At 47.1% G+C, this 72089-nt stretch overlaps 3 protein-coding genes across 3 annotated transcripts in view; 1 reads left to right on the top strand and 2 right to left on the bottom strand.

Moving 5' to 3' along the window:
• Positions 1-27106: 27106 nt before the first annotated feature.
• Positions 27107-28786, bottom strand: LOC137525314 (putative uncharacterized protein ENSP00000383309). The gene has a single exon (XM_068246369.1). It carries the CDS (start codon positions 28784-28786, stop codon positions 27107-27109), a length of 1680 nt encoding a protein of 559 aa, XP_068102470.1.
• A 381-nt stretch (positions 28787-29167) lies between these two features.
• Positions 29168-30554, bottom strand: LOC137525313 (putative uncharacterized protein ENSP00000383309). The gene is made up of 2 exons (XM_068246368.1): positions 30011-30554; positions 29168-29919 (listed from the first exon to the last, which is right to left on the bottom strand). The coding sequence occupies exons 1-2, from the start codon at positions 30552-30554 to the stop codon at positions 29168-29170; spliced, it is 1296 nt and encodes a 431-aa protein (XP_068102469.1).
• Positions 30555-68340: 37786 nt separating this feature from the next.
• SEPTIN12 (septin 12) overlaps positions 68341-72089 on the top strand; it is a 178400-nt gene continuing 174651 nt past the window's right edge. The window contains exon 1 of the mRNA XM_068246367.1: positions 68341-68593. Coding sequence (XP_068102468.1) covers positions 68539-68593 — 55 coding nt within the window. The 5' untranslated portion in view covers positions 68341-68538. The remainder of the gene's footprint in view (positions 68594-72089) is intronic.

The raw sequence follows: 72089 nt of genomic DNA, 5'->3' as shown, positions 1-72089 counted from the left end.
GAGGACATAAAGAAGTAATGTCCTAGAACTGTGGTGGGAACTTGCCCTCCTTTGTTCTCTTCTTCCTGGGCTTGTATATAAAAAAAAAAAAGTACAGCCCATTTATGGAAGGTGTGCTCTCTTTTTTGTAGAAAAGCGGGGTCACTTACCTGTATGACTCTTACCTATTGACCTTAGAATTATCTGTTTCTGGCACAGTATGATCCAGAATGCAGTCCAACGAACCGCAAGCGATAAAATAAGTAAGATAAGAGGTACATGAATTGTAGCAGAAAAATAAGAATCAGATAATACTTTCATGCAAGGAATGCTATGTGTAACGATTGTGGAATTCTCTCCGTGATCAGCGCACAGGACGTGCGCTGACACTGCGGAAATCCTCCACAAGCGTATAATTTGAGAGAACCCAGCAAAAGGTGCAACGCACCTGTAGAGGGAAATTCCTGTCGGCAGATGGAGCTGTGGAGTGCAGAGGAACAGATCCTCTGCCCTGCCACAGACGCCAGACAGGAATTGTATGAAGGGAAGAAACGCAGGGCAAGATAGCCCTGAAAGAGAGAGATCAAAGCGACAGAGGGTATGTGTGTCCACCAATCTAGTCGCCACCCTGGGACAATGAACACACAACCAAGAAGATCAGGTGAGAAGGCAAATCGCAAGAGATTTTGATTGCTATCAGCGACACAAGACCGAATAAGCAGAGGAGGAATGTATGTGTGTGCCCCAATCTAGTCGCCAACCCGCGACGGTGCACACACAATAGCAGATACGAAGTAGGAACGCAATCGCGAGAGAGGCGATTGCCAGAGGTGACACAAGGCTAAAGCAAGACAGGGCACGAGAGTAGCAAAGGCACAGCAAATCATACAATGAGAAGATAAGGAAAATAAACGCTAACTAAACGTGAACACCGCACTCATTCGCAACAGCGAACGTGTTTACAGCGCGGCCTCCGCGTGTTTAGCACAACAGAGACAAGCACGCCTAACTAACCACCGACAGACAAACATCAAACAGAGGACGCGAGCGCTTGCTTAACGGTTACCTCACCGAGCCTCCAGCAAGCGTTCATATCAGACAAGACAGATACACGAAAACAGGAATAAGTGAAAGATACGATCCACTGCTCTTTCCGCCAGAGCGAGTACGATCCAAGTAAGGCAACAGAGCTAGCAAGATCCAGTGCTCTTTCCACCAGAGCAAGTGCGATCCAAGTATAGCAAGAAAGCTTAGCAGGATCCACTGCTCTTTCCACCAGAGCGAGTGTGATCCAAGTATAGAAGCAGAGAGAGATGTATCCACTGCTCTTTCCGCCAAAGCAAGTGCGATCCAAGTACAGCAAGAGAAACAGATTAACAGAAGGGCCTACCAGTAACAACCGCTGCTCTGGTCAGCATCCCACAGACAGACAAAACAGGCAATACAAATAATACAATCCTGACTGCTCTAGCAAGGATGCCTAGTGCAGTCCCAAGAATTACTCTAAGCTAATCTTTAAACAATAAGCATGGCTGACACTCCAGGAGTGTTTCACAGGACAAACCCTTATGACCAGCGACGTACTGTGGAATCCCATGGTATTTATAGAGCAAGCCTACAAAGGATGTGGCTACGCAATTTGCATGACAAACTTATGCAAATTCCTCAGCAGCAGCAAGCTGCAAAACTGACAAAAGGTCTCTTTTCCAGAGACCTGCAGAATGCAGTCCTGAACAGTGGTCAAAAAGCTGCCTGCCTGCGCAGGCAGCTGAGCGGATCATTACACTATGTCATTTATATTGCACATAGTACACAATACTGTTCATATAACCAGGGGCGTTCCTAGGGTCCTTGGAGATCGGTGGCACCTGGGGGCACTAGGTGGGGTTATGTGCGGCGCGCGCAGCACGGCAAAATGGGCGTGGTCATACAGTGAGTGGGTGTGGTCATGGGTGGGGGCAATCATACATTAGATTAGGACAGTGGTGGTGAACTTTTTGGAGGCCCAAACTGCAACCCACAAGTCACTTATCTATTGCAAAGTGGCAACAGCAATTTAAACTAAATACTATACAAACGTTTTAACACATACATGAACATTATGGAAAATCCAAGTTGAAAAAGTGAAAAGAAACAATTTCATCCATCCTACTCCTGAAAAAAAATATATTCATTTTTTTAGAACCTCCCAGTTTTATTTTCTGTTTTAAAAAGCTAAAAAAGTAGGTTTAATGCTATTGTCTCATATGATGATGATTCAGCTTTTCCCATAGTCTCGCAGTTAGCAATCATGTGACCCCCAACAAGACATATTCAGCAATCATGAGGGCCCTATCAAGACAAATTCAGCAATCATGAGGCCCCAACAAATCAGGAGAATGGCAGATGATAAAATATAGTACATAGTGCTACCAAGATACTTGGAATAACTTACCTCCTCCTGCAGCTTGAGAAGCATTACATCAGAGGGACAGCAAATAACAGTGCCTTTACCTTTAAGCCAGACATAGAGGGAGGTAGTGTTGCAGCCAGCACAGTCCTGTGTGTATCCAGCCTTGTGAGAGGAGGGGAGGAGAGCTCAGCTGTGAGGAGATCTCTGCTGTGTCCAGAGCAGGGATTGGAGAGCAGTCACTGCAAACACTTCCTGGTCTGATGGATGTGAGTTCCAAGCTGGAATGCACTCTAAGCCATGTGCTTCAAAGTCTTTCACTGTGAGACAGGGGAAGCAGGGAGATGCTGCAGGACCTGGAGAGGCTGAAATATGCCTCACATGATGGAGCCTGAGCAGTCAGCAGACAGAGGAAGAGATACAGGTGAGAGGGATCACACTGAACACTCAGCAGCACTGAACACCCAGGAGGAGAGGGTGAACTATGCCTCACATGATGGAGCCTGAGCAGTCAGCAGACAGAGCAAGAGATACAGGTGAGAGGGATCACACTGAACACTCAGCAGCACTGAACACCCAGGAGGAGAGGGTGAACTATGCCTCACATAATGGAGCCTGAGCAGTCAGCAGACAGAGCAAGAGATACAGGTGAGAGGGATCACACTGAACACTCAGCAGCACTGAACACCCAGGAGGAGAGGGTGAACTATGCACTACTAACCTGTGCAACAGCAGACAGGAAGAAAAAAAGGTGAGAAGGATCACACTGTGCTCTGCAATCATATTTAAGTCATGCAGAGCAGCCATAAAGGGGGGGGGGGATCATTTAGATCAAGCTCCCACCATCACCCCAGATATAAGGTCCCTGAATAATTTGACATTTAGTCATGACAACAAGGCTGAACCTGGCCGGAACGCCGCAGGAATGTCGGCGAGGTAAGAGTAAAATAAAAATAAATAGCGATAAAACTCTAAGGAACCTGTTCGGAGGTGAGGACAAAAATGAGAATGCAGCTCGCTAGGGGTCACTTTCTTTTATATCTAAGGTCCTGTAAATTGGTAGGGGTGGGGCTTAACCCCATATGTATGCTGCCATGGAGGCATATGGAAAATGCATTTTAAACCCCCAGCAAGCAAGAAAATACTCAAAATGATTTTGATAGTGTTTTTTCAGTTGCAAAATGCTAAACCGTTATTTGAAGAAAAAAAAAAAAAAAATGTTCTTTTCTAGGAGGGTAACTCAGGAGAAAAAAAGTGACTTGCATATGGGCCCATACATTCACAATACAATAAATAAACTAAAGACAAGCTACTAGGCTTTTCACAGGTTCTATTGTCCCCAATAATTATGTTAATGGATTTTTAGTAGGAAAAATGCAGAAAAAAATGTATCAGTTTTTGCATGACAAGTCCCACAGTTTGGCCCCTCCTCATTCAAAGGATACCGCATTTCACTATTAGCTGGCCATGCAGCAGACCATTATCCCCAGCCTGCATGTCAGTAATGATCGGATGTGGTTGCTGTTTGGGAGACAGGTCAAGTACCTCAGTGCTGTATGTATGCAGTGCTAGGTAATGGCAGAGCAATGCATCTGTAGAGCACTGGGGCCCCAAACTATCCCCTAGCAACAACTGATCGCTACAGGTGGAAGTCAAAGGTTTAACACAGTGATCTGCAAACTTGGCTCTCCAGCTGTTAAGGAACTACGAGTCCCACAATGCATTTGCCTTTATTGAATCATGACTGTGGCTGTCAGACTCCTGCAGTGCATTGTGTGACTTGTAGTTCCATAACAGCTGGAGAGCCAAGTTTGCAGATCACTGGTTTAACATATAGATATTACAGGGGTAAAGAAAAAAAACTGAAGGAAAATTTTTTTCTTTATTATCAGACACTGCTGATGCCAGAATGATTAGCAGTAGGGATAGTCAATAGGATGCAAATTATTTAAAGTTGATGTAGCATTATGCAAATTTTGAATATAAATGCAGCTTGAGGCCAGAAACCCACTAGGAGCAATTTTCTGAGCGATTTGCGATTTGAAAACTCGCTAATGTAATGCTATGGGGTGTGATCCCACTTGAGCAATTTGATTTTATAAAAATCCCCCATAACATTGCATTAGCAAGAGCCTTTTCAAATCGGTAGGTATTAGAAGTCGCTCCTAGTGGCTTTCTGGCCTGAGGCTGGGAACACACAGTACAAACACTAGCATTGCAGAAAACGCAGCATTTTTGCCTGCAATGGTAGTCAACGGGCCGCAACATCCATATGTGTTTTATAATTAGCATTTTTTAAAAACTCTGGTTTTGTCGCATATTTTTTTAAAAACTCACATAATGAAAGTCAATGGTGAAGCAATGTAAAGAGTTTTTATAACAAACAAACAAAAAACACGCACTCTTACAGGAAGTATAAGGAGGACAGGATTTTTTGTTCAGAAAGACAGCGGCTTTTGATAAGGTGTCATTCTTTCTACCGGGGACTTAGATCAATGAATCTGAACTATGTTCCCATTCATTGATCTCCGGGCTAATGGGGGGGGGGGGGGCGCTGTGAGCACGCAGCAGCAAATAAAGAAGAAAAAAAACACACAAACGTGGAATTTGCACGAAATGTGAAACCCACTAGGAGCAATTTTCAGAGCGCTTGTGATTTGAAAAGCTCTTGCTAATGTAATGCTATGGGGTGTGATCCCACTTGAGCGATGTGATTTTATAAAAATCCCCCATAGCATTGCACTAGCAAGAGCCTTTTCAAATCACTAGCAATTAGAAGTCGCTCCTAGTGGGTTTCTGGCCTCAGGGTCTGAATACACTAGTACGCTTCCGTCCGCTTAAACGTGGACATAAACATGCTCAGGCCCTTACATTGCACTGGGTTTTAAATGCATTAAAGGGAAGAAAAAAAATAAAATAAAATAAAAAAAAATCACTAAACACCAAGTTAAACTTGCTACAAAATCAAGTTAGATAATTTTGCACATTCATCCCTACAAGCAATATGCATGTCAGCAACATCTAAAACCAATAGAAAGTGTATTATATTGATCCAGGTCCCATGTAATTTATATGCAATTGACTATCTATCTATCTATCTATCTATCTATCTATCTATCTATCTATCTATCTATCTATCTATCTATCTATCTAATACAGACCTGTTATCCACAACAGCAGCATATCCACCATGTATATTGCTATATAACCCACCCTCCTTCCAAAATAACACATCACCCCCTCCCCCCCCCCAAAAAAAAAAAAACTTCAGGAATGCACTTCACACCAGACCAATTCTCCTGGTGGTCAGAAAACAGCGTAAGGCCCGTTTCCACTATCGCGAATCCGATGCGGATTTGCATAGCCAATACAAGTGGATGGCCCTGTTTCCACTTGGCAGTAATCCTGAGCATTTTTCTGTGCGGGAGAAATCTGCACGGCAGAGCCATCAGAATTTGCATCCCGCACACCGCTTTGCGAATCGCCGCGTATTTAATAGGGAAATCGCATGCGGTTTTGGCATACGTATTTTACTGCGATTTCACATGCGATTTTGCATAGAAAGTAATGTTAAATCACACAGGCAGTGACATGGTTAAAAATCGCATCACTACTAACCTATGCGAGATCGCATGCGAAATTACTGTAATATTTGCATGCAGAAACGCACCCGCATGCGATTTCATCAGCAGGGGATCCGTGGCGATTCCGCACCGCACAAGAGGAAGCGGCCCTCATAGTTGGAACTAAGACCACCTGTGTGCAGGAGGAGGGAACTCCGACAACGCAGTAGTAGGGAGGGTCAATTAGATGCAAATGCTAACAAGTTGATGCAGGATCATGCAATTTTATATGCAAATATATACAGCTTGGAAATTGGCCAGATAAATCCTGCCATGGCTATTGTCCATTTTCAAGAGGCATACATTTGCATGTATATTTTGCATAATACTGCACCAGCTTGCTATCATTTGCATTTCATTGCTGATCCCTAGTCAGGGACTCTATAACAAATACTGGCTATATTTTAATGGTCAAATTCTAAGCAGCAAAAAATTGCCTCCAATCAATATAAAATTGATATCAACACAAAATTGTTACCATTTCATTGACCAGGGGCATTGCTAGGGCCCTGGGAGATCTGGGGCACCAGGCCAGAGTAAAGCTGGGACACGTGTTCCCACATAGAAATACCATAAACAGGCAGCATTTTACAATAATGGCAGAGCTTCTGTGTTGGCCTGGGTGTTGTGCTCGGCTGGCCTGCTGGTGATGTTGTGCTGGCTGGACTGGCAGTGATGGGAGCAGTGCTGGCTTAGCAAGCTTGTGGAACTGTGCTGCCTGGCTTAATGAACTGGTGATGCGGACTGTGTTGTGTCCGCTGGCTGAGTGACCAACTGACCGGGTGATGCTATGCTGTGTGACCTACTGTGCTGCAGGATGGCTGACCCATACCAACCGGCAGGCAACAGACGGGACACTGAATTGCCCAACAAGCAGACAGCTCAACCTCCTGTCTGTCCTAAAGGAAACCCAAGCCTTCCAGACTGCAAGCATTTATAGTTACCTGGGTGCTTTCTCCAGCCCCCTGTAGGCCGTGGGCTTCCTCATCATCCTCCCAGTCCCATCCATTTATCCGCTGTCCAGCTCGGTAGTCTGGAAGTTCTGCAAATGCATGATTGTGAGCATCCGTGGCCGCACTCCTGTGGCTAGGAGTATTCTGCGCAGACAACCGGCCACAGAAGCACCATTGGGGCTGCACACAGTCAGGTATACACAGGGGAACATGACTGAGCCCAGTCACAGCTTTAAAGGGAACCTAAACTGAGAAGGATATGGATTTTTCTTTTAAAAATAATACCAATTACCTGACTCCCCTGCTGATCCTGTGTCTTTAAGGCTAAGTTCACAGTGGGACATTAAAGTGGCACGTTAAAAAAGCATTTAAAGGGGAACTGAAGTAGGAGGTATGCGAAGGCTGCCATATTTATATCCTTTTAATCAATACCAGTTGCCTGGCAGCCCTGCTGGTCTATTTCTCTGCAGTAGTATTTGAATAACACTAGAAACCAGCATGCAGCTAGTCTTGTCCGATCTGACTTTAAGATCTGAAACACCTGATCTGCTGCATGCTTGTTCAGGGGCTATGGTGAATAGTATTAGAGGATCAGCAGGGCTGCCAGGCAACTGGTATTGCTTAAAAGAAAAACAAACATGGCAGCCTCCATGCACCTCTCTCTTCAGTTCCCCTTTAATGCAGAATACCTCACTGCAATGAAGACTCAATGTGCCATTCACAGTGCACACGTTGCGTTGTTGTGCAACGCTGCATGTTAAAGGGGAACTGAAGAGAGAGGTATATGGAGGCTGCCATGTTTATTTTCTTTTAAGCAATACCAGTTGCCTGGCAGCCCTGCTGATCCTCTGCCTCTAATACTATTCACCGTAGCCCCTGAACAAGCATGCAGCAGATCAGGTGTTTCAGACCTTAAAGTGGTCTAACACCCAGCATTTCAACTTTGCTTTAAAAGATTGCTTACAGCTTATAAACTATTATGCCAGATTTTTTTTTTTTAGCAGAAATTCACTGAATGGATTAAACATGACATTTTAGTGCTGCATTTAGCTAGAAATCCTCCTCCGTGCTTGCTTGTTTAGTTACAAATGTATCTATCTACAATGTAACAAACAAACACTGCTCTGAGAGAACAAAGAGGGCTTCCCCGGCAGGCTTTTCAAAGGTCTATTTGTATTCCGAATAAAGATACATTTTGTAACTAAAGATAAGAACTGATGCGGATTCCTAGTTAAATCCAACACTAAAATGTCATGTTTAACCCATTCAGTGAATTTCTGCTTAAAAAAAAATCTGGCATAATAGTTTGTAAGCTGTAAGCAATCTTTTAAAGCAAAGTTGTAATGCTGGGTGTTAAACCGCTTTAAAGTCAGATCGGACAAGACTAGCTGCATGCTTGTTTCTGGTGTTATTCAGATACTACTGCAGAGAAATAGACCAGCAGGGCTGACAGGCAACTGGTATTGATTAAAAGGATATAAATATGGCAGCCTCCGCATACCTCCTACTTCAGTTCCCCTTTAAGTGAAAGTACTGCATGCAGTGCGTTATACACGTTATTAGCTGCGTTGGACTGTTTGCACATGCTCAGTAATGACTTGGAAACACTTCATTGCCTGTATTTTTTTACTGTATCTGCTGTATGCGACGGTAAAGATGTGTTGCGACTTTTTGGGCGTGTTGCGTTGTAAGTTTGCAGCAAAACGCAACGTCTCAGCCTAAAGGTGCGTACACACATGCAACTATAGTCGTTTGAAACGATCGTTCCCCGATCGTTTCAAACGACGATAGTAAAAAAAAAAAAAAAAAAAAAAAAAAGCAGCCAACGACCATTAAGTCTAACGACGAATGAGCTAGATCGTTAAAAACGAACGATCTAGCTTGGCGGATTTTTTCGAACGACGATCGTTTGCAAAAGTAGTACATTGTTGGAAACGGTCGTTTGTACTAGGCTTGACATGTGCATTTCGCTATTTCTCCATGGAACTTTTCATTTTTATGCGCAGGCGCAATAGTTGCTTTTACGTGATGTAACGTTCGTTCTAACGATCAGATTGTTACACACCTTATAAAACTAACTTTACTTAGGTTGTTCTTTCATCAATTAAAAGTTTGTTTGTCGTTGACAACGAACGATCGTTGTCACATGTGTGTACGTAGCCTAATACTTTTAGCCACAGCCCCTGAACAGACATGCAGATCAGGTGCTCTGACTGAAGTCAGACTGGATTAGCTGCATGCTTGTTTCAGGTGTGTGATTCAGCCACTACTGCAGTGAAAGAGATCAGGAGTGCCAAGCAACTGGTATTGTTTAAAAGGAAACATCCATATCCCTCTCAGTTAAGGTTCCCTTAAAGGACAACTGTAGTGTGAGGTATATGGAGACTAACATTTACTTCCTTATACACAATACAGGTTGCCTGGCTATTCTGCCTCTAAGGGCCCATTTCCACTATTGCGGATCCGCATGCGTTGTCCGCATGCAGATTCGCATAGCCAATACAAGTGGATGGGCCTGTTACCACTTGTCAGAAATGCTGTGCGTTTTTCTGTGCGGGAAAATCTGCACGGCAGAGCCGTCAGATTTCGCATCCCGCACACCGCTACGTGAATCGCCCGCAATGCATTGAATAGGGAAATTGCATGCGTTTTTTTGGCATGCGGGTTTTCCCGCAATTTCATGTGCGATTTCGCATAGAAACTAATGTAAATTAACACAGGCAGTGACATAGTTAAAAATCGCATATACCATAACTTATGGGAAATCGCATGCGAAAACAAAAACCGAATGTAAAATAGCATCCGCATGCGATTTTGTCAGGGGTGATTTACCGGCGATTCCGCACTGCAATAGTGGAAAAGGGCCCCAATACTGTTAGCCACTGAACCTGAACAAGCATGTAGTAGATCAGGTGTTTGACAGAATTGTCAGATCTGACAATTAGCTGTGTGCTTGTTTCTGGTGTGATTCAGACACTACTGCAGCCAAATAGATCAGCAGGGCTGCCAGGCAAGTGGTATTGTTTAAAAATAAATAAATATGGCAGCCTCCATATAACCACTCACTACAGTTGTCCTTTAAACCAGGCCAGCCAGCAGAGGAACAGAGCAGCCCTGGAGGATGGCGAGGGAGCCCACAGGGGGCTGGAGGAACTGCCAAGTATAAATGCTTGTACACTAAAGTAGGGATGATCAATGAGATGCAAATATTTGAGTTCATGCAGATTTATGCAGAGCTGTGTAGTAGCTACAAAAATCATCTGACTCCTCAGTTTAGTGAAACCAACAATTCCAGGTACCAAAATTGCTTCAACTGACTTCGGCTCCACAGCTCAGGATGTATGTAAATTTGTATGCAAATATATTCAGCTTGAAATTTGACCAGTCAAGTCCCACACAGGTTCTATTGATTGGTCCATTTTCAAGCTGCATATATTTGCATAAACATTTAGACAAGTCCGCATGAACTTACTTTCATGGATCATCCCTACTTTAACCACTTGCCGACCAGGGCTTTCTGCACTGATCGGTGCTGCGTGGGCTCTCCAGCCCGCAGCACCGATCAGGAGTGAGCCTTGGCGATCAGATTACCCCCCTTTTTTCCCCACTAGGGGGATGTCCTGCTGGGGGGGGGGGGGGTCTTATCGCCGCCGGCTTGCTGCGTTTTGCGGGGGGGGCTCTTCAAAGCCCCCCTCCGCAGCATTTTCGGCGCTCTGTCCCTCTCCCTCCCCCTGTGAGCTGCGCAGGACAGATTTCCGTCCTGCGCATTGAAGGATAGGCTTCAGCCTATCATATGCCAGCGATCCCCGGCCAATCAGAGGCCGGGGATCGCCGATCTGCCTTACGGCGCTGCTGCGCAGCAGCGCCGTATGATGTAAACAGCGGGGATTTCTTCCCCGCCTGTTTACATTTTGCCGGCGAGCCGCGATCGGCGGCTCTCCGGCTGTTCATGGAGACACCCTCCGTGAACTGACATGGAAAGGACGCTCGATCAAGCGGCCGTTTCCATGGTAACCCGCAGACGACCAGTTTATGCCAATCGGCGTTAGCTGGTCGTCAAGAGGTTAAAGTAAAGCTCTATTCAGAAAGCACTACTGCATTTGTTAATGCTCAAAACAGCTGATTTTTCTGATCACCTTCCCAAAATTACAATTCACTAAACTTGTTACCTCACAAAAAAAAAAAAAAAAAAAAAAAAACACAGTTCCTGACTAGTGAGGTAAATTACTGACTTATGCCGGGAAATGTCAATTCACAATGATTTGCACACTTCATTTACCGGACAAAAGCGTTTTGTAATTTTCTCCAGCCCACAGCAGCCAACAACCTGCTCTCCTCATGCTGTCTCTGTGCAGTAACATGACAGACAGCCTTTGGGAGGAACCTGGCAGCCAATAGGGAGAGCCACACAGCCTGCTTCTCATGCTGATTGGATGCAATAGGTATGCAGGTGGGACTTTCAGTGTATCAATGCAGAGACAAGCTACAACTCTGCCAGCATCCCTTTAGATGTGCAGATTTGTATTTTAGCACATAGAAGAGCTCCCCCTGGTGGCTCCAGCACATTAATGGGATGACAGGCGGCACAGTCTGGAAAACCTCTGAATCACACACACAGCTCCCTGCCTGCTGCCCTGCTACACTTCATACAGAATTTTTATGTGTGCATCAAACCAATTAACACCTGACAAATCTGGCTTTGTAAATTTGGCCTAATTGGCTATTCACGAGACATAGCTCATGCAAATAAGCATTTGCATGCCAAAGTTTACAGGGTTAAAACCAATACCGCAAAGCGGTTGCCGTGCAGGAATTAGGTCATGCTACATAAGCACTATCCAGGAGCACCACGGGGAGGCAAGCTGCAGCTGGCAATCATCACAGGACAAGCGGCTACACAAGCAGCCCCCAGGTAAGAGATGGTGCTCCCCAACCCCTATTAGCATACCAAGTTCCAAATCTTCCTTATAAAAGAGGTTCAGTTTGGTACAAAAATTCTACAGGTGCACTTAAAGGAAACATGAAGCAAATGAAAACAATGGGCTCTATTCATAAACCGTTAGCGCAAGTTTTCCGCTCAAAACAGCGGACTTTCCCGACCATTTAGCAAAGTGGGCATTCATAAAAGCTGTTCCCGCATGAAAATCTACAATCCCCCAGCAGAGTGACAAATTTCCGCCTTCTGCAGTGTTTTCTAGATTTATCTAGAAAAAAGTAACAAAATGGCCATTCATAAAGATTAGAGGAAGCGGTATGTGGACGGGAAATACCGCTTCCTCGAAGCCTGCAGATTACATACAAGTGAATGGGACAGACCTCCCAGAGAGAGCAGCGCACGGAGGGACTCTGCCAGCGTAAGTGTTTCCGCAAGCTTACCGCCAGCTTTCAGCGGGAGATCTCCGCACTTGCATCGCAGCTGCCAACATTTTTATGAATGACCACCCAGAAGTCTAAAATACCGCTGCGGTATTTTCCCTCCAGGAGTTTTTTCGCCACAAATTTTTTATGAATAGAGCCCAATGTAGCTTTACTTACCTTGGGCTTCCTGCAGCTCTTAGAAGTCTGTGTCCCTTGCAGCAGTTGTGTTGTCACCCATTCTTCTGTTGTCCACTCCATAGTGGTCACTGGCTTCTGCACATGCATGGGTGCATGCACCGCTCATGCGCCTGTGGCTGGGAATGTTCTGTGCAGTAGTACTGCCCTTGTGCAGAATGCTCCCAGGCATGAGAACTCAGCATTGCACGCACACACCCGTGCTTGTACAGAAGCCACTGCTGAGGGGACACAGGAAGAATGGGTGGCAGCAGAACTGCAGCGAGGACTACACAAGACTTCTAGTCCTGGAGGAGGCTCCAGGTAAGTAACGCTAAACTGATTTAAAGTGGGAACTGTAGTGAAAATGACAACATCATTACTTATTGTTTACGATATTCATCTATTGATTATTTAGCAAGTGGTTTCCCATTGTAAGATCTTTCCTCTCCCTGATTTACAATCTGAAATACATCCCTGGTGGTGACATCTTTAGTTCTGCCAGGTGATCTGCACGGAATGTTCATTACTGAGTTCTATGCACAGAGGAAGATATTGCTCGCTGGTCTGAAAAAGCCACAATTTCCCACAATGCAATGAGGGTCAAAGACAACAAACTGTCAGGACATCAATATCCACTATACAGACCCTCCTAATCTATTTGAGAAAAGGTAAATATTGCTTGTGGGAAAGGGGGCATTAGCTACTTACTGGGATGTAGAGAAATCCCTGATATAAAAGGAACCCAAGGTGTGAGACCTATGGAAGCTGACATGGATTTCCTGTTACACAAGACCAGTTGCCTGTGCCTGGCAGTCCTACTGAGAATTCTGGTCAGTTGGGTGTAAATCACACACAGAACAAGCATGCAGCTAATCCTGTCAGATTTGTCAGACATGTGATCAGCATGCGCTTGTTCAGGGTCTACGGCTGAAAGTATAATGCTGGGTATACACGTTGAGATTTCCCGCTCGATTCACGGTTCGATTCGATTATTTCAAACATGCTCGATCGGATTTCAATCGTTCCTGCCATCGATTTTGCATACTTAACATAAAAAAAAAAGATCAAAATCCAATCGAGCATGTTTGAAATCGAATCGATTAGTCCGATCCCGCGAATCGAGCAGGAAATCTCAACGTGTGTACCCAGCATTAGAGGCAGAGGATCAGCAGGACAGCCAGGCAAATCTGATTTAAGAGGGAACAAACATGTCAGCCACCATATCCCTCTCACCTTGGGTTCCCTTTAACACTCCATTTTAATTTGCCTCCCATACATCATTTAAAGGACAACTGTAACAAAAGAGATATGGAGGCTACCATAGGCATTTCCTTTTAAAAAATGCCAGTTGCCTGGCAGTCCTGCTGGTCTATTTGGTTGCAGTAATGCATGAATCACACAAGAAACAAGCATGCAGCTAATCTTGTTAGAACACTCAGAACCACCTGACGTGCTGCAAGCTTGTTCAGGGTCTATAGCTAAAAATATTACCGGCAGGGGATTGGCAGGATAGCCAGGAAACTGGTATTGTGTTAAAGGAAATAAATATGGCAGCCTCCGTATACCTCTCACCTCAGGTATCCCTTTAAGCTGTGCTGGTGGCTGCTCTTGCTGTGCTAAGCTAGCTGACACAAGCCCAGTCCTAATGCAGTCGGCCACTTACCTCCACTTTTAAACTCAGCTCTCCTCTCCCTGCTACACACTGCCTCTCCCCACATCTCCCTGTGTGATGGGGGGGCTGCTGCTGCAGGATGGGGCAGCTGTGTCTGCGTGATGGAAGGGCAGGTGCGGCTGCTGTGTGATGGGGGGGCAGCTGGAGCTACTGTGTGACCGGGGTAGACAGCTGCTGGTGGCTGTGTGATGGGTTCTGCTCCTGGCTGTATGCTGGCTGGGTGCTGCTGCTGCTGCTGTTGTGCATGCACACTGTGTCCCTCTCCCTGACAGAGAGTATGTGAGCTCAGCTAGTTAGGCCTCCTTTCCACGGACTGCTGATAGGCAGTGAAATGCCTCTCAAACACTCTCAACTGCTCACTTCTGCCTGGTAACTGCTTGCTGAGGCTACCTTCTGCTGCTGGCCCTGCTGGAGCAGGCATTAGATGGCAGGTACAGGGGAGACAGGCAGCACACTGTGGGATTTCATGCCAAAGGAATCCATTTCAAACAAGTCAAGTGCAGGAGGCAGAGCTATTCAAGCTTTTTCCAATCTCCCTCCTTTTGACAGCAAATCCACACCCCCTGCCAGTGATTGGCCAAGGGGGCAGTGGAATTTATTGTGACAGGCTCAGCCTCAGCCCATAGTGATAGCTGTAGGCTGATGCTAGTGCCAAGCCCCGCCCACAACATGTTGCAATAGGAGTTCCCTGCTGTACGAGACAGTCCCGCCCCTCAGTTTAGCCAGCCAGTTACTGCAACCCAGCCTCAGCCTTTGTCCCTCCCCTTGGCCAATGATCTCTCCAGTTTATTTTTCCCTCTGATTTGGCCCCGTGAGGATGTGGTAATGTGAGGATGGTTATGTGAGTGGCTGACTGCAGGAGCATTTCCCAGCATTGCAGAGGCTAGATTGGATTGCTAAGGAAGCCTTGTATAGACAACTATCATTCATAAAAGCAGTGCAGTAAAAAAAAAAATCTGTGCGGGAAAATACAGCATTCTGTAGTTTAGACTTCTGTGTGCTCATTCATAAAAATGTTTATAGTTGCGATATTTTCCTGAACTAGGCAGGCGGTATGTTTGTGTAACATGGGAAGCTGCCGAGTTGATACATTTTCTCCTCCAGAGACAGCGTTACTATAGAAGAGGCAGCCCCAGCATCCCTTTACATGTGCATTTTTTAAAAACTGCCTCTCCTTACCCTGAATTTTCCAGAATCTGTCTATTAGTCTTTCTAAACAATCTATTTAATTGCCACAGCTTAGAGGAACGTCAAAAAAATGTTACACATGCAGGCTTTCTGATGTGAAATATATCTGAAAACAGGTACCCAAGGGGTTAAAAAACACAGGCTTGGTATTCCGGAATGCCTTTTTTTGCTCTGTTCTCACTGCAGCTGCCTGGGAGGTCTGCCTCATTAGCTTAAGGTGCATACACACATGCGACTATAGTAGTTTGAAACGATCGTTCCCCGATCGTTTCAAATGACGATCTTTTAAAGAAAAGCAGCCAACGACCATTAAGTCTAATGACGGACGAGCTAGATTGTTAAAAACGAATGATCTAGCTTGGCGGATTTTTTCCAACAACGATTGTTTGCAAAAGTAGTACATCGTTGGAAAACGGTCGTTTGTACTAGGCTTGACATGTGCATTTTGCTATTTCTCCATGGAACATTTCATTTTTATGCGCAAGCTCAATAGTTGCTTTATGTGATGTAACGTTCGTTCTAACGATCAGATCGTTACACACTTTTAAAAACTAACTTTACTCAGGTAGTTCTTTCGTCAATTAAAAGTTCATTTGTCGTTCACAACGAACGGTCGTTGTCTCGTGTGTACGTAGCTTAAGCTGTTCTCTGCATGGTTATAGCTACTTCAAAGGGAGCGGTAATCTCCGTGCTGACACCAGTTGCTCTAATCTTTATGAATTGACATATGGTGACATTTGTTACATAATCACTGCACATGGCGGTAATTTATCGCTTCGCTCAGGAATGTCAGCTTTTCATGCAGAAACAGCTTTTATGAATAAACACTTTGCTAAGTGCTCGGTAAATTCAGCTGTTTTCAGCATTTCTGCATGCGGAAATGCTTTATGAATGATAGCCAATGTTCTCTTTGCTGCAGCTCACATTTCAATGGCAGCCCTGACAATAGAGAGGCTGCAGCTGGGATATCACACACACAGAACCTGTAACTTCATAAATGTCCCCTGGGGGGTACTTACCTCGGGAGGGGGAAGCCTCTGGATTCTATCGAGGCTTTCCCTGTCCTCCATCCCACAGTGGCTGCGCTGGGCCCCCGAAACCACAAGGAAAGTCGGCTGTGGCAATATTAACCTTCCCCAGCGAAGGCGCAGTAGCGGCTCTCTGCTCGGGATCAGAGGGAAATAGCCGATCCTGATCAGGACCACTCTACTGTGCAAGCGAATTGTGCCTGTGCAGTAGAGCAGATCCGATTGGGATTGACTATTTCCACATGACCCCGAGCTTAGAGCCGCTACTGAGCTGGAGCCGGGAAGGTAAATATTTACATGGCTGCCATTCAGGGACCGCTAGCACTGCGAACGTGGGATGGAGGAGGACGGAGAAGCCTCAATAGGATCCAGATGCTTCCCCCTCCCATGGTAAGTACCCCCAGGAGACGTTTTTAAAGTTACAGGTCCTCTTTAAGGTGTCCATACATCAAGCAGTGATGGGCAGATTTGACCAAGGGATAGATCGTTCTCTGATCAGAGAGAGATTCATCAGCTGCCCATACACCACAGGCCGAGTCCCAATCAATTGCATGCTAAAATATTTTGGAAATCGACCCAGTGCGCTGCCTTGCCGCTGTTCCCTGTTGTGCACGTGTGCATTTATACATTGGGCTCTATTCATAAAACTTTTTCGGAAAAAAAAATCTTGGAGAGAAAACACTGCATCTGTATTTTAGGGCCCATTCACACTTGAGCAGGAATCGAGCGATTCCCGCTCAAGGCAAACCGCTAGCGGTTTTTAAAAAAATGCTGCAGCATGTAACACATGGCAGTGTTCCCACTGTCGCGTTTGCGGTTAGTGATAACCGCAAACGTGTTACATGCAGTGGTTTGCCGGCAATTAGCTTTTAGCGATCGCAATTAGCATGCATAGCACCGCTACTCGCGATCGCGTCAAAACCACTGCATGCCCAGTGATTTTTACACGTTAATCGTGGGAAAATCACTCCTGCAAAGTTCCGGCGGTAATCGCCGGCGTTTTGCGATTTTAGATGTGAACGGGGTCTCAGACTTTTGTGTGCTAATTCATAAAAATGTTTACACTTGCGATGAAAGGTCGGGGAATTCCCGCACTAAACTGGCGGTGCTGCTGAGTTGATACATTGGCCTCTATTCATAAAACTTTTTCCGCATGCTTACTGCTGGAAACAGCTGACTTTCCTGACCATTTAGCAAAGTCTCAATTCATAAAAGCTGTTTCCGCATGAAAAGCTACAATTCCCCAGCAGAGCGATACATTTCCGCCTTGTGCTGTGATTTTCTAGATTTATCTAGAAAAAGTAACAAAATGTCCATTCATAAAGATTAGAGGAAGCGGTATGAGGATGGGAAATACTGTTTCCTCGGATGTAGCGAGAAGCGTGCGGAATACATATAAGTGAATGGGACAGACCTCCCAAGCAGCAGCAGAGAGAGCAGCGCACAGAGGGACTCTGCCTGCTTCTGTGTTTCCGCAAGCCTACCGCCAGCCTACAGCGGGAAATCTCCGCACTACTATCGCAGCTGACAAGATTTTTATGAATGACCACTCAGAAGTCTAAAATACCGATGCAGTATTTTCCCTCCACAAATTTTTTTGCCCCATATGTTTTATGAATAGAGGCCATTTTCTCTGTGCAGAGACAGAGAAACTATAAAGGAGGCAGCCCCAGCATCCTTTTAGATGTGCATTTTTTAACTGCCTCTCCTTGCCCTGAATCTGCGCTGAATCTGTCTATTAGTGTTTTTAAACAATCTATTTAATTGCCACAGCTTAGAAGAACTTCAAGAAATGTTACACATGCAGGCTTTCTGATGTGAAATGTATCTGAAAACAGGTACCCAAGGGGTTAAAAAACACAGCCTTGGTATTCCAGGATGCATTTTTTGCTCTGCTCTCACTGCAGCTGCCTGGGAGGTCTGTCTCTCCATTAGCTTGTCTTTTATCCTCTGGCTTATCGCTTTATCTAAACAGCTGGGATTCTCCGTTCCCATTCCACCTGTTCTAATTCTTATGAATTGACATTAGTGACATGTGTTGTGATTATCACCGCATAAGGCGGTAATTTCCTGCACTACTTAGGAATTGTAGCTTTTCATGCGGAAACAGCTTTTATGAATAGACACTTTGCTAAATGGTCGGTAAAGTCAGCTTTTTTGAGCATTACCACATGCGGAAATGCTTTGTGAATAGAGACCATTATGTGTCCTGTGTCGCAGTGCCCATCCAGCGTCCCAATCTGCTGCTCTTCCATCACACATGCTGATGACATATATGGGGCTGATGGAAAAGGGACAGGACACCGTGACACAGGACAGGTAATTATATAAACGCACACATGTACATTTTTACACTGTGGAAACAGCTCCGGGGGTTTCATTGCTTTTTGTTACTGCCGCGCACCCGATCGAGGAAGTCGGCCCTACACCTTGCAGCTTGTCTGACCAATTCATGCACCAATTTCAGGACAAAATTGATCGCATCGTCGATCGGGCGTGCACTTGGCAGCACCGATTTTCGTCTGATTTGATTATAATCGAATTGGATGATCGGTTGGCCACCAAGTCCCCTAATGTATTGCCACCTTTATGGATTATCCGTAAATATATGGTAACATTTGTAACAGTCATGGATCCATTGTTAAAACTGTTGTAGTCACATTGGTTTATTTTGGAGGGAAACCGTTGCCAGATTATGTGTATGTTGGAGGGAATCTGGCAGATTACGTGCATTTTGTGTGAAATGCTGTCAGATTATTTTGGGGGGAAACACTATGGCGGTGCTCAAACTTCCTGTTTGGTACCACTCATGACCGTGCCCATGTTCTTTTGCGTTGCCACACCCATTTTGCAGCTGCATGGGGTGTGTGTCAGTAAGGGCCCTTTTCCACCTGCAATCGCTAGCGTTCATGCTGAACGCTAGCGATTGCTGAATCGCAAAACCGGCGATTCCCCCGACGTTTGCGGCCGCGATTTTGCTATGCTATGCACTGCATAGCAAAATCGCGGCAATTATCGCTCCGCCGCGCGTTCGCGTTCCCGACAAAAGCGAATCGCGGTAGTGGAAATGACCTACCGCGATTCCTATGTTAAAAAGCAAACCGTAGCGATTGTAAAATCGCTAGCGGTTTGCGGTTTTGCGATTCAGCCAGCGCAAACGCGCTGGTGGAAAAGGGCCCTGAAAATGATTCTTTGGCTATCATTCATAAAGGAGCTGTCGGTAAGGGGAATCAATGCGGGAAAACACCACTGCCGGTATTTTAGACTTCTGGGTGGGCATTCATAAAAATGTATCCACGTGCGGTAGCAGTGCGGAGATTCCCCGAACTAGGCTGGCGGTAGGCTTGCGGAGACACGGAAGCTGCCGAGTTGATACATTTCTCCGTGTTCCGCTCTGCTGCAGCTGCCTAGTGGGTTATGAGTCATAGATGCTGATCTGTGAAGCTCGAATTGGTGAGTTATGTTCAGATTCTGGGGAAATGGGGGAGGGATTGTCCTTCGGATTGATATCGACTGTTTCAGATGATGTGGTAGGTCTTAGGGACAACGGAGCGTTCTTACCTGAAAAATTGAAATTTGGGTTCATTAATGGTATACAGGTAACTGGTTTGTCACCTCCAGTACGGGGAGTAGATGTGATTGACTTTGTTAGTTTGGAATGTGTGAAAGTTTTAATAGGTTTTTTATTTTGACGTTGTGGTTTTGAGAGTGAAGTTGGTCCCATGTTGTAATTGAAGCTATTGGGGGGTGGTGTGGAAACCGTGAATTTATTTGTGGTAACTTTAGTAGCTAGACTTGTGGTGATTGGAGTGGGGGTAGAACTGGGTGTGTCTTTCGGTGGTTGAATGGGTGGTGGTGGAAAGAATGGTGGGGGTGGATATGGAGGGAATCTGGTGGGGGGCGGTGGGAAAGTGAGACTCATCAGTGGTACTGGATGAGTGTGTGGGTGTGCAGGTGGTCCGCCTGGCAATGGGACAGTCGGAGGGCGTAGTTTACGCTCCCTTTCCCTATGTTCCGCATATGCCAGGCGGTCCCTGTTGAGTTTTTTAAGTTTGGTGTCAGTGGTTTCGATTTCGAATTTTCTAAGTCGAGAAGTGAGGTTTGATAGGAGTGGGCTATATTGGGGGCTTTTGGAGTGAAGGGCGAGGAAATTTCGGCATTCCGAGATTGTTGGCTGTAAAGCCTGGACAATTGATTTTCTTTTTATAATGAGCCTCTCCATCATGCCTTGTGTACAAGTTTCAAGATAGGCATACCACACAATAGTGAAAACCGTGTCTGTGGGAAAAGCAGTAAGGGTTTTTATTCTTATGCCATCTGGCGAGATTTTTTCCTCAATATATGTCTCTTGCATGGCGATGTCCGCTAGGTTAAAGAACTCGTCTTTCAATGCCGATTCAAGTTTTTGAAAAGTAGGTTTGAGATCGGTGTTGTCAACCAGTAGATTAACATCCATATGGGTAGGAGATGGGTCAGCAAATTGTCTCTATGCGAGGATCGATCTAGGAGGGCATCCATAGTAAGGTAGGGCTTCTATCGGTTCCCGTTGCCGATTCGACGGTTCGAAGGGCCTAGACAAGCTAGTACAGATATGAGAAAGAAAGAAGAACCGAGAGCCCAATATGGTGTAGTATGTACAGGCAAAAGGGGTAATTGAAAAGAGTATAAATGAAATACTCACAAACCAGGGTTACCTCCAGGCAACCACTGTATAGGCAGGTGAGGAGATTAACCTGTCCCCACTCAGGATTAATAAGTCGATCTCTGTAGATATGAAGAAGATGGGGTATCCCCCTCCACCAAGGGTGGACGTTAGACGTATAGTATACGAGAACAGAGGCGCCAACAGGATAAAAACACTGTTTAAAACTTATAAAATTGCTTAGGAGGCAGTGGTGGAGTTACCCCCTACAAGCAGGCACAACGACTGTGTATTCAAAACAGGTTAAATTTATTGGTACACTCCAGGGTTAGCTTGCAACGCGTTTCGCAGGTCAAGCCCGCTTCATCAGGCAAATACAGGAAGGAGTACACTATTGAGGGTAAGAGGCAAACATTTGTGTATGACTGGACATAATATACCATATACACTGTATTAGTATAAAGATTAGTGGTAAAACATGATAGTCATGATGAACACCATCATTATTGTAAAACACTGTACAGTCAAAACATATTCTAATTTAAATTGTGACAAAAAACAAACGGGAAGTGGCCGGGAGCAAGGAAGACGGGGGGGGGGGGGGGGGGGGGGGGGAAAGCGGGGGGGGGGGGGAAGGAAGGGGAGAGTGGGTAAATGATAAGGGGAGGGAATTGAACCCGGGGGGGGGGGGGGTTACTTAATGTGGGGGGGGGGGGGGGAATGCATATACATTATACCTTATGTATATTACATGGTTCATTATTCACGCTTGCCGCAATAGGCACCCATGCGGGTGAATGTATCCATACTTATGTCTATGCGCATATGCACAACTGATGCTGATTGTATCCATACTCATGTACATGTGCATATGCACAAACATTAGCCAGTAATCAATGAGGTACTAGTAGTAGGGGTCACTGGGGGTAAGGGAGTATATGCAGTTAGATATATCGCACAGCTGGGGGTCAATAACATCAAAATTAGAATCACTTACCAGCAGTATGTCCGGGTAGAACCTGGCGCCTCAGTGGCCAGGCACTACTGAACTTGCTACCGGCCACTTCCCGTTTGTTTTTTGTCACAATTTAAATTAGAATATGTTTTGACTGTACAGTGTTTTACAATAATGATGGTGTTCATCATGACTATCATGTTTTACCACTAATCTTTATACTAATACAGTGTATATGGTATAATTATGTCCGGTCATACACAAATGTTTGCCTCTTACCCTCAATAGTGTACTCCTTCCTGTATTTGCCTGATGAAGCGGGCTTGACCTGCGAAACGCGTTGCAAGCTAACCCTGGAGTGTACCAATAAATTTAACCTGTTTTGAATACACAGTCGTTGTGCCTGCTTGTAGGGGGTAAGTCCACCACTGCCTCCTAAGCAATTTTATAAGTTTTAAACAGTGTTTTTATCCTGTTGGCGCCTCTGTTCTCGTATACTATACTGAAGAAGCAGTGTCCATCTGGCAAAACGCGTGAAAATGATCTTACATTTATTCCTGTGAATTTGTCTTTGAGGAGAAGAGCAAGGAGTTTTGAATCAGGATGATACCATTTATTGGCTAACTTAGAGGAGTCCTTTTTGCATGTAGTCAAGAAAAAGATGTCGCTGTCCAGCTGTGCAAGTTTCTTTAGGTCTTTTTTTAGTTCCAGGAATGTGCGGTACATTGCGGTATCTTTCAGCATAGTAGAAGCAGTAGGAGAAGAGAAGCAAATCCTCCATCTCCTTAAAGAGACTCTGTAACATGAAAAAGATCCCCTGGGGGGTACTCACCTCGGGTGGGGGAAGCCTCCGGATCCTAATGAGGCTTCCCACGCCGTCCTCTGTCCCACGGGGGTCTCGCCGCAGCCCTCCGAACAGCCGGCGACTGTGTCGACTGTCAGTTCAATATTTACCTTTGCTGGCTCCAGTGGGGGCGCTGTGGCGACTTTCGGCACGGAAATAGACGGAAATACCCGATCTCCGTCGGGTCCGCTCTACTGCACAGGCGCCGGAAACTTGCGCCTGCGCAGTAGAGCAGACCCGACGGCGATCGGGTATTTCCGCCTACTTCGGAGCCGACAGCCGTCAGAGCGCCTGCGCAGGAGCCAGGAAGGTAAATATTACGTCACCGCTGCCCGGACTGCACGGAGGGCTACAGCGAGACCCCCGAGGGACGCAGGACGGCGTGGGAAGCCTCATTAGGATCCTGAGGCTTCCCCCACCCGAGGTGAGTACCCCCCAGGGGATCTTTTGTCGTTACAGTTCCTCTTTAACACTCTTTAAGGTGGCCACACACCATACAATTTTTAAATATCTGTTTAATTTAAGAATTGCAATCAATTTTTCTGACTGATTGTAACATTTCAAAAATATGACCAATGTACCACACACCTACAATCAATTTTTCCCCAATTATGATAAAAATGATTGGAAACTCTGAGAAAATTGCTTGGGTGTGTATATGACACACGCCATACAATCTTCAGAGAAATTGAAGAAAAATATCTGGCATTCCGGATAGATAAAAATCGAAAAGAACGGGAAATCCGATCGGATTTTTCAGACGAATGAAAAAAAAGCTTTCAATTTTTTCGGCAATACGATAGTTTTTATTGAATTGCCGTAAAATCTGATTATTTTATTGTATTGTGTGTGGCCACCTTAACCACTTGCCGACCGCGCACTCATAACGCGCGTCGGCAAAGTGGCAGCTGCAGGACCAGCGACGCACATCTGCGTCGCCGGCTGCAGGCTAATTAATCAGGAACCAGCCGCTCGCGCGAGCGGCTGCTTCCTGTCAATTCACGGCGGGGGGCTCCGTGAATAGCCTGCGGGCCGCCGATCGCGGCTCGCAGGCTAAATGTAAACACAAGCGGAAATAATCCGCTTTGTTTACATTTGTACAATGCTGCTAACAGTAGCAGCGTTGTACCAGATCAGCGATCCCCGGCCAATCAGCGGCCGGGGATCGCTGTCACATGACAGGCAGGAGCCTGTTAGAGGCTGCACAGGACAGATCCGTTCCTGTGCAGCCTCCGATCTCCGGGGAAGGGAGGGAGGAGAGGCAGGGGGGGGGGATTTCGCCGCGGAGGGGGGCTTTGAGGTGCCCCCCCCCCCCCCCGCCCCGCAACACCCAGGCAGGCAGGAGCGATCAGACCCCTCCAGCACATCATCCCCCTAGTGGGGAAAAAAGGGGGGCGATCTGGTCGCTCTGCCTGGTGTTTGATCTGTGCTGGGGGCTGCACAGCCCACCCAGCACAGATCAGCTAAAACAGCGCTGGTCCTTAAGAAAGGCTGGGTCCTCAAGTGGTTAAAGCTGAGGTCTGGGCTAAGGATGAAATTAATTTTGCAAAAAGCAGAACTGTTGCAGAGCATGCAGGGTTGTGGGCAGTGGCAGAAGGGGCTGAGTCACCTGAGCCGACGCCTTAGCTGGTGCACTCCAAGCTGCTTTACACCTTGCCCACACTTCCACCATAGCAATGGAGAGCAGTGTGGAGCGCGTCAGAGAGAGGCGGCGGCTTAGGTGAGTTCACCCTCACTGGGGGACCCCGCCCACCCTCCTGGACAGTTTGGTTTTTGGTGAAATTGATCTCACTTATCCCTAGTTTGAAGGTGAACATGGCGGTGAAAGTAAAATGAGCTGGATAGATTTGCTTCCAGGCTATGAAGCGCCCACCACAATAAGGACAAACAGGACAACGGTGACACTAATCTTCTGTTATCAAAGCTCTGTACACAAGTCAGAGGAGGGAGGTCACTCATAACAAATGGTGGAGGGCCGAGTCCTGAGCGACACGCGATGGCGGGTGCAGACACAACTACCGATGAATCGTCAGATAATTCACACACATGGCCGGGAAGAGCCCCTGTCCTTCTCACTTCGACATGATCTACCAATTCCTCTACACACTCTTGACTATGGACTTGGCTAATTGAGCAGATCAGCCAAAGTGACAAGAACTGTCATTTATGGTTGTCTTTTTCAGTCCTCTGCTTCCCTTTTCTTTAACGATAAACAGCTTCATGATGAACGATAATCTTTCAATCAGTCGTTCATAGTGAACAACTTCTATCTGACATGTGTAGGAAGTTTTATCCTAAAGTGTGAAGCATAGGCTCGATATATGGAGTTTCTGGAGCAGTGCTGTACAGAGACTGTGTACTGTCCCGTGGAGAGGGGAGGAGGGACAATGGGCAGATAGGAATGAAAGGAACCCCATTCGCTCATGCATTATTAAGCGATCCACCAATGGCAGAACACTTAGTGACGCTGTGGGTCCGCTGTACACGCTCTAGCATGTGGTCGGGAATATTCCCCAATGGCTATTACTGGTGCCCCCATAACAAAGCCCACACTGACTTAGGGCTCGTTTCCACTATCGCGAATCCGCATGCGTCCATCGCAAGCGGATTCGCACATGTAATGCAAGTGGATGGGCCTGTTTCCACTGTAGCGTTGTTGAGGTGCGTTTTTTTCAGCGGTGAAAAAACGCACAAAAGAGCCGCAGAATTCGCCTGCGAGTGGAATGCATGCGAATCGCATGCAATGTATTTAATAGGGAAATCGCATGCGACGTCACCATGTGTTTTTTGCCGCAAATTCGCATAGGTACCAATGTAAATTCACACAGGCAGTGACATGGTTAAAATCGCATATACCCTCACCTATGCGAATTCGCATGCGAATTTGCGGCAAAAACGCATGGGGAATCGCGTCCGCATGCGATTTCATCAGCGGTGGAATCCAGGCGATTCCGCACCGCAATAGTGGAAACGAGCCCTCAGAACTGGTGCACACCAAGAGCCATTGCTTTGAAAAGCGCTTGGCTAATGTATTTGGATAGGATGAAGCGCACCAGAGCGATGCGATTTCCTTGCAAACGCGGGTCCTGCAGCATTTCTGCTGATTTCTGAAGCGATTCAGCCTGAGGGCCAGTTTCCACTACAGCAAATCTGCATGCAGATTCGCATAGACAACACAAGTGGATGGGACTGTTTCCACATGTGCGGGATTCTGTGCGGTTTGTCGTGAAGAAAAAATCTGCATGGCAGAGCCATCAGAATTCGCACGCCGCACACCCACACGCAATTCGTCAGTAATGTAACTAAATAGGAAAAACGCAAGCGTTTTAGTCTTGAGGTTTTCCCGATGTTTGCGCGTGCGTTTTCGTTTAAAAACCCATGTCAATGCATTGATGGTTAAAATCGCGTTGCACAAACTGCTAGCGATTCCGCGTGAAAATCTGCATCGAAATGACAACGCAACCGCATGCGGATTTGTTGTGCGATTTTCCCGTTGAAATCGCGACGCACAAGTGGAAATGGGTCCTAAATGTTAAGTATAGGAAAGTGGAAAATCACTCGGAAAAGCGATAGATCAGGGCGATTTTCCAAGCGTTTTTGTGACAAAAAACAGTACACTAGTAGCTGTACTGTATCTAAAAAATAAAAAAATGCTACTTAAAAATGCTCCAAAAATCGCTAGGCATGATTAGAAAATCATTAGGCACATGCCTAGAATCGCCTAGGAAAATCACTTCAAAAAGCGCTGAGCGTTTGCGATTACGCTAGCGCTTTGTGGTGTGCACTGGCCCTTAGAACCCCCAACTAATTTTCCTGTTCGCAGGACCACCAATTTTTAAAGCCACAGAGCTCCTTGGGGGGGTCTCAGGGGTTGTAGGTGAGTCTAGCACACGTTATATTGGACAGAAGTGGTGGTGTTGTAGTCCGTCCTCGCAGCTTTGTCAGTAATATCTAGTGATGATCGCAATGTGATAATCAAGATTTCATAAAATTTTGCACAATTTTTTACAATTTTTTACAATTATAAATAAATAATAAATAATTGCGATCGTAATGGAGAATCATAATCACATCTCACACAATTTTAACCATACATGAATTTTTCATAATTAAGTTTTTTTCATTATGATCGTTTTTATGATGACATTTTCGTAATAACTAAAATTATTAAAATTAGGTGTGTTTGTCAGGACACATATTCACGTAAACCACGAAATTACTGTTACCCATAATTTTGTGTATTTTTCTTGTTTTACAAGAAATTATGAAATTACGCGTAACACGAAATTCTCTGATAATTACGAATTACAATTTCGTGTTGTAATAACAAAAAGGCGAAATTTCTGCTCCTCACTAGTATTCTCCATCCCGTCTCGTTCTGACGCTTCGGACATCTGCGCTCTAACGTTGTGGAGATCTGCGCTCTGACGCTGCGGAGATCTGCGCTCTGACGCTGCGGAGATCTGCGCTCTGACGCTGTGGAGATCTGCGCTCTGACGCTGTGGAGATCTGCGCTCTGACGCTGTGGAGATCTGCGCTCTGACGCTGAGGAGATCTGCGCTCTGACGCTGCGGAGATCTGCGCTCTGATGCTGTGGAGATCTGCGCTCTGACGCTGCGGAGATCTGCGCTCTGACGCTGTGGAGATCTGCGCTCTGACGCTGTGGAGATCTGCGCTCTGACGCTGTGGAGATCTGCGCTCTGGCGCTGCGGAGATCTGCGCTCTAACGCTGTGGAGATCTGCGCTCTGGCGCTGTGGAGATCTGCGCTCTGGCGCTGCGGAGATCTGCTCTCTGACGCTGCGGAGATCTGCGCTCTGATGCTGTGGAGATCTGCTCTCTGACGCTGTGGAGATCTGCCGTGGAGATCTGCGCTCTGACGCTGCGGAGATCTGCGCTCTAACGCTGCGGAGATCTGCGCTCTGACGCTGTGGAGATCTGCTCTCTGACGCTGCAGAGATCTGCGCTCTGATGCTGTGGAGATCTGCTCTCTGACGCTGTGGAGATCTGCCGTGGAGATCTGCGCTCTGACGCTGTGGAGATCTGCGCTCTGACGCTGTGGAGATCTGCTCTCTGACGCTGTGGAGATCTGCTGTGGACATCTGCGCTCTGACGCTGTGGAGGTCTGTGCTCTGGCGCTGCGGAGATCTGCGTTCTGACGCTGTGGAGATCTGCGCTCTGACGCTGCGGAGATCTGCGCTCTGACGCTGCGGAGATCTGCGCTCTGACGCTGCGGAGATCTGCGCTCTGACGCTGCGGAGATCTGCGCTCTGACGCTGCGGAGATCTGCGCTCTGACGCTGCGGAGATCTGCGCTCTGACGCTGCGGAGATCTGCGCTCTGACGCTGCGGAGATCTGCGCTCTGACGCTGCGGAGATCTGCGCTCTGACGCTGTGGAGATCTGCTCTCTGACGCTGCGGAGATCTGCGCTCTGACGCTGTGGAGATCTGCGCTCTGACGCTGTGGAGATCTGCTCTCTGACGCTGTGGAGATCTGCTCTCTGACGCTGCGGAGATCTGCGCTCTGACGCTGCGGAGATCTGCGCTCTAACGCTGCGGAGATCTGCGCTCTGACGCTGTGGAGATCTGCTCTCTGACGCTGCAGAGATCTGCGCTCTGATTCTGTGGAGATCTGCTCTCTGACGCTGTGGAGATCTGCCGTGGAGATCTGCGCTCTGACGCTGCGGAGATCTGCGCTCTGACGCTGCGGAGAACTGCGCTCTGACGCTGTGGAGATCTGCGCTCTGACGCTGTGGAGATCTGCTTTCTGACGCTGCGGAGATCTGCTGTGGAGATCTGTGCACTGACGCTCTGGAGATCTGCGTTCCCAAGTCACCCGGAATAACCTTTGCCCGGAGGAGACGGCTGTCAGGCTTCCTCGCTCTTGGCCCGGGTGCTGCTGTGTCTGCGGGGAAGGGAGTTCTTGGCAAACGCTGACTGGGCTGCTGCAGGGAACTCGATGCTGGCGTATGGGAGACCATTTATTCTATGGCAGCAACGTCGTTTACTTTCTGACCAAAATAAGGATCGCTTCACAGGGGAACGTTATATGTTACCAAGATTTATGTACTAACCAGCGGCTCACCCAGTAACGGCTGCTTGCTTTTATCACAAGGTATTCTTTCTGTGTTAATGTAACATGCATCTGTCGGGGTAATCTCCTCCCTCCCAGCCACATGTCCCATGACTGCAGAATGCCGGTAACTGTTTATTCAGCAGCATTAATGTGGAGATCTGCGCTCTGGCGCTGCGGAGATCTGTGCTCTGACGCTGTGTAGATCTGCGCTCTGACGCTGTGGAGATCTGCTCTCTGACGCTGCGGAGATCTGCTCTCTGACGCTGCGGAGATCTGCTCTCTGACGCTACGGAGATCTGCGCTCTGACGCTGTGGAGATCTGCTCTCTGACGCTGTGGAGATCTGCTGTGGAGATCTGCGCTCTGACGCTGTGGAGACCTGCGCTCTGACGGTGCGGAGATCTGCGCTCTAACGCTGTGGAGATCTGCGCTCTGACACTGTGGAGATCACCGCTCTGGCGCTGCGGAGATCTGCGCTCTGACGCTGTGGAGATCTGCGCTCTGACGCTGTGGAGATCTGCGCTCTGGCGCTGCGGAGATCTGCGTTCTGACGCTGTGGAGATCTGCGTTCTGACGCTGTGGAGATCTGCGCTCTGGCGCTGCGGAGATCTGCGCTCTGACGCTGCGGAGATCTGCGCTCTGACGCTGTGTAGATCTGCTCTCTGACGCTGTGGAGATCTGCTGTGGAGATCTGCGCTCTGACGCTGCAGAGATCTGCTCTCTGACGCTGTGGAGATCTGCTGTGGAGATCTGCGCTCTGACGCTGTGGAGATCTGCGCTCTGATGCTGTGGAGACCTGCGCTCTGACGCTGCGGAGATCTGCGCTCTAACGCTGTGGAGATCTGCGCTCTGATCCTGTGGAGATCTGCGCTCTGGTGCTTCGGAGATCTGCGCTCTGACGCTGTGGAGATCTGCGCTCTAACGCTGTGGAGATCTGCGCTCTGACGCTGCGGAGATCTGCGCTCTGACGCTGCGGAGATCTGCGCTCTGGCGCTGCGGAGATCTGCGTCCTGACGCTGTGGAGATCTGCGCTCTGGCGCTGCGGAGATCTGCGCTCTGACGCTGCGGAGATCTGCGCTCTGACGCTGCGGAGATCTGCGCTCTGACGCGGCGGAGATCTGCTCTCTGACGCTGCGGAGATCTGCGCTCTGACGCTGCGGAGATCTGCGCTCTGACGCTGCGGAGATCTGCGCTCTGACGCTGTGGAGATCTGCTCTCTGATGCTGTGGAGATCTGCTGTGGAGATCTGCGCTCTGACTCTGTGGAGATCTGCCCTCTGACGCTGCAGAGATCTGCGCTCTGACGCTGCGGAGATCTGCTCTCTGATGCTGTGGAGATCTGCTGTGGAGATCTGCGCTCTGACTCTGTGGAGATCTGCGCTCTGACGCTGCGGAGATCTGCGCTCTGACGCTGCGGAGATCTGCGCTCTAACGCTGCGGAGATCTGCGCTCTGACGCTCTGGAGATCTGCTCTCTGGCGCTGTGGAGATCTGTGCACTGACGCTGTGGAGATCTGCGTTCCCAAGTCACCCGGAATAACCTTTGCCCGGAGGAGACGGCTGTCAGGCTTCCTCGCTCTTGGCCCGGGTGCTGCTGTGTCTGCGGGGAAGGGAGTTCTTGGCAAACGCTGACTGGGCTGCTGCAGGGAACTCGATGCTGGTGGATGGGAGACCATTTATTCTATGGCAGCAACGTCGTTTACTTTCTGACCAAAATAAGGATCACTTCACAGGGGAACGTTATATGTTACCAAGATTTATGTACTAACCAGCGGCCCACCCAGTAACGGCTGCTTGCTTTTATCACAAGGTATTCTTTCTGTGTTAATGTAACATGCATCTGTCAGGGTAATCTCCTCCCTCCCAGCCACATGTCCCATGACTGCAGAATGCCGGTAACTGTTTATTCAGCAGCATTAACATGAAGCCCCACCCCTGATCCCTCCAATAGTGTTGGGCGAACAGTGTTCGCCACTGTTCGGGTTCTGCAGAACATCACCCTGTTCGGGTGATGTTCAAGTTCGGCCGAACACCTGACGGTGCTCGGCCAAACCGTTCGGCCACATGGCCGAACTAAGAGCGCATGGCCGAACGTTCCCCGAACGTTCGGCTAGCGCTGTGATTGGCCGAACGGGTCACGTGGTTCGGGCCCGAACGCGCTCTGATTGGCCGAACGGTCACGTGGTTCGGGTAAATAAATACCCGAACCACGTCATATCTCCGCCATTTGTCTGTGGGTTTAGCTTTGGGTAGGCAGGCAGGGTAGTTCGCTCTCCAGCCACGCTAGCCAGGGTCCCCCCCAGTCATTGTGTGTCGCTGCTGGGAACAGTAGTACACCGCTCGCTCAGCCACACTATATATAGCATTGTTTACTGCCACTGTGTACCTCGCTCAGCCACGCTATATATAGCATTGTGTTTTCTGACACTCTGTGTACACGGCTTAGCCTGACTATATAGCATTGTGTGTACTGCCACTGTGCACCTCGCTCAGCCACGCTATATATAGCATTGTGTTTACTGCCACTCTGTGTACACGGCTCAGCCAGACTATATAGCATTGTGTGTACTGCCACTGTGTACCTCGCTCAGCCACGCTATATATAGCATTGTGTTTTCTGACACTCTGTGTACACGGCTTAGCCTGACTATATAGCATTGTGTGTACTGCCACTGTGCACCTCGCTCAGCCAGGCTATATATAGCATTGTGTTTTCTGACACTCTGTGTACACGGCTTAGCCTGACTATATAGCATTGTGTGTACTGCCACTGTGCACCTCGCTCAGCCACGCTATATATAGCATTGTGTTTTCTGACACTCTGTGTACACGGCTTAGCCTGACTATATAGCATTGTGTGTACCGCCACTGTGCACCTCGCTCAGCCACGCTATATATAGCATTGTGTTTACTGCCACTCTGTGTACACCGCTCAGCCAGACTATATACCATTGATTACTGACACTCTGTGTACACCGCTCAGCCAGACTATATACCATTGTTTACTGCCACTCTGTGTACACCGCTCAGCCAGACTATATACCATTGTTTACTGACACTCTGTGTACACCGCTCAGCCAGACTATATACCATTGTTTACTGCCACTCTGATTCTGCTGGGAACAGTACTACACCGCTCGCTCAGCCAGACTATATAGCATTGTGTTTACTGCCACTCTGTGTACACCGCTCAGCCAGACTATATACCATTGATTACTGACACTCTGTGTACACCGCTCAGCCAGACTATATACCATTGTTTACTGACACTCTGTGTACACCGCTCAGCCAGACTATATACCATTGTTTACTGACACTCTGTGTACACCGCTTAGCCAGACTATATACCATTGTTTACTGACACTCTGTGTACACGGCTTAGCCAGACTATATACCATTGTTTACTGCCACTCTGTGTACACCGCTCAGCCAGACTATATACCATTGTTTACTGACACTCTGTGTACACTGCTCAGCCAGACTATATACCATTGTTTACTGTCACTCTGTGTACACCGCTCAGCCAGACTATATACCATTGTTTACTGCCACTCTGATTCTGCTGGGAACAGTAGTACACCGCTCGCTCAGCCAGACTATATAGCATTGTGTTTACTGCCACTCTGTGTACACCGCTCAGCCACACTATATAGCATTGCGTACTCTGCCAGTCAGTGTGTATATTGCTGGGATCAGTAATACTCCACTCACCGTCAACCACTATATGAGCTCAACATGAGTTCCCCAGAGACCTCCGCTGTGAGCAGCACTCCCAACAACAGCAACAGCCAACGCCCCACGCAAGCTATAACATCCACCCCAGCAGCCAGTGGTCAGCAGCAGCCCTCCCCAGAGGAGAACGTTGTGTCCATCGGTCCGTCGCCAGAGCGATTAATGAGGGCTGCCATTGAGATGATGGGGCCTGATGTGGAGGAGGAGGTCTGGCTCAGGCCAGCATCCCAAGTTAATGTTGAGGACGATGAGGGGTCTGTGTCTGGGGATGTTGGGGTGGCAGAGGTGGTGGGTGGGTCAGACTCAGGAGAAGAGTTGTATGATGAGGATGATGATCGGGACCATCTGTATGTGCCTCAGAGTCCGACCCCGGAAAACATGTTGTATCGTGTGTTTAGGTACTAAAATCTGTGTTCCCTCCCAGTAGTGTTGGGCGAACAGTGTTTGCCACTGTTCGGGTTCTGCAGAACATCACCCTGTTCGGGGTGACTATATAGCAGACTATATAGCATTGTGTTTAATGCCACTCTGTGTACACGGCTCAGCCACACTATATAGCATTGTGTTTACTTCCACTCTGTGTCTGCTGGGAATAGTAGTACACCGCTCACCCGCCACTGTATAGCATTGTGCTCTGTGTCGCTGCTGACAATAGTGGTACACCGCTCACCCACCACTGTATAGCATTTCTGTACTGCCACTGTACTGCTGCCAGTCAGCGTGTATTTTAAGGATAAGTGAAATGAGGAAGAAATCCGGTGAAAGAGGGAGGGGCAAGGGAAGAGGTGTTTCCCCTGACGGTTCACGTACAGGCCACAGGGGAGCACCCAAGAAAACCCACTCAATACCGCCTATGTTGTCCAGGACAACAACCCTCACAGATCCAAAAGAACAGGACCAGATAATTACTTGGATGACCTCTCAAGCGTCCAGCAGTGGGTTAAGCAGCACCAGCACATCACGCACGAGGTCCGAGTCCTCAGCCAGTTAAAGTCTGGGCTTTCTTTGAAGACTGCACTGAGGATGTTACCATGGCGATTTGCAAGGTGTGCAAGACCCGCCTGAGCAGGGGGAAAAGTATTAACAACCTCTCCACCACCAGCATGAGCCGCCACATGCTATCCAAACATCCCACTCTGTGGGCAAACGCGGCAGGACAGGGTACCACCAGCAACACTGCCTCCCTTGGGTTCACCAGACTCACCACCAGACCCGCCTCAGCAGCAGCAGTAGCCCAGCCATTGCGTGGTTCACAACATTCACAAACATCAGACGATGCTGACACTGTCACTTTCCGGACTAGTGCTCTTGAGGTCTCCCAGTGTTCATCAAACACAACAACCAACAGCCCTTCGGTGTGCAGCCCTACGGTTGAGTTGTCTGTCTCTGAGATGTTTGAGCGCAAGAGGAAATTGCCAGCAAATGACCCCCGGGCCGTGGCAGTAACAGCCAGCCAGCATAGCCAAGCTTCTGGCCTGCGAAATGCTGCCATATCGAGTGGTGGAGACAAACAGCTTCAAGGGCATGATGTCAGTGGCCATTCCACGTTACGTGGCTCCCAGCCGCTACCACTTTGCGCGCTCTGCAGTGCCTGAGTTGCATGAGCACGTGGTCAGCAAAATAACCCGAAGCTTGAAGAATGCCGTTGCCTGCAAGGTTCACCTCACCACTGACACCTGGACGAGTGCGTTCGGCCAGGGTCGATACATCTCCCTTACCGCGCACTGGGTGAACCTTGTGGAGCCTGGCAGCGATTCCTCACCTGCTACGGCGTGGGTGTTGCCCATGCCGCAAACAGCTGCACCGCCGTCCCTCCCACTGGATAACAACAGCAGCACCTACCTCTCTGACTCCTTCTCCTCCAACGCATCTCAAAGCTGTACCTCATCCGGAAACGCTAACCCAGCACCAGCAGCAGTAGGATCGTGGAAGCAGTGCAGCACAGCTGTTGGCATGCGTCAGCAAGCGTTGCTGAAGCTGATCTGCCTTGGGGATAAGCAGCACACAGGGGAGGAAATTTGGAGGGGAATAAAGGAACAGACGGATTTGTGGCTGGCACCGCTGGACCTGAAACCGGGCATGAAGCTAGACACCTGGCACGAACTGGCAATGTACGCAATAGAGGTGCTGGCTTGCCCGGCAGCCAGCGTTATGTCGGAACGCTGTTTCAGTGCTGCCGGAGGCATCGTCACAGATCGGCGTATCCGCCTCTCCACAGAAAATGCAGACCGTCTGACTCAAATTAAAATGAATCAATCCTGGATTGGAAACGACTACGCAACACTCCAGGACCCCAACCAAGTAACATGACCAATGAACATCTGGGATGGTTTAGCGTTTCTGGTCCCTGTTTATTGAACCTCTCATCTGTATTACATTTATGACTGCATGGCGGCAAAAAGCATTGCTGCTATATCCGCACGCTTTTTGTCCTCATGCAAGGCCTGGGTTGTTGTGTCTCACAAAGCGTGGCCTTCTCCTCCTGCGCCTCCTCCTGTTCCATCACGTGTGCTGCTGCTGCTGCTGCTGGGTTAGCGTTGCCGGTCCCTGTTTATGGAACCTCTTATCTTTATTACATTTATGACTGCATGGCGGTACAAAGCATGCTATCCGCACGCTTTTTGTCCTCATGCAAGGCCTGGGTTGTTGTGTCTCACAAAGCGTGGCCTTCTCCTCCTGCGCCTCCTCCTGTTCCATCACGTGTGCTGCTGCTGCTGCTGCTGGGTTAGCGTTGCTGGTCCCTGTTTATGGAACCTCTTATCTTTATTACATTTATGACTGCATGGCGGTACAAAGCATGCTATCCGCACGCTTTTTGTCCTCATGCAAGGCCTGGGTTGTTGTGTCTCACAAAGCGTGGCCTTCTCCTCCTGCGCCTCCTCCTGTTCCATCACGTGTGCTGCTGCTGCTGCTGCTGCTGCTGGGTTAGCGTTGCCGGTCCCTGTTTATGGAACCTCTTATCTTTATTACATTTATGACTGCATGGCGGTACAAAGCATGCTATCCGCACGCTTCTTGTCCTCATGCAAGGCCTGGGTTGTTGTTTCTCACAAAGCGTGGCCTTCTCCTCCTGCGCCTCCTCCTGTTCCATCGCGTCTGCTGCTGCTGGGTTAGCGTTGCCGCGTGGTCCCTGTTTATTGAACCACTTATCTTTATTACATTTATGACTGCATGGCGGTACAAAGCATGCTATCCGCACGCTTCTTGCCCTCATGCAAGGCCTGGGTTGTTGTGTCTCAAAGCGTGGCCTTCTCCTCCTGCGCCACCCTCCTCCTGTTCCATCACGTGTGCTGCTGCTGGGTTAGCGTTACCGGTCCCTTTTCCTGGAACCTCATATGTATTACATTTATGACTGCATGCCGACAAAAAGCATGTTACCTGTGCAAAGAAAACAGACATTTCCCGCATTTAAAAGACAGTTTTCCCTTTGAAACTTTAAAATCGATTTTCTCAAAAACTATAAGCTCTTTTTGCTAAAAAAATTTTTCCTCTTGTACCCACTCCCAAGGTGCACATACCCTGTAAATTTGGGGTATGTAGCATGTAAGGAGGCTTTACAAAGCACAAAAGTTCGGGTCCCCATTGACTTCCATTATGTTCGGAGTTCGGGTCGAACACCCGAACATCGCGGCCATGTTCGGCCTGTTCTAGATGTTCGCCCAACACTACCCTCCAACCCAAAGGCGAGGAGTGTAAAAGTAGCCATAAATCTAGAGATGATGGGCAGATCTGACCAAGAGACAAATCTCCCTCTGATCAAATCTGATTAGAGAGAGATCTGTTGGCTGCTCATACACCGCAGGCTGATTCCTGATCGATTTCGGCATTAAATCTCACAGGAGTCGGCCAGGTCTGCCGCACCTCTGAGGGTATAAATGTGCAATCCCCGCCCCCATGTGTGCATTAATACATTACCTGTCCTGTGCCACCCACTGTGTGTGGTGCCCATCTGTCTTCGAAATCCCCCGCTCCTCCGTTATCGATATACATGCCGCCGGCGTATAGCACATCTCAAACATGCCACTCCAGCGGTGTGTATACTGCTAACAGAAGATCGGGGGATTCTGAAGACCGATGGGCTCCGCACAGTGGGCGACACAGGACATGTATAAATGCACATACACGTGTGGGGCCACATTTAGACACTAGGGGGCAGCGCCGGGGGTTTTGTCGCACGCTCATCCCAATATTGCTCACTGATACGGCCACGCCCCTGATTGACCATGACAACACAACTGAAATTGGTCGCATCGTCAATCAGGCATGCACCAATTTTCATCCGATTCGAATGATTGAATTGGGTGGGCGATTGACCAGCAAGTTGAGAGATGTATGGCCACATTAATCCTGCCACAACATAGGGACTGGAAAACTCGTAAAAAGATACGATAAATGCTGACATAAAGGGGGCAATTTTGTAGAGAAAAAAAAATCAGTGGATAGGGTGTGTCTAAAATGAAATACATAAAACGTTTCTTTAATTGGTTAATGAAAATGGCGGTTACTTTCCCTCTGATTAGATGCTTTTATCCGAGTGACCAGTCTTGCTATGGCTGCCAGTAATGCCTTGTACATACAGCTGACAATCTAGTATAATGTCTCTGGCCTCCCCAGAACAGCGCTATCCAAAGCAGGGCATCTGGGGCCCGCCATAGACTGCAATTTGGATACAGAAGCTTGACTATTATATGGTGCAACTCTGGCTCACAATGTTGGTAGTTGGCGGCAGCTCATAGAAAGTGGCAAAGATACCGCCAGGTAACCGAAGTCCGGCTACTATGAAGCCCAACCCCAAATAGCGTCACAGGCTATCAGGTAGCCCCGCCTCTGACCGTCAAAGGCTATCAGGTAGCCCCGCCTCTGACCATCACAGGCTATCAGGTAGCCCCGCCTCTGACCGTCACAGACTCAGAAGGGAATACATTTAGTAAAATGCCCCCTTCCATTTGCCAAAAACTGCTGTTAAAGCGGATCCGAGATGAAAAACTAACTATAACAAGTAAATTGTCTATATATCTTATGTAAAGTTTAGATAGTTTACACAGCAAATATAGCTGCAAACAGCTTTAATAGAATATGATTATTTATTCCTGTGATACAATGACAGCGGCCATGTTGTTTGTAAACATTACACAGAGGCAAGCTTATCTGTATCTTGAGCCATCAGCCTAATCCCCTCCCCTCCTCCCTCCTCCCCTCTGCCTCTGAAATCAATGGCTAGTAACACCTCCCCCTCCTCCTGCCCAGACTGAGCTCCAGTGGCGTAGCTAAGGAGCTGTGGGCCCCGATGCAAGTTTTACAATGGGGTAGAGTGACCAGATTTTTGTGGGTCCAACCTGGGACGGGGAGGGGGGCGTGGGGGGGGGGGGGGCGGCGCGCGCATCGCGACGCGGCGAAAAGTGGGGAGGACTGAGGCGCGCGTAGCGACGAAGACTGGGGGTGGGCTGCCGCTGCGAAAAATGGGCGTGGCCATGACATTGTATGGGCGGAGCTAACGTAATGATGTAACAGCGGGGCATAAGAAAGCAGTGTTTACGCCATGATGTGGACAAACGAGACTTTGCATCATGGGTGTGCAGAAACTGTGTGATGCTAATAGTATACCGTAACCACAAAGCAGCAAACATAGCCATCTATGACCATTAAATAATAAATGCAGTAACGGTTACCCCGGACACCAGAAAATAAACGCAATAGGCAACATGTCAGCACAAAATAACCGCAATGCGGGCAACATGTCAGTATAAAATAAATGCAATGCGTGCAAACATGTCAGTACAAAGTAAACTCAATGCGGGCAAACATGTCAGTACAAAATAAACGCAATGCGGGCAAACATGTCAGTACAAAATAAACGCAATGCGGGCAACATGTCAGTACAAAAGAAACGCAATGCGGGCAAACATTTTACCAGAAAAGAAACGCAATGCGGGCAAACATTTCACCAGAAAAGAAACGCAATGCGGGCAAACATTTCACCAGAAAAGAAACGCAATGCGGGCAAACATTTCACCAGAAAAGAAACGCAATGCGGGCAAACATTTCACCAGAAAAGAAACGCAATGCGGGCAAACATTTCACCAGAAAAGAAACGCAATGCGGGCAAACATTTCACCAGAAAAGAAACGCAATGCGGGCAAACATTTCACCAGAAAAGAAACGCACTGCGGGCAAACATTTCGCCAGTAAAGAAACGCACTGCGGGCAAACATTTCACCTGTAAAAGAAACAATGCGGGCAAACATTTCACCGGAAAAGAAACAATGCGGGCAAACATTTCACCAGAAAAGAAACGCAATGCGGGCAAACATTTCACCAGAAAAGAAACGCAATGCGGGCAAACATTTCACCAGAAAAGAAACGCAATGCGGGCAAACATTTCACCAGAAAAGAAAAGCACTGCGGGCAAACATTTCGCCAGAAAAGAAACGCTCTGCGGGCAAACATTTCACCGGAAAAGAAACAATGCGGGCAAACATTTCACCTGTAAAAGAAACAATGCGGGCAAACATTTCACCGGAAAAGAAACAATGCGGGCAAACATTTCACCGGAAAAGAAACAATGCGGGCAAACATTTCACCTGTAAAAGAAACAATGCGGGCAAACATTTCACCTGTAAAAGAAACAATGCGGGCAAACATTTCACCTGTAAAAGAAACAATGCGGGCAAACATTTCACCGGAAAAGAAACAATGCGGGCAAACATTTTACCGGAAAAGAAACAATGCGGGCAAACATTTCACCGGAAAAGAAACAATGCGGGCAAACATTTCACCTGTAAAAGAAACAATGCGGGCAAACATTTCACCGGAAAAGAAACAATGCGGGCAAACATTTCACCAGAAAAGAAACGCAATGCGGGCAAACATTTCACCAGAAAAGAAACGCAATGCGGGCAAACATTTCACCAGAAAAGAAACGCACTGCGGGCAAACATTTCGCCAGAAAAGAAACGCACTGCGGGCAAACATTTCACCGGAAAAGAAACAATGCGGGCAAACATTTCACCTGTAAAAGAAACAATGCGGGCAAACATTTCACCGGAAAAGAAACAATGCGGGCAAACATTTCACCTGTAAAAGAAACAATGCGGGCAAACATTTCACCGGAAAAGAAACAATGCGGGCAAACATTTCACCTGTAAAAGAAACAATGCGGGCAAACATTTCACCTGTAAAAGAAACAATGCGGGCAAACATTTCACCGGAAAAGAAACAATGCGGGCAAACATTTCACCGGAAAAGAAACAATGCGGGCAAACATTTCACCGGAAAGAAACAATGCGGGCAAACATTTCACCTGTAAAAGAAACAATGCGGGCAAACATTTCACCTGTAAAAGAAACAATGCGGGCAAACATTTCACCGGAAAAGAAACAGTGCGGGCAAACATTTCACCGGAAAAGAAAGCATTTACTCACCTGGCAGAAGTCTCCGGCCTCTGGCGCGCTGCTCCCGGGACCACCTTCCTCCTGCTTGTCTCCCGCGCTGACACAAATAGTCTCCAGTACAGGGCTTCTGCAGCCATCTTGCCGTAGCCCTGCTCGCCTGCCGGTGTCGGAAACAGACACCGGAAGAGGAGGCTGGAGCGGGGCTGCAGGCAATGAACTGGCACGGCGTCTATAGACGCCGCTGTCAGTTCATTGAGGAGAGAGTGGCCAGAGTCCCGAGGCCGGGACGTCCCGCTGCTGAAAGCAGGACGTTCCCCGGGACCTCATGCTGCCTGGGACAGCGGACCCCGAATCCGGGACGTCTGGTCACTCTACATGGGGCCGCCAAGGACAACCACAGTGTCAGAGGTGCAAGAAAGGGATGGGAAATAGCTTGTTAATGATCACTACTATTCAAAGTATCTATAGAAGTGATTATTATGAGCACAGGACCAATAAAGAGGTAATACTATAGTTGAGGAAAGGCCCTTCGGGGCCCCTCTGGCCCAAGGGCCCCGATGCGGTCGCTACCTCTGCACCCCCTATTGCTACGCCCCTGCTGAGCTCCCATGAGCCCTTGCCACTGCCTTGGCTCTCTGAAAACCTGGGGGTGTGGCTTTTTTAGTTTATAGGGAATTAGAGTATTAAAACAAAAAAGTATTTGGCTTGAGGAATGCCCTATAAACAATAGGAAAGGAACACAATTATGCAATGTGTAAAAGTTCACCTCGGATCCACTTTAAAGAGAACCAGAGATGAAGCACCCTCTTGTATTTTACCTTATAAATCAGTGGGAACATGACAGTAAACACCTAATCTGCTCTTTGTTTCATTCTTCTCTGTTTAATCTGCCTGTTATCACCTCTGATAAGAATCCCCGACTGAGCACTCAGTCTAGCTTTGCTACGGAAAGATTATAGCTGAGTCTGTCTTCTCTGGTGTCTTTTCAAGCCCAAGCCTGCCCCCTTGTGGCTCTGCTATAATGACTCAGCTATAATTATTCCCTGCAAAGCCAGACTGAATGCTCAGTCAGGGATTCTTATCACAGCTGATAACAGACACTTTTTGCAGTGAGGATGAAACAGAGAGCATGGTAAGTGTTTTCTCTAATGTTCTTACTGATATACATGGTAAAATACACAAGAGTGCTTCGTCTCTGGTTCCCTTTAAGGCCCATCCACACTGGGGCGATTAGTGGCAGTTTACTGCTGATAGCTGGCGATCGCTAGCGATTGCAAAAGTGCTAGTGTAATTAAAAGTATATGGTAGATGCAGCGCATGCAGCATTTTAGAGTGATCTCACGATTGCAATGTTAAAAAAGTGAATTGCAATCGTTCAAAGATTGCAAAAAGTACAGTGAAAAATACGTGTTTACCATGAAAAACCGCCACCGCAGAATGCTAGCGAGAATTGCTAGTGTTTTGCGATCCCGATTGTGAATGGGCCCTCAGGCTTGAGACACACTGTAAATGCTTTCTGACCATCAGCGCTGTCTGAACGTTTTAAAAAACAAAACAAAAAAACACTCCGATTGACTTGCATTAAAATCGCGGTAAAATCACAGCAATCAAGATTTAAAAAAAAAAAAAAAACACGATCCCATCGATTTTACCATAATTTTAATGCAAGTCAGTAGCGCTGGTGATCAGGAAAGCGCTCAGAGTGTGTCTTGGGCTTTACTTCTGCGGTTTTCAGGCCAGAAAGAATGGATTGGCGTTTACGTCTGCCGCTGGCGGTCCGGTCTCAGGTGATCCGCACCAGGCAGCTTTCAATTTTGGGGGGGCATTTTACAAAACGAATCGCCTCTTGTCACAGGGAACTTATCTGCAGTTCTTATGCAGCACTGGGTGGGCAATGGACATACATCAGGCGACTTGGGGGCTGATTGACCATCTCATTAGATTATTATATTCAATTGTATGAAAATCAGCGCCGCCAAGTGCATGCCCGACCGACAATGCGACCAATTGTCGATCGTGCATGCTGCAAGATCTTGTGCCGACTCACTCGATTGGGTGTTTGGCGGGAATGGCGTGCAATTTTGCGACGATCGACGAACGCGACGAAGTCCAAGTCCCCGGCGCTGTCCGCTAATGAAAAATGGTCCCCCCCCTCTCGGTGCCCAGTGTAAGGTATACATTACCTGTCCACAGCCTATGCTAGTCCCTCCACTGCTCCGGGCGCACTCCGCTGTCCATACATGCGTGCAGGACCAGATTTAGGCAAGGCCACCTAGGCCATGGCCTAGGGCACGACAGAGCAGGAGCACCAAAGCAGCAGGCTAAACTGGTGCAGCATTTGCAAGCTTGCAAATGCTGCAATGCAGGGAGATCAGGCGAGCGCCTGACCGCGGTACTCTGCTGCCAGCAGCCTGTGCAGCAGCCACCTTGCTCTCTGTGCACATTTGCATTGTGGCCGGCGGCTATGGACTTGGGAAGCATTGGAGACGGAGAGGAAGAGGAAGCTTCTGCACTGGAGATGAGTGGAGAAATGAGTGACACTGATGGCTGCTGCGGTGTGTAGGTGAGCTGGCTACCTATACTGAGGGAGGGTGGGGGAGGAGGGATTAAGGGAGTCATCTGGCTACCTATACTAGAGGGAAAGGGGGAGGAGTCATCTGGCTACCTATACTGGAGGGAAAGGGGGAGTGGTCATCTGGCTACCTATACTGGAGGGAAAGGGGGAGTGGTCATCTGGCTACCTATACTGGAGGGAAAGGGGAGAGGGGTCATCTCGCTACCTATACTGGAGGGAAAGGGGGAGGGGTCATCAGGCTACCTATACTGGAGGGAAGAGGGGAGGGGTCATCTGGCTGTCTATACTGGAGGGAAAGGGGGAGGGGTCATTTGGCTACCTATACTGGAGGGAAGAGGGGAGGGGTCATCTGGCTGTCTATACTGGAGGGAAAGGGGGAGGGGTCATTTGGCTACCTATACTGGAGGGAAGAGGGGAGGGGTCATCTGATTACCTATACTAGAGGGAAAGGGGGAGGGGTCATCTTGCTACCTATACCGAAGGGGGGAAGCTGGTGACAGTGGCCTAGGGCGGTAAAGAGTACTAATCCGGCCCTGCATGTGTGCCCCGTGTGGTTTCCTAGCAAGGACATTGCTGTGACATCACACACGTGCGCCGTTACTAGTAAACCACGTGGGGCATGCGTGTGTATGTAGAGGAGGAATCCCAGAAGTCAGCAGGGGACAAGCGGCGTGTGCGGTCAGGTGATATATGGTGCACAGGGCACCAGGGGGGACATTCTTCATTAGGGGACAATGTCGGGGCGGCGAGGTGGCGGATGGGGCGTCACTGCGGCAATTCTGGATCGATTGCATGCTGAAATTGATCGGGAATTGGCCTGTGGTGTATGAGCATCCCACAGATCTATCTGTAATCAGATTCCATCAGAGAGAGATTTGTCGCTTGGTTGAATCTTCCCATCGTTGCTACATGTATGGCTGCCTTAAAGATTATTAAGGTGCCCTTAGCGTCCCATCGTGCGGTATAAATGCACTCAGACCTCCATAAATCGAAGTTTATTATTCTGCCAACTCCAGGTGAGTCAGACGAGCCCACCGAGCGAGACTTTACGGGGAAACGTTCCCAATAAATCGGATTCTAGAAAGCCTGTAATTAGTTCAGTCTTATAAAAATCCTCCCCACCGCAGATCAGGCCGCGGCGCTGGGTGTTCCCGGGTGACCTCTGAACACAAAACGCCATCCCTCCGAGAGCTTCCTGCGTGATTTATAGCCGCAGAGAACGTTTATAGGCGGTGCTCCGCCCTCACATGTTATAGTGCAAAGTGCTGACAGCTTATGCAGATCACACAGGCCTCCTTCCAGCATCAGTCATCACCCGCTGTCATATGTACAGGGCTGCATGATTTATGCACTATATACAATGAACTCCATTACAGGTCAGCTGAAGGGAGAGGGATATGGAGGCTGCCATATTTATTTCCTGTTACACAATGCCAGTTGCCTGGCAGCCCTGCTGATCTCTCTGGCAGCAGTAGTGTCTGAAGCACACACCTGAAACCAGCATGCAGCTAATCCAGTCTGACTTCAGTAACCTAATCTGCATGCTTATTCAGGGGCTGTGGCTAGAGGTATTAGAGGCAGAGGATCACCAGGACAGCCAGGGAACTGGTATTGTTTAAAAGGTAAAAAATATGGCAGCCTCCATATCCCTCTTATTTCAGGTGGCCTTTAAAGCAGAAATCAGAAATTACAAAAGGTACTCCTGTGTTCCAACAGATTAGAACGTACAGTTTTATCCTCGGTACATGACATGATGCAATTGTCTGACAGATTTAATGTCAGATCAATTATTTCCAACAAGTCCAATATGATTTCCAACCGATTTTCCATTCACTTCTACGGAGAATCGATCAGAAATCAGATCGGACTTGTTTCCACTTACCCTAACCCTGTTGATAGATCAAAAAAATGATCGACTTTTCTTGATCAGAAAACTTACATTAATTTTTCCACATAACTTGTTGCTGTTTTATATGTTACAGCCATAACCCGATGTCTGGCCACTTCGCCATCTTCCCGGTCAATGGCAAATAATTATTACATGCAAGATAACCGGACAACTGGTCAAGTCCTGAAGAAGGCTTTCCCATGGCACCCAACTGTCCCTTTGTCCCTCTTTCAGGCCTTTGTCCCTCTTTCTATGTAAATATATGTATTTCTCTACTAAAAAAATGTGTGTGATTGACTCTAAACTTTATTCCCAAAAATTGATATATTACTAATTGTAAAATGTTAATATGAAGGAAAATGACCCAGGATAGAAAGGACCAACATATTTTGATTATGAAATCTTTATGGTGTGCGTGATTAGGGGTGTGATGGGGGCGTGATCAGGGGTGTGGCAGGGGCGTGGCTTAAGTGTCCCTCTTTCTCATCCCAAAAAGAGCACTGAGGATTGCCGGCGACCCCTCCCACCCGGGCCAGCGGTTCTTCTGCAGACTTCCGTCCTTCAAGGCACAGGAACTCTTTCTTTCCCTCAGCTGTCAGCCTCCTGAACTCCCTGTAGGTCATTCAATCCCCTCCACCAGTGTTTTCTGAACTGCACCTTGCCGCCCTTTTTTTGCTTGCTTTTTTGTTTGCTTGTATTTATGCCCTTCTGCATTTTATGCCCCTGTTATCTATACTCTGTTATCTACACTTTTTATCTCTACTCTGTTAAATTGTTTGTGCCAAACCCAATTCCGAGCATGACCTTGTCGTACCTGGCGAATAGAAATGATTCTGATTCTGATTCTGAGATATGCTTTGGCCAGCCGGAATGCAGGATAACCGGACAACGGGCCAAGTTCTGAAGAAGGCTTTCCCGGAGGGGTCATGGTGAGTGAAGATCAGCCACATCTGCAGCATCTCCCTCCTCTCTCAGTGTACCCCTCAGCTCTGTTTGCCTATGGTGTCCCTCTATGCCCTCACCTATCCCCTCTGCCCTGGGTGTATACCCAATTGTCCTCTCAATAAGAACACCTGTACAGATTTGGTGATAAAAGAGGAAGAGAGTTCAAATGTCTGAAAATTTGACTTCAGCCAAAAGTAATATGGGGGGAGAGAGAGTGGGATGAGGAGAGGAATGGACAGAGGTATGGGGATCCTGCATGCATGGACACACTGTGGGAATTGGGGCCGGTTCACATGGATGCTTGGCAGCGTTCACCGGGTCTTCCGTTCTGCGGCATCATGTTCGAGGGCAGCTCGGGGCTTCCTGCGGCGATTGTGTTTTTCGTCCCTGCAAGGGGACATGAAGACGCGATGGGGGGTGGACCCTAGAAGCCACCTGCGGCTTGTAAAGCCACCTGAATCGACGCAGTAAATCAGGATTGGAACGCCACATTTGTGCAATCGACGGTAATCGACGGTATCCACGTGATGCTAAATGCTGACATTCGCTTGAATGGGAACATTTAGCCAACGAGTCCCGGACGCTTAGCGGTAATTGTGAACCGGTCCTTAACACTGCCCTGTTTAAGATACTGAAGCATGCACTTTTTTCTCTAACAATTTTGTAACTGCCGGCAGCTATGAAATGTTGCAGGGGTGCCCATTGAGTGGTTCGCAATCTGCCAGTAGATTCTGAAGGGCTTCATGGTAGATCCTGACCCCACTACATTTTCCATTCCGTATATACAAATGCGCTCCTAAAATTGCACATCGGTAGATCACTTTGACTTGATGATTTTTAAAGTAGCTCACAGGCCGAAAAGTGTGCGGGCACCTTTGAAATGTGTTGTGTTTGCTTGCTTTGGCTATCACTGTGGTGTGACTTCACTAAACACCGGGACTGTCACTTCAAATATTCATGTTTGTCACATTTCTGTAGAGTGTATTTCTCAGCCACAAGATGGCGCTATGAGGCTAAACTATGTATGTTTGCCTTCCTAGAAAGGGCTCACTTTCTATAAAGCTTGGTGTAATTTGCCTTCTTAAAACTTTGCTTTCTATAAAGCCACATACTTATAACATATTCTGCAGTACGGCCCAGTGCACACCAAAAACCACTAGCAGATCTGCAAAACGCTAGAGTTTTTGAGGCAGATTTCAGAGCGTTCAGGGCCCATTCACACTTAGAAGCGCAAGACACTGGCGATTTTTGCCGGCGTTTTGCGGGAGTGGTTTTCCCGCAATTTCACATGGAAAAATCACTGGACAGTGCAGCGATTTCTCCGCAATCACGTTTAGCGCTTCTATAGCACTGAAACGCAATCGCCGGGAAATCACCTGAAAATGGTGCAGGCGACACGTTTGTGTTTCGCGATTTTGGGTGATTTGCGACGATTAGCGCAAAACGCCCAAGTAAGAACGGGCCCATTGGGTTTTATTACACTAGCACTTTCAAAAGCGCTAGCGTTTGAGCGTTTTTCCAAAATCGCGGCAAAACGCTCTAGTGTGAATGGGGCCTTACTGGACTGCTTTTGTTAAGAAGAACGCTTGGAAAACTCTGATCTGGCGTTGTTTAGAGCGTTTTTTCCACTTTCCGATACTTTAATATTTAGGCAGAAATGCCCTCGAAATCTATAAAAATGCTGCAGCCCCCGAGTTTGTATTTGTGGAAAAACGAGCCGCTCTGGTGTGCACCAGCCCATTCACTTTCATTAGCCAAGCGTTTTACCTCTGCAAGCGTTTTAAAAAAGACTCCAGAACTGACCTGGTGTGCACCGGCCCTGACTGAGGTGAGTATTGCCTGATCTGTGGCCTTGTACTAGTAAATAGCGGAGAACATTTCATGAACAAATCGTATCTGCTGTAGATTGCATCGCCGCTGCTGGAGCTTGAGCTGCCGGAGGCAATACAGGTGAAACTGGAAAAATTAGAATATCGTGCTGAAGTCCATTTATTTCACTAATTATTCAACTTAAAGAGAATCTGTATTGTTAAAATCTCACAAAAGTAAACATACCAGTGCGTTAGGGGACATCTCCTATTACCCTCTGTCACAATTTCGCCGCTCCTCGCCGCATTTAACCACTTCACCACTGAGGGGTTTTACCCCCTGACCACCAGAGCAATTTTCACCTTTCAGCGCTCCTTCCATTCATTCCCCTATAACTTGATCATTACTTATCGCAATGAAATGAACTATATCTTGTTTTTTCCGCCACCAATTAGGCTTTCTTTAGGTGGGACATTATGCCAAGAATTATTTTTTTCTAAATGTGTTTTAATGGGAAAATAGGAAAAATGTGGGGAAAAAATAATTATTTTTCAGTTTTCGGCCATTATAGTTTTTAAATAATGCATGCTACTGTAATTAAAACCCATGAAATGTATTTGCCCTTTTGTCCCGGTTAAAAAACCATTTAAATTATGTCCCTATCACAATGTTTGGCGCCAATATTTTATTTGGAAATAAAGGTGCATTTTTTTCATTTTTGCGTCCATCCCTAATTACAAGCCCATAGTTTATAAAGTAACAGTGTTATACCCTCTTGACATAAATATTTAAAAAGTTCAGTCCCTAAGGTAACTATTTATGTATTTTTTTTAATTGTAAATTTTTTAATTTTTTTTTAATTAAAAAAAAAAAAAATGGGGAGTGTGGGAGGTAATGAGTTAATTTTATGTGTAAAAGTCATTTATTTGTATGTGAAAAATGTGTAGGGTGTAGTTTACTATTTGGCCACAAGATGGCCACAGTAACTTTTTGTTTTAATGCGACCTCCAAGCTTCCTTCCGGAAGCTTGGAGGAAGAATAAGGAGGCTGGACACGTGAGTTTTTTCTCACAATGATCGCGCTGCCCATAGGAGAGCAGCGGATCATTGCGGGGCTTAGATCAACGAACGGGAATGGATTTTCCCGTTCATTGATCTCTATGCGAGCGGGCGGCGGCGTGCTTACTAGCGGCGGGCGGCGTGTTTACGAGCGGGAGCGCGGGCAGCGTCGGGAACGCGGAAAGTACGTATTTCTCCGTCCCTGGTTGTTAAAGGATGGAAAAAGGGGCGGAGAAATACGTACGCGCGGGGGTAAAGTGGTTAAAGTGGTTAAAAACAGTTTTAAAAAGTTTGTTTATAAACAAACAAAATGGCCACCAAAACAGGAAGTAGGTTGATGTACAGTATGTCCACACATAGAAAATACATTCATACACAAGCAGGCTGTATACACCTTCCTTTTGAATCTCAAGAGATCATTTGTGTGTTTCTTTCCCCCTGCAGCTATCATCCACTGAAGTGTCAGGCTGTTTCTTCCTGCAGAGTACAGACAGCTCTGCCTGTATGTAATTCCTCAGTATGTGAAAGCCCAGCCAGCTCAGATGAGGATTTATCCAGCTTGTAAAAGAGAAGAGAGAAGCTGTCCTAATCTAAATAATACACAGGCAGTGTGCATAGAGGGGCCTGGAAGGGGGAGTTCATAGCAGAACCACAACACTGAAGAACTTGGCAGCCTTCCAGACACAGGCTGACAAGTCTGACAAGAGAGAGATAAGTTGATTTATTACAGAGATGGTGATAGTAGAACGTGCTGCAGTAAGCCAGAACACATTAGAATAGCTTTTGGAACTTGTAGGATGATAAAAAACAGGATGCAATTTTTGTTACAGAGTCTCTTTAAAGTGAATCTGAAGAGTGATAAAAAAAAAAAAAAAAAAAAACCTAAGGAGAGGAAAGGTTCTGAGTCCGTCAGCACAAGCTCCAGCAGCGGCAATGCAATCTACACCAGATACGATTTGTTCATGAAATGTTCTCCAAGAGTCTTCCTGTACCTCCTGCGGTCCCTGCCTTCCAGCGCTGGAGTCCTACCAGTCTCTGATCTATAGGACCCAGAACCTCCCCTCTCCTTATGGTGCGCCATACATAATACAATTTTTTTCTTTTTCTTTTTTTTTCAATTATATAATTTAGTTTGATTATTCGTTTAGGTCAAATATAAGGATTTTCCAATGTGTTCGATCAGATTTTTATTAAAAAAAAACAAAAAACATTATAATCTTTTTTCTTGATAAAAAAAAGACTCTTTTTGACTTTCATTCGATTTGATTGTTTTGGTTAAATAAACGGAATGTTTTATGTACTGTATATGGGCACAATTAGGTGAGAATCTGTTTTTTTTTTTTTTTCTTATTACACTTCAGACTCCCTTTAAGTTGAATTACTGAAACAAATGGACTTTTGCACAACAGTCACATTTTTCGAGTTTCACCTGTACAGAGCTATGAGGCCTAGAGGGAAGCTTATCACGAGGGATAGTCAATGAGATGCAAATAATTTTGAATTGATGTAGTATTATGCAAATTTTGTATGCAAATATATGTATGCAGCTTGAAAATGAACCAATCAAATCCTGCTGAGGTAAAACGTGAGCTGCCTCATTTCAAGCACAAAACTGTAAGGTTAGGTTTCCACTGCTACGAATCAGGGCAGATTCCCCGCCCACGAATTCGGATGGGATTTGTCAGCTGATTGAAGTCAGTAGGAAGCATCCGAATTTGTGGGCGGGGAAAAATCTGCCGGCCTGCAGCATATTCTCGCGTGCATAACGCGGCTAGAGGGATTCGGCTGCGACTGCGAGACGCTGGGCAGCTGTACCGGCATCGCGTCTCGCAAGACGCACGCCCAACACGGGGGAAACGTAGCCTAACATCAAAGCAAGATTATTAGTTATCTGATTTCCGATCCTTTTTCTGATTGATTTACCGATCACTTCTATACAATATCTATCAAACAATCGGAAATCAGATCAGACCTCTCGGAAAATAAATCGATTTGACCGATCGAAATTGCATTGTGTGTATCAGGCATTCGAGGGTATTTTTAGGGCCTATTCACAGTGGGGCGATTTGCGGGCATTTACAGCGAATCGCCAAATCAACGCGATCGCTTGCGCTTTTAAATGTGCTGGTGTAATGTAAAGTATATGGCAGAGATCTTACTGCTGTGATTGCCGGCGATTGGCGGTAAACTCAAATGCAGTGCATGCAGCGCTTTTTCGCAGAGCGATCACATTTTAGAGCGATCACAATGTAAAAAAAAGCACTAAACGCGATCGCTCAAAAATCAGGAAAATGTACAACGTAAAATATGAGCAAATCGTGACAAAATCGTCGCTGCGAAACGCTAGCAATTTTGCAATATCTAGTGAGTACTCACCTGGCGGTGCAGGGAGATGGATCCAGCGACGTCTCCCCTGACGACGGACGCTTCTGGCCGGCGGTTATGCGCGATGTTACACGACAGTGTGACGAGACTTCAAGCGATCGCGGTACTTTGCGTGTGAGCTGTCAGGGAAACTCCGACCAAGAATTGAACTTTATCCCAATCAGTTGCGAATACCCTCTTTTACAGGAGAAATCTATTGCTTTTCACAAACAGACCATCAGGGGGCGCTGTAGGGCTGATATTGTGGTGAACCCCCTCCCACAAGATGCTCTGAGGACCGTGGTACTCCTGGCAGTTTCCTGTCTGTGAACCTTGCTGCATTGTGGGAAATAGATGTTTACAGCTGTTTCCAACTGCCAAAAAACCATGCAGCAGCTACATCACCTGCCAACAGTAAAAATGTCACATGTAATAAATGTCAGAATGTAAATCAGGGATTTAAAAGATTTTACAATGGGCAAACACAGACTAAATCATTTATATATAATTATTGTAAAAATTAGGCACTTTTCTTATTACAAAATTTTCACTGGAGTTCCTCTTTAAGCACCTGCCCCACGTCACAAGATCACGTAAACGACCAATCGCTATTCAAAAAATCGCAGATCATCAGGAAAGTCGTTGGAAGAATGCGCCTGCTGATTTTCCTCCTCTCCGGCCCTGATAGGCCCAGCTGGCACTCTCACAGCTGATGTGGCTTTGGCCATGCAGTTGGCTGGTTTACAGGAACATATTGTTGTGTTTATCCCCTGATGGCTGTTATCACGCAGGTGTGAACAGACGCTCTGACAGATGCAGCCAGAGGGGGTCCTCCTAATATGGGCCTCATTCACACCTCTGTGCCAGTGCCTGCTCCCCCCCTCTGCTGCCCGCCTGCAGCTGCTGGGATCCTCCTGATATAGTGTGTCCTCCTCCTCAGATACCCCCTCTGCTGCCCTCACAGTCATCCCTCTGATTTATATACACACATATTTCATAAATCCATACATAGGATCTCCAGGGGTGCAGCGAGACCCCCGGAATCCTCAGAGCCCCTGAACAAGATCATAATTCTCAGCGTTACCCCCTCCCAGTAGCTGCATTGTTTGATCCCATGGGAACCGATTCCTACCACACACACAGCACATCAATTATCGTTATAGCCCGCTGATCGACCCGCGCTCCTGCCCCACCCACTCACAATCCACTGATATTTTCCACCCTGTCCAACTGATAGTTTTGTCTGAATTTGTGTCAAAATGAATTTCTGTGATGTCACATGACTCTCTCCCCATCACATGACTTTTCCCCATCACATGACTCTGCCACGTCACATGACTCACTGTCAAAAAATGTATTCTAAAGGACAACTGTAACAAGAGGTATACGGAGGCTGCCATATTTATTTCCTTTTAAGCAATGCCAGTTGCCTGGCAGCCCTGCTGATCATCTGCCTCTAATACATTTAGCCATAGCCCCTGAACAAGCATGCAGCAGATCAGGTGTTTCTGACATTATTGTCAGATCTGACAAGATTAGCTGCATGCTTGTTTCTGATGTGATTCAGACACTACTGCAGCCAAATAGATCAGCAGGGCTGCCAGGCAACTGGTATTGTGTAACAGGAAATAAATATGGCAGCCACCATATTCTTCTCACTTCAGTTGTCTTCTAGGGCTTGTTCACACCTCGGGTGTTCTGCGTGTTTGTTTTTTTTAGTGCTGGCGATAAAAAAAAAAAAAACTCTCTAAAATCGCTTGGGCAATGAATCCTTATGGGATAGTTCATATCAGCGCGTTTCGTCTGCTTTCCGCTCAGCAAAGCGCTGCCTGTACCATTTTTAGGGCATTTTTGCTACAATGGGAGGTGTAGGAAAAGCGCAAACCGCTCACAAAATCGCTTTGTGCAGCGATTGCATTTGTGCTTTTATGAATAAATACATTGTATTCTTTTCCGGGTCAAAGAGTTCACTTCCTGACTTGTGTCAGGAAGTGAAAAAATAGAATCGCTCTGGAAAAGCACTTTACACAAAATCGTAATGCGCAGGTGAGCAACCGGGTTGGGGGAAAAAAATCACTCACAAAATCACAAAACGCTGGCGTTTGCGATTTCTATTGTTGATGTGAACAAAGCTATCCAATTATCTATATGCAGATTTAGAGCCCTGATGTAGAGACCCCCTACCAGCTAACACAGGTCAGACATGAGTCTCCCTCCCTGTGACAGCAAATGGCCCCAGCAGGGTAATTATCACATAATGGGGCAATTATCGGGGTAATTATTACACTGATTAGTGGCCATTGGAACAGCAGGGAAAGGAGGTAGTCCTGGAGCCCCCCCTGTGTGTATAGAGGGGCGTCACATGGGGGGGCAGCTGGGAATGAGTCTCTCGGCCAGCATTGAGTGGGCATAAAGCAGCCCATACACTCAGCCGATTTTCTGGCCAACCGATCGATCCCGATCGATCGATCGATCAATCGATTGCAAATCGGTTGGCCAATCGACCGATCGACGGCCGATTTCGATCGATTTCGATGGATTTCCATCGAACTGGCAGGGTGGAAAATTTAGGTCGATCTGATGAGATTGCTTATCAGTTTGCATTGGCCTTAATGGAAATCTGATGGCAAAAAAATGCCATCAGATCGAATTTCAATAGATTTCAAACTGAAATCTATTGGAATTCTATCCTGGTAAAAAATGTTCTAAAAACGCATCAGATAGATCATCAGATGCATTTCTTATCTATCTGCTGCCAATCTGACGAGTGTATGGGCACCTTAAGCATAGCTCCCAACTGTCCCTCTTTTTCTTATAAAATCTTTATGGTATGCGCGACTAGGGGTGTGGTGGGGGCGTGGTCAGGGGTGTGGCAGGGGCATGGCTTAAGTGTCCCTCTTTCTCATCTCAAAAAGTTGGGAGGTATGCATAAGTATCATGTATGGCGGGCTGCTGTACCCCTGGGGGGCACAGGGGAGACAAAGGGGAATGGCAGACAGGGGATAATGGTGTACTGACACTCCCTGCTCTGCAGCCCCCCACACTCTCTGCCTATATAGAGGCTTTCTGCTCTGACAGGTCATCTTCATCATTTCAGAGTTTGGAAGGTTACAGGATGAGGACTCTTTCACACTGAGGTGGTCAATTTACCGCATTATATGCAGTGTGAAGCCGGCTTAATTAAAGCTACTCACCATTCAATTATCATTCAATTTTGTGTTCGATTGATATCATCACCAACTAGAGGCCAGCATTGCAGATTAACCGTTCAACCAATTTTAGCCTTAATATCGATTATATTATCAATCGCAAATGTTTACATTCATTTGATTGTGTGATCAGTTGTACAGTGTATGGCCCCACCCCTGGCCGATGCAAGCAATCTCATTGATGTATGTGTTAGGTGTTGTTCACAGTGGCGTGCGGAGCGATGTAACGGCCGCTTTGTAATGCATCTTGCGTTTGTATCGTTCACAGTGCGGTGGGGGCTTTGAGGCGTGCGGCATCCCAACGCACTACATGCAGTGTTACCGCAAAACGCACGTGCATTCATTGACTGTACACGTGACTGTACTCCAATGTATACGACTCGACGCGCGTATAATGTGCGTTAGTGCTTTCCCGATCCGCTGCGTTCCTACTGTCACACAGCGGCCACTGTGAACCCGAGCTATGAAAGTGTACGCAGGTCAACAGTCTGGAGCAACTGCGTTTAGGCCGAATCGCAAGTCCTGCAGCATTGTCTGAGCATGTGAGATTCGATGTCAAGTATAGGAGCCCTGAAAAATCGCTTTTTAGTGGCTTTCCAAAGCGACTTCACATCGATTTTTCATGCTTTCACTACCCAGAACCAGCAGCGGAGCCCCAAATCCATCAGATTGTTAACCGTTAACTGCAATCGCTATTCGCAATCGGTTTACAAATCACTAGCACTGAAATAAAATTGCTTCTGAAAACGACTGAAATTGCTCCTAATATTGCTGTACAAAAAATGATGTACGAAAGCGATTAGCGATCTGAAGTGGGCCCCTGGCCTAAGGGCCGGTTTCCATAGGGGGCCACATCCGTATATGAATTAGGACATGGTACCCATGCAGCTGATTCCGATCCACTCAGCAAAGCGCTGCCTGTACCATTTTGGGGCGATTTGCCTATAATGGAAGGTATAGGGAAATCGCAAAGCGCTTGAAAAAAAGCTTTGTATATCGATGTCCCCAGCGCTTTCATGAATAAATACATTGTATCTATTCATTTCCGGGTGAAAGAGTTCACAGCCTGACTGATGTCAGGAAGTGAAAAACCAGAATCGCTCTTTAAAAGCGCTTAGAAAATCACTTTATAAAAAATCACAGCGCGCAGGTAAGCGCCGGGAGGCACTAAAATATTTGCGCAAAAAATCAAAACCGCTGGCGTCAGCGATTTCGATTTTAGATGTGAACAACGCCTTATCCTGAGTGGGGTCAGGTCTAATCTCCCCGCCTGCCTATACAGTGGTAACCCGTGTCTGTGAGTATATCGATACTAAAGGGGCCCACACACTGGTCGATTTCAGCCATCGATCGATCAGAAATCGATTCTATCAAATTCCTCATTTGATCGATTTGCGGCCGATTTCAAACGATGGCCCATAGCGTTGCATTGAATCTAATGGTCTAATAATGCATTTAGATCGATTTCCAATAGATTTCATTCTGAAATCTGTTCCTAGTGTGTGGTACACATCAGATAGATTCCTGTCAAATTCGACTTGACAGGCATCTGACAGAAATCTATCTGATGGTGGAATCTGCTGCAAATCTATCAGTGTATGTCCACCTTTAAGCCCCATCTACATGATACGATTCTTTGTGCGATTCGATTACAATTCTATTTACGATACAATTAAAGCAAACATCGGGATTCAATTCAGTTTGATTTGCCATTGTTTTGCAATGGCAAATTGAATTGAATCGAATCCCGATTGGACATGTCGGATTTAATCGATTTGTAAATAGAATCGTAATCGAATCGCACAAAGAATCGTATCGTGTAGATGGGGCTTTACACCCTTTCATTTCATGTATTACCAGCACATACTACACCATATCGGGCTCTCGGTGTCGCTTTTTCTGTGATTTATTACACAGGCCCTGAAGGGGATCCCGATTGTATTGATGAAGATCTAGGGTCCGTACGTTGCTTTAATAATATAGATGAAGCCGCTGATAGCGTGAGATGAATTGGCGAGATAACGAGACGCCTGCAGACATCGCTGTTATCGCATACGTGAGCGCAGAGGTCATCTGACAGTACAGTTATCCCATCATTAATCCAGCCTCACTGTAATCACACTGTCCATCCATTATCATTTACCCTGCCGGACTTAATGAATGCTAAAAGCCCATTTAACCTCTGTCCATCCCCTGTCCAGGGCCATCATCAGAGGGTTAGCAGGTTACAGCAATTGGCAGGTCAGTGAGAGGTGTGCAGAGGGAGGGGGGAGGACTCCCAGCAAACAGGCTGGATCAGGAGGGAAGCCACTAATAGCCTTGTACTGGACACACATTACATACATCTGATGGATAACAGACTTCACCATTTAGTTAAACGACGAGAGACCAATAGACTGGCAGATCAAATGTGACGATTATTGGGCAGATGTCATTTATCGGCCAGTGTGTGCTCGTTCCAGAGAATGGACGCACAGTTTTGGATCATTTGGAATATCAGTGTGTGTGTGTGTTCTTTTTGCCAGAAACTGTTGTTTGACTGATGTTGATCGTTTGTCTGTGCCAACTTTTAACTAGCATGTATACGGACCTTCACATGTGTGTGGGGGGAGGAGCCTAGCTGTTATAAGGGAGGGACTGCTGCCCGAGGCTGTGCGTGACAAGTTTATCCACATATCTGAAGACTGTTATCTGCGCATCAGGTCTGATCGGTGCTATCCATAATCTGTTCCTCCCTGCAGACCTTTCTGTGCAGCTTACAGTCATAGTAAGTGTGTGTCGGGATTACTCTGTTATCTGTTATCTGCACATCAGGTCTGATCAGTGCTATCCATAATCTGTTCCTCCCTGCAGACCTTTCTGTGCTGCTCACAGTCATAGTATGTGTGTGTCAGGATTACTCTGTTATCTGTTATCTGCGCATCGGGTCTGATCAGTGCTATCCATAATCTGTTGCTCCCTGCAGACCTTTCTGTGCTGCTCACAGTCATAGTATGTGTGTGTCAGGATTACTCTGTTATCTGTTATCTGCGCATCAGGTCTGATCAGTGCTATCCATAATCTGTTCCTCCCTGCAGACCTTTCTGTGCTGCTCACAGTCATAGTATGTGTGTGTCAGGATTACTCTGTTATCTGTTATCTGCGCATCAGGTCTGATCAGTGCTATCCATAATCTGTTCCTCCCTGCAGACCTTTCTGTGCAGCTTACAGTCATAGTATGTGTGTGTCAGAATTACTCTGTTATCTGTTATCTGCGCATCAGGTCTGATCGGTGCTATCCATAATCTGTTCCTCCCTGCAGACCTTTCTGTGCTGCTCACAGTCATAGTATGTGTGTGTCAGAATTACTCTGTTATCTGTTATCTGCGCATCAGGTCTGATCGGTGCTATCCATAATCTGTTCCTCCCTGCAGACCTTTCTGTGCTGCTCACAGTCATAGTATGTGTGTGTCAGGATTACTCTGTTATCTGCGCATCGGGTCTGATCAGTGCTATCCATAATCTGTTCCTCCCTGCAGACCTTTCTGTGCAGCTCACAGTCATAGTATGTGTGTGTCAGGATTACTCTGTTATCTGTTATCTGCACATCAGGTCTGATCAGTGCTATCCATAATCTGTTCCTCCCTGCAGACCTTTCTGTGCTGCTCACAGTCATAGTATGTGTGTGTCAGGATTACTCTGTTATCTGCGCATCGGGTCTGATCAGTGCTATCCATAATCTGTTCCTCCCTGCAGACCTTTCTGTGCAGCTCACAGTCATAGTATGTGTGTGTCAGGATTACTCTGTTATCTGTTATCTGCGCATCAGGTCTGATCAGTGCTATCCATAATCTGTTGCTCCCTGCAGACCTTTCTGTGCTGCTCACAGTCATACTATGTGTGTCAGGATTACTCTGTTATCTGTTATCTGCGCATCAGGTCTGATCAGTGCTATCCATAATCTGTTCCTCCCTGCAGACCTTTCTGTGCAGCTTACAGTCATAGTATGTGTGTGTCAGAATTACTCTGTTATCTGTTATCTGCGCATCAGGTCTGATCAGTGCTATCCATAATCTGTTCCTCCCTGCAGACCTTTCTGTGCAGCTCACAGTCATAGTATGTGTGTGTCAGAATTACTCTGTTATCTGTTATCTGCGCATCGGGTCTGATCAGTGCTATCCATAATCTGTTCCTCCCTGCAGACCTTTCTGTGCAGCTTACAGTCATAGTATGTGTGTGTCAGAATTACTCTGTTATCTGTTATCTGCGCATCGGGTCTGATCAGTGCTATCCATAATCTGTTCCTCCCTGCAGACCTTTCTGTGCAGCTTACAGTCATAGTATGTGTGTGTCAGAATTACTCTGTTATCTGTTATCTGCGCATCAGGTCTGATCGGTGCTATCCATAATCTGTTACTCCCTGCAGACCTTTCTGTGCAGCTTACAGTCATAGTATGTGTGTGTCAGAATTACTCTGTTATCTGCGCATCGGGTCTGATCAGTGCTATCCATAATCTGTTACTCCCTGCAGACCTTTCTGTGCAGCTCACAGTCATACTATGTGTGTGTCTGGATTACTCTGTTATCTGCGCATCAGGTCTGATCAGTGCTATCCATAATCTGTTACTCCCTGCAGACCTTTCTGTGCAGCTCACAGTCATAGTATGTGTGTCAGGATTACTCTGTTATCTGTTATCTGCGCATCGGGTCTGATCAGTGCTATCCATAATCTGTTACTCCCTGCAGACCTTTCTGTGCTGCTCACAGTCATAGTATGTGTGTGTCAGGATTACTCTGTTATCTGTTATCTGCGCATCGGGTCTGATCAGTGCTATCCATAATCTGTTACTCCCTGCAGACCTTTCTGTGCTGCTCACAGTCATATTATGTGTGTGTCAGGATTACTCTGTTATCTGCGCATCAGGTCTGATCAGTGCTATCCATAATCTGTTCCTCCCTGCAGACCTTTCTGTGCAGCTTACAGTCATAGTATGTGTGTGTCGGGATTACTCTGTTATCTGTTATCTGCGCATCGGGTCTGATCAGTGCTATCCATAATCTGTTACTCCCTGCAGACCTTTCTGTGCAGCTCACAGTCATACTATGTGTGTGTCTGGATTACTCTGTTATCTGTTATCTGCGCATCAGGTCTGATCAGTGCTATCCATAATCTGTTCCTCCCTGCAGACCTTTCTGTGCTGCTCACAGTCATAGTATGTGTGTGTCAGGATTACTCTGTTATCTGCGCATCAGGTCTGATCAGTGCTATCCATAATCTGTTACTCCCTGCAGACCTTTCTGTGCAGCTTACAGTCATAGTATGTGTGTGTCTGGATTACTCTGTTATCTGCGCATCAGGTCTGATCAGTGCTATCCATAATCTGTTACTCCCTGCAGACCTTTCTGTGCAGCTTACAGTCATAGTATGTGTGTGTCGGAATAACTCTGTTATCTGTTATCTGCGCATCAGGTCTGATCGGTGCTATCCATAATCTGTTACTCCCTGCAGACCTTTCTGTGCTGCTCACAGTCATAGTATGTGTGTGTCGGGATTACTCTGTTATCTGTTATCTGCGCATCAGGTCTGATCAGTGCTATCCATAATCTGTTACTCCCTGCAGACCTTTCTGTGCTGCTCACAGTCATAGTATGTGTGTGTCAGAATTACTCTGTTATCTGTTATCTGCGCATCAGGTCTGATCAGTGCTATCCATAATCTGTTCCTCCCTGCAGACCTTTCTGTGCTGCTCACAGTCATACTATGTGTGTCAGGATTACTCTGTTATCTGTTATCAGCGCATCAGGTCTGATCGGTGCTATCCATAATCTGTTCCTCCCTGCAGACCTTTCTGTGCTGCTCACAGTCATAGTATGTGTGTGTCGGGATAACTCTGTTATCTGTTATCTGCGCATCAGGTCTGATCAGTGCTATCCATAATCTGTTACTCCCTGCAGACCTTTCTGTGCAGCTTACAGTCATAGTATGTGTGTGTCAGAATTACTCTGTTATCTGTTATCTGCGCATCGAGTCTGATCAGTGCTATCCATAATCTGTTGCTCCCTGGAGACCTTTCTGTGCTGCTCACAGTCATAGTATGTGTGTGTCGGGATTACTCTGTTATCTGTTATCTGCACATCAGGTCTGATCGGTGCTATCCATAATCTGTTGCTCCCTGCAGACCTTTCTGTGCTGCTCACAGTCATAGTATGTGTGTGTCAGGATTACTCTGTTATCTGTTATCTGCGCTTCAGGTCTGATCGGTGCTATCCATAATCTGTTCCTCCCTGCAGACCTTTCTGTGCTGCTCACAGTCATAGTATGTGTGTGTCGGGATTACTCTGTTATCTATTATCTGCGCATCGGGTCTGATCAGTGCTATCCATAATCTGTTGCTCCCTGCAGACCTTTCTGTGCAGCTTACAGTCATAGTATGTGTGTGTCAGAATTACTCTGTTATCTGTTATCTGCGCATCAGGTCTGATCAGTGCTATCCATAATCTGTTGCTCCCTGCAGACCTTTCTGTGCTGCTCACAGTCATAGTATGTGTGTCAGGATTACTCTGTTATCTGTTATCTGCGCATCGGGTCTGATCAGTGCTATCCATAATCTGTTCCTCCCTGCAGACCTTTCTGTGCTGCTCACAGTCATACTATGTGTGTCAGGATTACTCTGTTATCTGTTATCTGCGCATCAGGTCTGATCAGTGCTATCCATAATCTGTTCCTCCCTGCAGACCTTTCTGTGCTGCTCACAGTCATAGTATGTGTGTGTCAGAATTACTCTGTTATCTGTTATCTGCACATCAGGTCTGATCGGTGCTATCCATAATCTGTTGCTCCCTGCAGACCTTTCTGTGCTGCTCACAGTCATAGTATGTGTGTGTCGGGATTACTCTGTTATCTGTTATCTGCGCATCAGGTCTGATCGGTGCTATCCATAATCTGTTACTCCCTGCAGACCTTTCTGTGCAGCTTACAGTCATACTATGTGTGTGTCAGAATTACTCTGTTATCTGTTATCTGCGCATCAGGTCTGATCAGTGCTATCCATAATCTGTTCCTCCCTGCAGACCTTTCTGTGCTGCTCACAGTCATACTATGTGTGTCAGGATTACTCTGTTATCTGTTATCAGCGCATCAGGTCTGATCGGTGCTATCCATAATCTGTTCCTCCCTGCAGACCTTTCTGTGCTGCTCACAGTCATAGTATGTGTGTGTCGGGATAACTCTGTTATCTGTTATCTGCGCATCAGGTCTGATCAGTGCTATCCATAATCTGTTACTCCCTGCAGACCTTTCTGTGCAGCTTACAGTCATAGTATGTGTGTGTCTGGATTACTCTGTTATCTGCGCATCAGGTCTGATCAGTGCTATCCATAATCTGTTCCTCCCTGCAGACCTTTTTGTGCTGCTCACAGTCATAGTATGTGTGTGTCAGAATTACTCTGTTATCTGTTATCTGCACATCAGGTCTGATCAGTGCTATCCATAATCTGTTGCTCCCTGCAGACCTTTCTGTGCTGCTCACAGTCATAGTATGTGTGTGTCAGAATTACTCTGTTATCTGTTATCTGCGCATCAGGTCTGATCAGTGCTATCCATAATCTGTTCCTCCCTGCAGACCTTTCTGTGCTGCTCACAGTCATACTATGTGTGTCAGGATTACTCTGTTATCTGTTATCTGCGCATCGGGTCTGATCAGTGCTATCCATAATCTGTTCCTCCCTGCAGACCTTTCTGTGCTGCTCACAGTCATACTATGTGTGTCTGTATTACTCACATTATCTGTTATCTGCGCATCAGGTCTGATCGGTGCTATCCATAATCTGTTCCTCCCTGCAGACCTTTCTGTGCTGCTCACAGTCATACTATGTGTGTCAGGATTACTCTGTTATCTGTTATCTGCGCATCGGGTCTGATCAGTGCTATCCATAATCTGTTCCTCCCTGCAGACCTTTCTGTGCTGCTCACAGTCACACTATGTGTGTCTGTATTACTCTGTTATCTGTTATCTGCGCATCAGGTCTGATCGGTGCTATCCATAATCTGTTACTCCCTGCAGACCTTTCTGTGCAGCTTACAGTCATAGTATGTGTGTGTCAGAATTACTCTGTTATCTGCGCATCAGGTCTGATCAGTGCTATCCATAATCTGTTCCTCCCTGCAGACCTTTCTGTGCTGCTCACAGTCATAGTATGTGTGTGTCAGGATTACTCTGTTATCTGTTATCTGCGCATCAGGTCTGATCAGTGCTATCCATAATCTGTTCCTCCCTGCAGACCTTTCTGTGCTGCTCACAGTCATACTATGTGTATCTGTATTACTCACATTATCTGTTATCTGCGCGGCAGGTCTGATCAGTGCTATCCATAATCTGTTCCTCCCTGCAGACCTTTCTGTGCTGCTCACAGTCATACTATGTGTGTGTCTGGATTACTCTGTTATCTGTTATCTGCGCATCAGGTCTGATCAGTGCTATCCATAATCTGTTCCTCCCTGCAGACCTTTCTGTGCAGCTCACAGTCATAGTATGTGTGTCAGGATTACTCTGTTATCTGTTATCTGCGCAGCAGGTCTGATCAGTGCTATCCATAATCTGTTCCTCCCTGCAGACCTTTCTGTGCTGCTCACAGTCATACTATGTGTGTCAGGATTACTCTGTTATCTGTCATCTGCGCATCAGGTCTTATCGGTGCTATCCATAATCTGTTCCTCCCTGCAGACCTTTCTGTGCTGCTCACAGTCATAGTATGTGTGTGTCAGGATTACTCTGTTATCTGCGCATCAGGTCTGATCAGTGCTATCCATAATCTGTTACTCCCTGCAGACCTTTCTGTGCAGCTCACAGTCATAGTATGTGTGTCAGGATTACTCTGTGATCTGTTATCTGCGCATCGGGTCTGATCAGTGCTATCCATAATCTGTTCCTCCCTGCAGACCCATCCGGATTACTCACATTATCTGTTATCTGCGCATCAGGTCTGAAGCTTGGTAGCTATGATCTATAAAGGTGGCCATACATCAGGTGACTTGACAACCGATCGACCATCCAATTTGATTATTATAATCGAATTGGATGAAAATCGTTGCTGCCAAGTGCATGCCTGACCGACAAAGCGACCAATTTCGGGACAGAAATTGGTCGCTTTGTCTATCGCGCATGCTGCTAGATATCAGACCAAAGTTGCTTGGTCGGGTGCGCGGTGGTATGGTGGCGATTTCCGGAACAAGCGATGCAATGTATAAATGCCCCCCCCCCGCGTATGCATTTATACGTTACTTGTCCTGTAGCAGCTTCCGTGCGGTGTCCTTCCGGCTGGCTACCTGTACACGCTACTAGTGCCTGACGTTATGCGCCAACGTCACACGCTAGGCGCCAGTAGCATGTACGGATAGCCGCCCGGAGGTTGCGGAGACTGCGCGGAGGCAGCTACAGGACAGGTAATGTATAAATACATACGCAGGGGGTCACATTTATACATTCGGGGGCAGCTGCGGTGCGGATGCGGCGGGCTCAGGCCTCATGCTGAAATCGGATTGGTATCGGCCTGCAGTGTATGGGCAGAATCAACAAGAGACAAATTTATCTCTAATCAGATTCAATTAGAGATAAATGTGTCTCTTTGTTGATTCTGCCCATAATCTACAGGTGCATGGCTACCTTTAAGGTCCGTACACACGCCGGACTTTAGGCAACGACGGGTCCGTCGTTGCCTCCCGCTGGGTGGGCGTGCCAGCGACAGTCCGGCGTGTGTACGCTCTGTCGTCAGACTGATACGGCTGTTTCTGAGCGATCCGCCGGGCGGATCGCTCAGAAACAGCCGTATCAGTCTGACGACAGAGCGTACACACGCCGGACTGTCGCTGGCACGACCACCCAGCGGGAGGCAACGACGGACCCGTCGTTGCCTAAAGTCCGGCGTGTGTACGGACCTTTATTCTCTCATATCTGTTATCTGCACATCAGGTCTGATCAATGTTATCTGTAATCCATTCGTTCCCTGCCTGTCCCCTGGAAATCGCTTAAGGGGCCCATACACCTAACGATTTTCCCGCCGATATACGGCCAATTCGATCACAGTGATAGAATCGGCTGTGAAATCGCCGCGCACACCGCTGACAGAACTATTGATTTTTGTCCAAAATCGATCGTTCCCGCCGATTCCCATCGATCCGTCCGTGCGGAAGATTTTTCTCGATTGTCGGCGGGTCGGGAGTGCGTCGATAGCGGCGTTCGGATGCCCGACGACCGACGCAATACAGCAGGTATACATTACCTGTTCCGGCCGGCGCGAGTCCCCTGGTCCCCGCTGTCTTCTTTCCGCGCTGGGTTCCGGACCGGCTGCAGCTACACAGAACTTCCTGTCCCGGCAGGAAGTTTAAACAGTAGAGCGCCCTCTATTGTTTAAACTTCCCCTGGACAGGAAGTTCAGTAGCTGCAGGAACGGTCTGGAGCCCAGAGCGGAGAAGAAGACAGCGGGGACCAGGGGACTCGTGCCGCCCGGTACATGTAATGTATGCGGGGGGGGGGGGGGGGGGGGCAGTAGCAGCGGCAGCTCCACAGATTGTGATTGGTTTCAGGCTGAAGTCGATTCACAATCTGTTTGCAGTAAAGGTGGCCATACAATCCCTCTCTGATCAGATTTGATCAGAGAGGGATCTATCTGTTGATCGAATCTGATGGCAAATCGACCAGTGTATGGCCACCTTTACTCTCTCATATCTGTTATCTGCACATCAGGTCTGATCAGTGTTATCTGTAATCCATTATTTCCCTGCCTGTACCCTGGAAATCACTTACAGTCAGCTGCCCATGATTGTGTGTGACAGGATTACTCATATCTGTTATCTGCACATCAGGTCTGATCAGTGTTATCTGTAATCCATTATTTCCCTGCCTGTACCCTGGAAATCACTTACAGACAGCTGCCCATGACAGTGTGTGACAGGATTACTCATATCTGTTATCTGCACATCAGGTCTGATCAGTGTTATCTGTAATCCATTCTTTCCCTGCCTGTACCCTGGAAATCACTTACAGACAGCTGCCCATGATTGTGTTTGACAGGATTACTCATATCTGTTATCTGCACATCAGGTCTGATCAGTGTTATCTGTAATCCATTCTTTCCCTGCCTGTACCCTGGAAATCACTTACAGACAGCTGCCCATGACTGTGTGTGACAGGATTGCTCATATCTGTTATCTGCACATCAGGTCTGATCAGTGTTATCTGTAATCCATTCTTTCCCTGCCTGTACCCTGGGAATCACTTACAGACAGCTGCCCATGATTGTGTGTGACAGGATTACTCATATCTGTTATCTGCACATCAGGTCTGATCAGTGTTATCTGTAATCCATTCTTTCCCTGCCTGTACCCTGGGAATCACTTACAGACAGCTGCCCATGACTGTGTGTGACAGGATTGCTCATATCTGTTATCTGCACATCAGGTCTGATCAGTGTTATCTGTAGTCCATTCTTTCCCTGCCTGTACCCTGGGAATCACTTACAGACAGCTGCCCATGATTGTGTGTGACAGGATTACTCATATCTGTTATATCTGATTAGTGCTATCTATCACCCATTCATTTTGTGCATTTCCTAAGCAAACTCAGTCCATAACTTATTGACCACAAAAGCTCGTACACACGTTGGATTTTCACAAACGACCTATTATTTGGACGTTTGAATGACCGGTCGTTTGGTCGTCACATCGGGCGTGTGTACAGTCTGTCGTTCAGCTGATAAGACCGGACTTTGAACGATCCGCCAAGCGGACAGACTGTACACGCCAAGCGGATCGCTCAAATCCAGTCTTAAAAGACAAAAAAGACAAAGACAAACACTTATATAGCGCTTTTCTCCTGGCGGACTCAAAGCTCCAGAGCTGCAGCCACTAGGGGGCGCTCTATAGGCAGTAGCAGTGTTAGGAAGACTTGCCTAAGGTCTCCTACTGAATAGGTGCTGGCTTACTGACCAGGCAAAGCCGAGATTCGAACCCAGGTCTCCTGCATCAGAGGCAGAGCCCTTAACCATTACACCTTCCAGCCACAGCTGAACAGCTTTGGGGGTGTCGTCCCATTTGTCACTCATCCTGATATCGTTAGTCGTTACTGCCATGCACCCTGACATCTTCCTGCATGTCCAATCCATACATGCGACCAATTTCGGCCCGAAATTGGTTGCATCGTTGATCAGGCAATGCTCTTGCTGGCACTGATTTTCATCCAATTCCATAATAACTATTGAATCAGATGATCGATTGGCCACCAAGTTAATCAATATAAGGCTACCTTAAAGGAAGCATCTAGGATTTTTTTTGAAAAACAAAGCAGATCTACCTACCGGGGGCTTCCTCCAGCCTCTGGCAGCTTAAGTAGATCTGCTTTAAAGAAAAAAAAACAAAAAAAACACCCTGGCTGTTTCCTTTAAGGATGCGTACACACGCCCAACTGAAGTCACCCATTGGGGTTCCGTAGCTGATCCCCTTGAGCGTCATCGCTGGGCCGGGCTACACACACGCGTGTCAGTTGTGTAGCTGATGACGTGCTGTGTTGCTATGCAGAAGGGGGAGGGTTGTGAGCAGCGCCTGTGTGATGTCACAGCGCGGGGGAGGGGGGAGAGGCACAAACAATGGAATCGGTTGTGGGATCGGCATCGCTGAGGTTCAATAGATCCGCCAAGTGGAACGATCGCGGTTTGTGGGTCAGCGGCTGCCGTACACACGACTGATTGTCGGCTGAAGCGGTCGCTATCAGCTGCCTAGGATGACCCACCAATCTGTTATCTGCACACCAGGCCTGATCAATGCCATCTGTAATCCATTATTTTCCTGTAGGGATGACAGCACAATCCCATTCTGTGAATTTGCGTTCGCCGCACATATAGCACACATTGTTGGCAGTTGACTCGCAGTTATTATGGGTTTTTTTTTTTCAGTTGTGCTTTTTCTGCAGAAAAAAAGTGCCCAAGTACGTTTTTTTTTTTTTCCGAACGGAAATGCGTTTCACATATAATGTAAATCAATGAAAACGCATTGGTTAGGTGATAATTGCATCCAGTTTTCAAGTTAATGCCCCCCAAAAATTACATAAAAATGCCATCGAACAAAAGAAGAATCGCATCTGAAAAACGCAGAAACGCAAATATGAAAACAGAAATATGCAGCCAGAAAACGCTGCGATAAGTGTGAAGGCAGCTTTAAGGCCTATACACACCATGCAATTTCCCTGCCACAGATCGATCAATAATTTCTGGCAAGTCCGATCTGTGAACAATCGAGAACGGGATCAATCTCGAGATCAGTACTGTAGAAAATCGATCCCTTACTCAATCAGAAGCAGATACGACCTGCTGGAAATTATCAATCGATCCATCGATGCGCAAATGCTGACCGATCGTCCGATTTCCGTACGAAATCGATCGATCCCGTCGATCTGTCCGCGTGGAAAATTTTGATCGATTGCCGGCGGGTTGGGAGTGCGTCAATAGCGGCGTTCGAATGTCCGACAACCGACACTAGCGACAATACATTAGCTGTTCCGCCGGCGTGTGTCCCCACTGTCCCTTCTCTGTGCTGGACTCCGGCTAGCTTCACTTACTTCCTGTTGGGGGGAGTTTGAACAGTAGAGCGCCCTCTACTGTTTAAACTTCCGCCGACAGGAAGTAAAGTAAAGCTGAAGCCCAGAGCGGAGAAGGGACAGCGGAGACCGGGGGACTCGCGCCGGCCGGATCAGGTAATATATGCAGGGGGCGGCGGCAGCTCCACATATTGTGAATCGGTTTCATAGTGAAATCGATTCAAAATCTGTTTGCAGTGTAGGCAGCCAGCCCTATGCGAAATCGAGCGCGGAATCGATCAGGCCGGAGATCGGACATGTCGGAAATTATCAATCGAGCCATCTACATGGCTGAAAAACGTACCGTGTATTCCCAGCATTAAGCAGCCTTCTGTATCGATTTAAATTACGACAGCCATTTCTCTCCTATGAGATATAAAAAGAAATTACGTAATGTCATTAAAAGGACAGAAAAAAATCCCCGTCACTCTTTGCTAAGCTGTCAATGAATAAATAAAATAAACCTATTTCTATTGACTTATTTTTGTGCCTGCAGGAAGGGTGGCCGCGGGAGCTTGCAATCTAACGGAAACAAAACAAAACAAAAAGTTATCTGAAGTGATTTCCTTCTCTAAAGATAGAACAATGTGTTTCTTCATCTCTCTGGAGTAAAAAGAGTTAAAGGGAACATTGTTGGATCTGGCCAAAAAAAAAAAAAAAATCCCCCCCCCCTCCCCCCTTTCCCTCTCCCCCCTCCTAACATCCAGATGTGCACATCACACAGGGAGAGGGAGAGATTGGGGATTCCTACAAGGTATGTGAGGGGTGGGAGGGGGGCCTGGTGTAACTGATCCCTCTGCAGGGTGGGAGGGTGTGGGGCCCGCCTCCCTTTACTCTCACACCACAAGCTGGAGCCTTCATTCTGAGCAGTCAGGGCTGTGAGTGCCAGAGCTGAGGACAAACCAGGGGACTCTCTACTGTACTGCCCCCCAATAACTGCCCCCCAAACATCTTCCTGCAGCCCTTCCCCCGCTCACCCCTCCTGGCCGTAGCCCATGTGGGACCCTGCCTGCCGTGGCCCCAGCGCTTAGACCGTGACTACCGCAGGGGGGCTTTCGGGATTCGCCGCAGAAAAGGGGGTCAAAATGACGCATCTGTCCGTCAACGATCACTTGGAGGGGATCCTCTCCGACTTCGAGGGTAAGACAAACTTTTTTAGAGAAAACTTTTTTAAAAATATATAAATTCCAATGTAAGTATTGTTATGCTACTGTAGATTTTATAGTAAGTAAAATGTGGGTATTGTATGAATAATGTGTTGGCCATCGCTCTGGGTACCCAGTACACATCGAGCGAGCGATAGATCAGATCTGAAAGCTAGCGTACAAACGTAAGTGATTGTTCTTTAAATTCTGATCAGATTTCCAATCATTTTTCCAACTGGATAGCGATCGAAGAAGGATCACTAGGTAATACACTCGGAACGATAGCCAGTATTCTGATCGATTCGTTCCAGCCAGTCTGATTTGCTTCTAATCAGGGAAAAACGATTTTCAGCTTGGGATCGGTCGCTAGCAATCAGTCGGCTGTATATTTTCTCCCAGATCCGATCAATTCTTCGGTCGTAAATAGTATCTGAAGTGAAGATTGCATGGCCTGTACCTAACGGCTAGAGATAGAGATTGATGCCTCACTGTTGCTAGCCTGGCGTTGTGGAACTACAAGTCCCAGCATGCATCAGTTGTGCTTGTTATTATATGGTGGCCCAGTGGCGGTTTGATGGGGTGAAGCAGCGGGCAGAATGTTGGGGTTGCGTTGGCGCTGGTGTGGGTACAGCACACGGCGGAAGATTGATATGATTGCATTGCTGTGATTGGAGGATATCGTATAATAATGTCTCTCTGCTCCGAGGTCCCCCCAGGCACCCAGTGGTTATCGTCAGACGTCTGGCTACAAGTGGCCATACACCATTCAACCAAAACTTTCAATCTTCCCATTTTCTTCAATAATAACGATCAGCTTAATGAAATGGATTTTTTTTTTTATCAGAAAATTGATCGCTTTTCCTGAATGTTCGATCTCCGGATCTATCTGCCATGGTGGAAAATTCAGATTGATATAAAAATAAAGTTGAATAGTGTATGGTAGATTGATTGGATTTTTCCAAACAATACAATCATTCAAGAAAACTGATTACATGTAAAAGATCTAAAGTGATAATTGAACAGTGTGTGGCCAGTCGCGGCTCGATATTCCAGCAATATTTCCAGCACATGCGATCGATTAGCTCTAACGTGCCAGCGATCTATATAGATTGATGGATTCCCGATTGGCCGCAGACAGCGTACTGTCAATGGCTGTGAGATGTATCGGTTACACTGACAGCAGAGGTCGGTTGCCATGGCGTGCCGGCTGCCAGTATGACATCACCCTCTGTTTATGGCACAGGGTGGCAGAGATCAGGTCCGCACTGCTCACAGAGTTCAGGAAGTTTTGTGTTGAAGTTTTCAGTGTACAGGAGGACTATATAAATGTGTTATACCAGAGCCTTGATCAGTAATACAACATTACTTCTGTTTAAGATAAAGGACTGTGTAATTCAGTACAGACAACGTAAACTTTTGCACAGTGCCTATACTGATTGTAAAGTAGCTGCAGCGTGTGCCATTTTTTTAAATTTTTTTTGTCTGTAAAATGTGGTTTTGAACTTTTTCTACTGTTTCTATGGCTGTATATTGTCTCTACCCTCCATATCATCCCTCTGCAGCTCTTATCTGCACTTCAGTACATGCTGAGTGTTGTCCACTGGTGATCCATTTAAAGTGGACCTGAACTCTTGCATGGGACAGTAGGAAAACATAGAGAAATCCACCCTGTATGTATTTAGAGAGTTGAGCCTGTCTAATTCCCCCTCATCTGTGACTAATCACAACTGTAATTTTATCCCTCTGCTGTGTCAGCTGGCTGCCTCAGCAGAGCAGCTCATTTAAAAGCACAGGATGTTAAGCCTATGTCTGCTTCCATGAAAGCAGGAAGTAGCCTCACTGCAGATTTATGGCAGGATTTGTATCAGCTGTAACAAAGAAATGTTTTTTTCTTTAAAGGTGATTATGCTGTTGCTTATCTTTGAGAGTTCTGAATTCAAGTCCGCTTTAAAAAAAAAAAGTAAACAACGACAGCGACAAGCTTGTATTTTACAATAGAGAATCATTGAAGTATATTGCATTATTGATGAGAACGTCTTTATTTAAAAAGCGCATAAGTCGGATACTTCCCTCGGTAGAGAGGGTCTCAGCGCTGGATCGGGGGGTCTCTAGGAGGTGGGAGGAGCCTCGAGCCCACCGATCCTGCACTCGGACCCCCTGATAGTCCGGGGCTGGGCTGCTGTTCATGGCTGCACTACGCAGGCGAATCCCGACCCATCTGACAACATTCATTGTCTGTGTGTGCACCCCTTGTACGGACCGCTTAGTTTTCATGTGACCGTTTAGTGATCGATGGGATTGGCTCACAGTGATCACCTGGTACAGAGCCAATGGCTCCTCCTCCATAGGAGGAATCTGACCTGTCACATGACAGCCGTCTCTGATTGCGCAATCAATGAGCAGCGATCGGCTGGGGAGCGCAGGAAGCCGCGGTGTAGAATCAGCACCGGATCAGAACCAGAGAGCCACAGATGCGGTGCAGATTCTACCTACCGCCCCTAAACTATGTTTCCAACTCTAGGGGGTGGTAGAGGTCTCGATCGCACTGGGGCCCTTGGGCCAGAGGGGTCCCTTAGGGCCCATTCTCAGCCTCAGTATTAGCTCTTTATTGGTCCTGTGCAGGTAATGATCACTTCTATAGATGCTTGGAATAATAGTAATCGCATAGCTCCCTCTGTCCCTCTTTCCTCCTCATTTGTCTCTCTGTCAGGACTTTGTCCCTCTTTCTATGTAAATATTTATATATTTCTCTACTAAAAATGTGTTTGATTGACTCTAAACTTTATTCCCATCCTTTAAATTGATATATAACTAATTGTAAAATGTTAACATGAAGGGAAATGAACCAGGATAGAAAGGACCAGTGTGGTTTGAATTATAAAACAACATATTATTCTCATGAAATCTTTATGGGATGCGCGACTAGGGATGAGACAGGGGCGTGATATGGGGTGTGGCTTAAGTGTCCCTCTTTCTCATCTCAAAAAGATGGGAGGTATGTAATCAGTAACAAGCTGCCCCCCATCACTTCTTGCACCTCTGACACTGTAGTTGCCATTGGCAGGTTTTGGTGTGCCGTATCAATTGTTATGTATAGAGTGCTTGGCGGGGGCCCCATGTAAAACTTGCACTGGGGCCCACAGCTTCTTAGCTACGCCACTGCTCTATAGCATTCTACTACTTACAGAGACTGCCCCCCTGCATGGACTCTTGTCTGTTGTGCTCCAGTAATGACTCTGCATTGTAGCACAACAGTTTCAGGGTGACCTGATGACACCATCAGATGACATCACTGTACTCTCACTGCACTATACTAGCAGCAAGGCTCTTGGGAGGAGTTTAAAGGGAACACGAGGTGAGAGGTATATGGAGGCTGCCATATTTATTTCCTTGTAAACCATGCCAGTTACCTGGCAGCCCTGCTGATCCTCTGCCACTAATACTGTTAGCCATAGCCCCTGAACAAGCATGCAGCAGATCAGGTTCTCTAT

The sequence above is a fragment of the Hyperolius riggenbachi genome, chromosome 7, assembly GCF_040937935.1.
Source record: "Hyperolius riggenbachi isolate aHypRig1 chromosome 7, aHypRig1.pri, whole genome shotgun sequence".
NCBI classification, from domain to species: Eukaryota; Metazoa; Chordata; class Amphibia; order Anura; family Hyperoliidae; genus Hyperolius; species Hyperolius riggenbachi.
This window is presented reverse-complemented; position numbering and strand designations above follow the sequence as displayed.

Bases quoted from the DNA above. Each gene is read 5' to 3' on its own strand.
- LOC137525314 (XM_068246369.1), bottom strand. From the start codon at position 28,786: ATGGTCTCCCATACGCCAGCATCGAGTTCCCTGCAGCAGCCCAGTCAG.
- LOC137525313 (XM_068246368.1), bottom strand. From the start codon at position 30,554: ATGGTCTCCCATCCACCAGCATCGAGTTCCCTGCAGCAGCCCAGTCAG. The intron at 29,920-30,010 runs GTCAGAGAGCAG...AGATCTCCGCAG, and splicing joins AGAGCGCAGATCTCCGCAGC to CGCCAGAGCGCAGATCTCCA.